This window comes from Silene latifolia, chromosome 11 (assembly GCF_048544455.1).
Source record: "Silene latifolia isolate original U9 population chromosome 11, ASM4854445v1, whole genome shotgun sequence".
Lineage (NCBI taxonomy): Eukaryota > Viridiplantae > Streptophyta > Magnoliopsida > Caryophyllales > Caryophyllaceae > Silene > Silene latifolia.
This window is the reverse complement of record NC_133536.1, coordinates 192686352-192758440: the sequence shown is the minus strand read 5'-3', so window position 1 is coordinate 192758440 and position 72089 is coordinate 192686352. Positions and strand designations below refer to the sequence as shown.

General features: G+C 36.6%; 5 protein-coding genes and 1 non-coding gene across 6 annotated transcripts in view; 3 read left to right on the top strand and 3 right to left on the bottom strand.

Moving 5' to 3' along the window:
• Positions 1 to 1013, bottom strand: part of LOC141614536 (uncharacterized) — a 1113-nt gene extending 100 nt beyond the window's left edge. The window contains exons 1-2 of the mRNA XM_074433282.1: positions 765 to 1013; positions 1 to 680 (exon numbers count right to left, since the gene is read on the bottom strand). The exon at positions 1 to 680 is cut by the window's left edge and continues 100 nt beyond it. Coding sequence (XP_074289383.1) covers positions 1 to 680; positions 765 to 1013 — 929 coding nt within the window. The remainder of the gene's footprint in view (positions 681 to 764) is intronic.
• Positions 1014 to 5106: 4093 nt separating this feature from the next.
• LOC141616243 (small nucleolar RNA Z159/U59) lies at positions 5107 to 5195 on the top strand. Its single transcript, XR_012530600.1, has one exon. It is a non-coding gene; the product is annotated as a small nucleolar RNA Z159/U59 (small nucleolar RNA).
• Positions 5196 to 36569: 31374 nt separating this feature from the next.
• Positions 36570 to 39555, top strand: LOC141615255 (protein POLAR LOCALIZATION DURING ASYMMETRIC DIVISION AND REDISTRIBUTION-like). Its single transcript, XM_074433690.1, has 4 exons — positions 36570 to 36979; positions 37541 to 38010; positions 38706 to 38993; positions 39270 to 39555. Exons 1-4 carry the CDS (start codon positions 36676 to 36678, stop codon positions 39288 to 39290), a joined length of 1083 nt encoding a protein of 360 aa, XP_074289791.1. The 5' UTR covers positions 36570 to 36675; the 3' UTR covers positions 39291 to 39555.
• A 1781-nt stretch (positions 39556 to 41336) lies between these two features.
• On the top strand, positions 41337 to 46706 carry LOC141612213 (uridylate kinase PUMPKIN, chloroplastic). The gene is made up of 7 exons (XM_074430938.1): positions 41337 to 41774; positions 43131 to 43269; positions 43363 to 43416; positions 43821 to 43912; positions 44471 to 44697; positions 45608 to 45784; positions 46281 to 46706. Exons 1-7 carry the CDS (start codon positions 41575 to 41577, stop codon positions 46391 to 46393), a joined length of 1002 nt encoding a protein of 333 aa, XP_074287039.1. The 5' UTR covers positions 41337 to 41574; the 3' UTR covers positions 46394 to 46706.
• A 755-nt stretch (positions 46707 to 47461) lies between these two features.
• Positions 47462 to 54969, bottom strand: LOC141612211 (protein ALTERED PHOSPHATE STARVATION RESPONSE 1). The gene is made up of 4 exons (XM_074430936.1): positions 53228 to 54969; positions 50586 to 50749; positions 49173 to 49396; positions 47462 to 48433 (listed from the first exon to the last, which is right to left on the bottom strand). Exons 1-4 carry the CDS (start codon positions 54249 to 54251, stop codon positions 47635 to 47637), a joined length of 2211 nt encoding a protein of 736 aa, XP_074287037.1. The 5' UTR covers positions 54252 to 54969; the 3' UTR covers positions 47462 to 47634.
• LOC141612212 (polyubiquitin) lies at positions 51373 to 52544 on the bottom strand. Its single transcript, XM_074430937.1, has one exon. It carries the CDS (start codon positions 52417 to 52419, stop codon positions 51469 to 51471), a length of 951 nt encoding a protein of 316 aa, XP_074287038.1. The 5' UTR covers positions 52420 to 52544; the 3' UTR covers positions 51373 to 51468.
• Positions 54970 to 72089: the final 17120 nt, after the last annotated feature.

The following is a 72089-nucleotide window of genomic DNA, read 5'->3' as shown; positions in this document are numbered from 1 at the left end:
TGGGCATACCTATGTGCGGAGTAATAAGAATGCACATATTGTTCCATCTTGCCTCTTGTATGCCTAACGACTGACGCTGCATGCTTACAGGGAATACCCAAATTTTGCCAACTTTGACAATCGCAAGTCCATTTCCTAAGATTCACATTGTAGTAATGATTACCATCTTTCACATCATACAATCCTTCCCCCGCTGATATTGGAATGCAATAGTAGCCGTCATCCCACGCCCGGTCACACATTTCCTTGACTGGGGCAAAAGCAGACGAATTCCATTTTGTAACTGCATTTCTCTTCTTGTGCATATTTTTCATGCACTTTCTCCTTAACCCCTCAAGCATGGACAATATTGGTAAGCCCCTTAACTCTCTAATTGACGCATTGAATGACTCCACTAAATTATTAGTTACTTCGCCTACCTTTACAGATTGATCAAATTTGTGTCTCGCCCATAACTCCAAAGGCACGTCCATTAAATAGTTGTACGCAGCTACACTATTCTTCTTAATTTGCTCCATTGCCTTTGTAAACACAAACCCATTGTGTGCTTTAGAAGCAATCCAAAAGTAATTCTTTAATAAGTCACCGGGCCATTCTTGCTTGAAATTTGCATACAAATGTCTAGCACATATTCTTCTACTTGCCTCTGGTAGCATAGAAGCTAAAGCAGATTCAACTCCCTGCAAAAATTCAGAAAGTGTAAAAATTGCATAATAATAAAAACGACCTTAGTAAATGATGAAGAATTATGTATTTATGTCTACCTTTTGTCTATCACTACAAATGATCCATTTATTTCTTGATGCTTCATGGATCATTCGTTTCAAATGGTAAAAAAAGAACTCCCATGTGTCTGAGGTTTCCTTATCTACAACAGCATAAGCAGGTGGAAAAATTCCGTTGTCTCCGTCCAAAGCACAAGCTATTAATAAAGTTCCGCCAAACTTTCCTTTCATATGAGTCCCATCTACCCCTATAAATGGCCTACATCCATTGATGAAGCCTTGTTGCATCGCGTCAAAAGAGATAAAGATTTTTTTAAATAACGGGTTAGATTGCGGATTCTCGGGACGTGTCCACGATATCCCAGTGATCGATTTCGGGGTCCTCTCCATAATCATTTTGATATAAGTTGGCAGCCTCGCATATGAATCCTTGTGAGACCCCTCTATTGATTCTTTCAAGATCTCCCTAGCTCTATACAACATACTATTTCCTACTATGACCCCATATCTGACATTCATTAAATTCCGTCAGTTTTAGTCAACATTTCGTTGACTTGCCCAGTCACCCTAAAAGTGAGATTATGACGGAATAACCGTCAGTTATGCTCATCCTGACGGAAATACCGTCAGAGACAGTTTTCTGTGACCATTTGTAGTGACGGTTTAATCCTGACGGAATAACCGTCAGGAATGGCCATTCCTGACGGAAAACAGGCCGTAGTGACGGTTTTTTTCCGTCAGTTTTCCGCTTTTATTTTGTAGTGCTTCATAGTTGTAATATCCATCGAAGGAGCAGCTTTAAAGTCGATGGTCAACATCTCAGCCACCCAAGGAGCTTTCACAGTCGGATTCTTATCGACCCTTATGCATGTATGCTTATCTAGCATAGTCTTAATCTGATAAGTTATACCATCGGATAAGAGTGAAGCATAAATTCTCCAAGGACATGGCTCATAAACCATCGTGTTTGAACAACCAGCATTTTCTCCGGGTGGATAATCATAAGGAAAATCCTTACAAGTTGCCCAAAATTTCTTCTTCAAACTCCTTTTCTTGTCTAATGCAAATCCCTCTTGAATAGCATATGCTTGTAACACATCTAAAAATCTTTTCTTATTCTCAAAAAGATGCCCAATCTCCAACTTAATCTCACCATTAGCCTGCTCACAGTACCATTTTCCATTTTTTATGTACTTAGGAACATCATCCGACTCATTCATGGGTGACTCGTCTGAGGCATAAGACATACCTTGTGAACTACATGACTCAATGTCGTCTTCACATTCAGGATCCCATACAACATCAACATCAGTTAACATAGATATATCCCCTCCAAAAGGTACAACATCGTCATACTGTGTTTCTATCAAAAGCATATAGAGCTCCTTGGCAGATTGTAAAAGTGGAGTTGGAGTATTCAACTCCTCTATAAATAAGTGTATCACCTCGGTTTTTTCATACAACTTAAACATAGTCATAATATCTTGATCAGAATCTAGGGTCAAATGTACAAAACTTCCAGGGATACTATACACAACCTTCATATTCCAAGGTTCTGGTATGTTACGCTTAGCATTATGCTTCCATAAATCGACATATAAAGCTATGACCGAGTACTCATTAGGATTGATATTTGTAATGTCAAATTCCTGGCCTCTAAAATTACAAAGAAGGCAGTGTTGCTGCAAAATTGAAACAAAGAAAGAATCATTTAAGATAAAGAGAGAATGTTTGGAAAAATTAAGAATTTCCAAACCCAATTGGCCGAAGAAAACCCAGGCACACATACTCAAATTTTTTGACAACTTAGACAAATGATAACATAAGAAGTTTGATAGCATCAAAATATTACGAATACTTGCTTGAATCGAAACGAATCAGACAAACAATAATTATATTCAACAAATCATCACCATTAATAAAAAAAATCCCAATTTGTTCTTCCAAAACCCTAGAAAATTAGTAATCATGAATCCATGAATTCCAAACAAAGACTTTCTTATGATATATGTGTTGCAGAATAGATCGAAATCGAAATAATACTTACTAACAAAACTGTTTAGGAAAAAAAATTGTACCTCCATTAATTGTTGTAGAATGATAATGCTCGATTCTTCAATTTTTTATAAGATACTAGAATTTGTGAAGTTAACCAACATGAAACAAATGAAAAGAGATAATTTTCTTCATACTTCTCTTCTCTAGTTGTATTTGGATTTGGAAACTGGGATAAGCTATCAAAAATAGGATAGTGAAGAAGGTAGGTTTACATTTGGGGGAAAACAAAGAATACGTAAATAATGGTGTCCTTTTTTTTTTCTTTTTTTTTTTTTTTTAACTTGGGCACCCAAAATACATTTAGTTATAAACCTTGGGCACCCAAAGTGGAATTATGTAAATGTGAGGTACCCAAACTGGAATTTCGCGAAACCTCAGGCACCCAAAGTGAAAATATCCCTATTACTTAAATAGGTCACAACGTCTTGACCCTAACCCGCTGCTTCGTGTCGGGTTCGCGCCGTGCTTTTGGATCGTGTCAATGATTGTCGCCTCTAATATTTATTTCTGCATCAGGTGTATAAAATATTGGACCTTTATAGGGAAGCATTTGAAAAATATTTGGTTGTTCCCCTTTTCAAGAGCGAGAAATTTGAGTTGGGTGGTTATTACACTAGTGTTGAGGTATTTGAGGTTTAGTTAGCGCAATTTCACTTTCTATTTTCAAGAAACGTACCTCTTTCTCCTAATCTATATCTATATCTATATATAATATAAAAAGACAATACTAAACATTACCTTTCAATATTCACCTTTTAAGGTTATTAAAGCATGCCACATCATTATTATTATTTAAAACAAATTGAAAAAAGTATAGCGTTAAGCACAATAAATATTAAAATTTGTTTTTTATTTGTTAAGAAAATTAAACAAAAAATCAAACAAAAGTAAAATCAATATATCTAATTATCTATACGATAATATTACAAGGCATATTGTGTGCGTAATTGATGAAAATTTACATTTTTTAGCTTATTATGACGCCACCTCACAACAATGTAAAAATACTAAATTAACCCTTCCACATAAATATTAAATTTACTAAAATTCCTTACAAAAGTATTCTTATATATTTTGTAACATATAAGTTAAAGAAAACCAAAAGATATCATTATTAGCCTTAGATTAATTGTGTACATTAATATTTTATGAGAAAAAAAAATTCAAAATTAATGTAATCTATACAAATTTACATCCAAATTTGATCATTTATAATAAAATTAATATTTTAACTGAAGTTTTTGTAATAAAACATTTTAATGAATTGATTAAATTTCTTTATACTTATTTTTTAAATTTATAAATAACATGAAATGTTGGTTGAAAATGTTGTATATTTTTTTCCTTGTAAGTTGTTAAACTTTCATTAAATAATAAGACATGATAAAACATCACATTTTATCATTTCCTTTTTGAGAGAATTTTAGCAAATTATATTATCGTGTTTATATATATACATAAAAAAAACAGAGAAAACGTTGAAAATATTTGTATCACTAAATACAATCATTAAATTTTGGCTTTTCATTTGAATTTGGCTTTTCACTCTGAAAGTAAATTAAACATAAAAAGAAATACTAAATAAATTTTGGGGTTTTATTGTTAGATTAGATTTTACGGACAAAATCATTATTTATTCCTTCAGCGCTTATAATTGTCACCATAATCTTTCATAACAATGCTAACCATTCAATCTACCTTGAATTATAGTTGATAAAAAGAAAATAGAAAGTTCTATTTTGAAAAAGTTCTTTTAGAATAATAATAATAATAACAATAATCGTGACAAAACAGTAATAAGTGTAACAATATTCGTGACAAAATACTAATAAGCCACGGCAAACGTTTAGTAAATTATAGAAAATATATTTTGACGATATATTATGACAATTTAAGTATTATTTAATATTTTTTTTTATTACGAGTCTCTTTTATCATCAGGACTCAGTGAGAACGTAAAACTGGGCTTGCGCTAGCCTCGTGAATTTCACAGGTAATAGAAATAATTTTATTTATATGTCCTTCAGGTTTTTATTTCAAATGCCGGATTTGGTGTAGGTGTAACATCTCGTTATTTGAGTCAGAATTAAGCTTCTAAGAAGAAAGGAGGGAATGCGATGGTTTGGCAGAACTTGGGACATACAGTATATGGACGGTAATCCATTGTACATTTTTTTTCTCATATCCATATAAAATGATATATTCATCCTAATTTTTTTAAAATTTGGTGACTTTAACCTTTCTCGAACTTTTTGGCTAAATGGAGTTAGTTAACAAATTAATTTGGATTTTGTAGTCGGTTTTAAACTCTGTTAAGATTATGGCCTATAATGATTATCAAAACTAATAACTTTCGTTTTTATGAGATTTTCTCATGCATAAAACTAATTTGGAGACCTGAACTAAAAAGGCCATGATCTTTGCTATCATTTGATCTGTCTAAATTCAATTTTGCTATGTTTTTCATATTTAAATGTCTTGCAACAATCACGTTTTTTATAGGTTTGTGTTGTGAGGCGTGACAACTCTGTTAAGATGCATATACCAGAGGCTGGTTTAGTGGGCGAAGCTCGAAAATTTATTGGTTCAAATTCAAAAAAAATTGTTCGGTGTTGCTAGACAAAAGAGAAATGCGTGCATTAAAAAAGTTGCGACATTGAATAAATTCAATAATGCCTTATTTCACAAGAAGATAGTCTTAGCTCCTTGGTCTGATGAGAAGGTACAACACCGAACGCCCTCAATTTATATTCCATATTGTCGCAGTTAAGTGATCTTTTTGGGGTCTTGAGGATTGATATGTTGACTTGAATATGTCGAATACATATTGATTTATTGAATTTTGTTTCATGTTTCCAGAAAGTCGAGGAACTTGTGGAAGAATTGACGATGGATGCATTTGGAGCAGCCAAGATTCTTTTTACCGCTCCGAACCAGTCAGATTTAGGAAAAGGTGTCTCATATTTGTTGAAAACAACGAAAACAAGTTAATATGGAGTACTATTTTATTTGAAAATTGAATCTATATTTCTGAAATCGTCTTGTAGAATTAGTGTGCATAAAATCTATGCTTTGCTTTAGGAAAACCAGCTAAGAAGTGGTAATACTGGGGCAGAAGCTATTAAAGCATCATGATATTCTGTAATTTGCACCTTTGCTTTACCCATTTACCATATACATGATACCTTCAACAAGATTAAATTGGTTTAACCGGTGACTAAGTAAGACTTGGTGAAAATCATGATTTTTGTGACAATTTTATTTTGCCAACATACAACAATTAACATACGCTACTTACGACTATGTTCATTGATAATTTGAGCTAGGGATGTCAACGGATCGGTTTCGGATCGGATGGAGGCTCACCCGAATCCATATTGTCCATCCGAACCACCCGTCACCCGAGTAAGCATTCACCCGAACCCGACCCATCCATCATCCGTGGGTGATTCGGGTGGATCGGGTTATTAAATGGATGAAAAAGGACAATAACGTGCAAATTAAAAATACTACTGCTTGTCTGCTTTAGAGATAATAAAATTAAGAAAGTTCAATCTTCCCATATGGTATACATTAACAAATGCATTACCAAAGTGTTAGTACATCCAGCAATGTACTAGCAACAACAAAATACATGAACCCATTAAGCCACTTATGTCTCTTAACTAGTTACATACTATATAGTTACATGCTAAACAAATACTAATACAAGCAACTAACAGTAGCAAAATAGATGCTTGTTTCCATTACTCCAGTAGCAAAAAGAAGAAGCCTTCAAAGCTCAGACATATACACGATTTTGCACCTGTTTACATTACTCCAACGACAAAAATTAGAAGCCTTAAAAGCTCAGACATATACACAACTTTGCACCTGACATACGACTTTGGCACCATGCTCAAACATCCAAATCACCAACTCCATCCTCATCCTAGCCATTATGGAAAATTTATTAGTTGTGTGATAATCTTGGCTAGCATAACTGAAAATTATTAAATATAATGCAAGGAAACTTACCGAATCAATATTCACGACCTCGCCAATGCCATCTACATCCCATCCTCAACTTCCTCAAAAACCGAGGCACAAGAATGTGCATTCACAAGGCAATAGGCTAAACACATAAACAAGTAAGTTCATTAAAAATTTATCTATGGTACAAAATACAAATACAAATACAAAAACAAACGTAAATGTTTTATCTTACACGAATATTGACCAATCATCCAATTTTGCATACACATCAACGCTTCAATTGTATTTGTATGGAGTCTTGATCGATGAGGACTCACAACTCGGCCACCCATACTAAATGCACTCTCAGATGCAACCGTAGAGGCTGGAATTGATAGAATTGTTACGTAATGAGATATAGATTTCCAACAAGCGGTATCAAGAGCACAAGGTTGTTTGCATACAAATCGGTTATAGTTTTTCCGAGTTATACGATTAACATATAAAACTTGTAAATTTGTGTTATTATGATATATCACGAAAATAATTTATGCATGTTAAAGTTTCTGATCCTAAAATGTATTTAGGATATTTTGGTTAATTTATGGATTTTATTGTTCATTTTATATAATATTGGCATTAAAATGTGATTTTTATGATAAAAATGTCATTTTTGGACGAAAATTAGCTAAACTTTTTCCAGTGGTTTTTGGATATGTTTTCACATATTTTATTTTTAGATGATCTGGAAATTTTCAGAATTTTTGGAGTTCTTATGCTCGAAAAATGGATTTTCATGATAAAAATCGAATTTAAATGAAAAATAGGTTAATATGTGAAATATTTCGAATCTGGTCATAGAAATTTAGTATGTTGTCACATGCAATTTTACAATATGTGTGTAAAATAATAGGCTATAATGAAGTCTTTATGCATGATTTATGGATTTTTGATGAAAAATAGCATAAATAGTGACTTAATTAGTGAAAAATTGCTAAAACATACTTCATGACTAAGGAAAAACGTCACATGTTGCATTTTATTACCTTTTTCAGATCTAAAATTGAAAAGTTGATGAATATAATTTTTCTCATGTTTTTATGATTATTATTGATAAATCCAATAAACCGCAACATAGTTTTTCCGATAATTTTACGAAATTTTAACCTAAGTTTTTGAACATTATGAGTGTCATGGTATTTTTCTAGAATGTTCATAAGTTTAAATTTTGAATTTTGAATTTATTTGAAATTTTTATGATTTATTTGGAGTTTATAGCATTTTATTATAATTTTGAGTCCATTAATGAACAATTTTAAAAAATACTCCCTCTTATTCGCTATAATGTTCCCTCTTTCCCGAAACGGATTATTCAAGTAATGTTCTCCTTTCCTTTTTTGGTAACTTTTACTCTTATTTTATTCATTTCTCTCTCCTATAACCAAACCCCACACAACTCTTTTACTCATATTTTATTATTTTTCTTAATGTTTTGACCCCACAACTCCTTATTTAACTCATATTAATTTATCTCTCTCTCCAAACATCAACCCCACCAATGTCCTTTATTCATTTTTAATAGTATTCCTTAAGTATCGTGCCAAAAGCAAAGGGGAACATTATAACGAATTGGAGGGAGTATGAGTTAATTATCGTCAAATAGTTAGTGAAGACTAATTTTGAGTCCTAAGTTGGTTAGGGTAATTAACTTGTGCATAAATATGATTTTATGTAATTTATTGTGATTTTAAAAGGTTGAATCACGCAAATCCGTAAAAACCGTTAAATATACGATATTGGCTCCTTAAAGGCGATTTAGCATAAAATTGGGTATGTTCATACATATTATAATGCTGCATTTTATTTATGATTGTCATAATTTTATTTTATGTAATTTTTGAATTATGTAATTTTTACTTAGTATGGCCTTAGCTTTTAATTGGTATTACCCGAAATGTATGGGAATATCGATTCGGTTGTAATTTATTGTGATCTCGTATCACTGTTTTGTAATTTAATAGATTTATTTTTATTTTAATTACAAGTGTATAATAGGAAATTATGTAATTTGTTATGTAATTTATTTATTTCGGAGTTCCTTGAAGACGATGTCACTCAAGAAGGCGATACATAAAGACGGTGTTACCTCGAGATGCGTGCCAAAATCGAAGTTCAAGGGACCAATGGAGTTGGTTTCCGAATATGTAATAGTTAATTAGATTTTATATTTTAGGAAGGCCATACTAGGATTTAATTTATGCTTTGCGTTTTATTTATATGTCGCATGCATCGCTAAATCGCCATAACTAAAACATGCATTATCATTTTAATCGAGTTTATCGACCGTGTCAATTACAATTATCGTAGTTCACCGCTTTAGTTCACTTAAAACGTGATAGATAATAAATTGACATGACCTCTCGCTAAAAATAAACAATTGAGACATAGCCTTACCAAAAAGTAGAAACCATGAAAACCTATTTCATGAGGGAGTGCACTCGGCCATCCCGGGGTACAACCCTTGTTACGTAGGGGAAGTGGGTGATAAATGTCTATCCACAGAATTCGTGTTGATGAGGGTTTCATCGGCTATCCCGTGCCCAAGTTGATGTGGATTTGGATCATGAACACATTTATTCGAAATTTGGAATGAGCTCAACGGAAGTATTCGTGACCGTAGTCGCATGTGTTCCGGGCTATAGATAAATATTAGAGTAATTGATAAGGGTTTCATCGGCTATCCCGTGCCCAAGTTAATATGAATTTGGATCTCGGAATCATTTATCATAGTTGGGTAGAGGTCACTATGTAAATGCTTTACTTGTTATCTACAAGTATTATTATAACGATGAATGTTTTTGTTTTCACTATTCCGTTATCATATTGTTCTATTTCTTTACCACAATTCATATATGATATCATTTCGTTTTTGATTCAAATCTCCATTAAAACATCGTAACTAAAGACAAATATGAATATTCTTCTAAAACCTCATATTATCCATTGGAAGGATCTCTTGTAAAGAGTATAGATAAAAGTTATTCATTATCAAACAGGTTTTTGATTCTTGACTAACACATCTACTTACAATGAATTGTTTTTCATATACTTAATTGAATTAAGTACCTTGAAGCGATAAATTGTTTTGGTAATTAGATTTGTCAGAATTCGTAATTGACCAAAATAACGCAACCACTTCAATGAAAGTTTTAAGACTAAAACGATTGAGTTGAAGAGTAATCTTCATAAGATTCAACTTTGCTTCTCTAAGTAAAGACTCTTTGAAATGAGTGGGAGCATTCTCTTAAACCGTTAAGAAAAGAATGAGGTTCAAGAAGTAAAGATTATAATGGAATTGATACAAGGTAATGTTAAAAGTAAAGTTGTTGAGAATAGCGATACTAAACCTACCAATCCCGACCGATAAAGTTTTCACTGTCTTAAATGTTGAACACTAGAAAGGAAACTACCCCAAATTATTGAAGAATCAGCAAGTTAGTTGTGGGACATCTAATGGGACCTTCTTCTTTAAATGTTTATTTGATTAAACATAAATTTTGCTAGTACTACTTCGTCAATATTAGAAACCAGTGGAGGTTTTCATCATTGTATTCGACACATAATATGATTAGAATATGACGACTAGCAACAATAATGTCGAGAGATAGAGTAATTGTGTACTCAATCTAGTTTTTGGATTTAAAGTTGTACTTAATTGTGACTATTAAGTGCATAAACTCTAAATAAGAATATAAACTTGTTAAAGATACAAAAGAGGTTTCACTTTTGTGACTCTATACACCATAATTTGATGTATGGCTAGCCCATTATCAAGGTGATTATATTCTAAACCAAACTAGAATAACACATCATGTAGATGATGTAAGACTCAAATCGGTAACCCAAAATTAAACCTTAAATTTTGGAATGATGAACGCAAAGAGTTATTGAGTACTCTTGAAACCATTAGATTGTTAATGGTATATGCGTATCTTGTATTCAAAGCAAGATATCTCGTGCCTTTTGGTTGAAAAGGAGATCGAGGTTGTAAATCATTGATCCATAATAGGTTGATTATTTTCTTTTACCAACGATTTAAGTTGATACTAATGTGTTCACTTAATAAGGTAAATAGAGAAATCTTTGAAGAAGTTCAAAGAAGCACGACTTAGTCGTGATGGGATTATCAAAGTAAAGACTTTGATATAAGCCAAAGGAAATGTGATATAGTATCACAAGTTAATCTCTCTTAGCACGCATTATGAAATAATGTGTGAATCGAATAAGAAATCAAACGCTATTCGATATAGTTTGGACTTCAATCAAGTTACTTTGAGTTACTTGATCCTTTTGGGGATTTTATCATTTTGTCTAAGTTGTTTTTCCACTAAACCTAAACGATACATATGAGATATGAAATGGCAGAGTACCATGCTTGTAAGTTTTTCACAAGAAACAAATGCTCATTTTTCCCTTTCAATTATCACGAGTACGACGGGTTTGCGGCTCGTGAAGCTGTCTTTCTATAAATACAAGTTTATTTCTAGAAGACAGAGTGGGAGAAATTATTCAAGAGCCACAAAGAATGCCACAAAGAATGTTATGTCGCAAGAAACTGATCTTTCTTGGCTACATGAGACGTTTTGTGTAAAGACATTGTTTCTTCAAAACCTAGGAGGTTAAATTCGTCATTTGTTAAAAATGATGAATTCATATTACTTTTAAGAAAGTAAAGAGCTTACAACTTACAAAGAAATCGTTTGATTCAAGTTGATTAATTCTAGAAAGTAATGAACATATGACTTACATGAGAATGTTTAAGTCACAACTCAATACAAGGCTTAGAGCCATGAAAATCCGAAATTAAAGGCTTGATTAGTGACAAAGGGTTTTGCACTAATAAAGAGAGATTTCAAAGCAAGATTGGTTGCAAAGGGTTTTTTCACTAATTGAAATGCTTAAGTCTATTTGGATCTTCTTAGGGATTGTGTTTCATTATGAGGATATGCATACAGCAAGTGAATCTAAAACCCACTTCTTCAAAAGAAGGAATGTATTCAATACATGTAATGAGTTTTATAGATTCTTACAATCCTAAGATAATGTGAAACTTAAGAGAGGATCTTAAGTAGGACATCAATGAGTTGGAATCAATGTTTTGATCATGTTATAAAACTTTTCTCGATAAGTCGAGAAGTTGTGTTTATACATGGAGTTTAGTGGGAGTTACGGAAATTTTAATTAGTCTTATATGTGGATGACATATTGATCATTACGAATGATTTAAGACTTTTGGAGTAATATAATACATCTTTAATATCTAGATTTATGTAGATAAATCCACATGATATTAGCGTCAATAAGAAGTCTTATGTTGATAAGATTCATGACTAGTTCAATTAAATTGAACATATTTGATTGATTCCATTTGCTTCCGCTGCCGAATCAATTAAATAGGAAATGATGTATAACACTTCATATACTTTGAGTATGATGAATTGTTTTCAAAATTGAATTTAAGTAATATTTACCAAGTAAGCCATAAAGATTACCCTTAAGTGCGTGCAGAAGCATTAAGGAAGTAAAGCAAAATGTTTATGATGCAATTTTGTGTAAGGGTGTTACACAAGTGACAATTGACAATTGAGATTGCGCATGGTTTCCGACAAAACCATAATCAAAACACATTAGGATGGTTAAGATACCATTGTGGCTATGTTATTTAAGAAATAGATTTTCTAGAATCGTTCTAGGCAATAAAGAACAATGAGAAATTTTTACAACGGAAATTGAGTACACTTGCAATCATGGGATGTGCAAGAGAGTTGGGTCCCGCACACTGTGAAAACAGTGGGAGCTATTCTTAGGCTAGAGGACCTATGTCTTGATTGGATCTCGTCACGTACTCAGAAAGTTTTGTGATGCAAATGTATACATTACAAAGGAAAACGAGTATGTAGTAAGGTTGAGTAAGGTACAACAAGTTGATAAAACCTACTAACCAAAGCCTTCTCAAAGGCTAAACATGATGAGTCATGTCATTTCAATTGAATTGAAATGAACCACTACATACAAGATCAAATTAGATTATAGAACATGAAATAGTAATCAGGCATTGACTATTCATATGTGATAATCGCATTTGTCGTTCGAGTTTTTCTTTAAAAACTCCTTTTATACTTTGTACATCCAAACGGGTTGTAGAGACAACATTGAACCCCGTTAAAGTGAACCCGGATTAACATGGTATTCGCCCATAGTCACTTGTATGAGGTGACGTCACGAAGTGACTAGAGTGTGATGCGATTGATGGCAAGTTCAAGTGCCATGGAGTCATATGAGAATGACTAGTCGATCACATAGGCAGACTGTTAGGAACACTTTGTCGGGCCTTATGACCGCTTATAGAGTTCTGGCAAATTTATATAGCCTGGTCGTGGCGAGAGCTACTATAGTATTCTAATGAGTCGATTCTTTTGACTAAAGACTATTCGCCTAAGATGGCACAGTTTCAGATTAACTTTGATTTGTGTTACTACGACCTTCGTAAATGGGGTCAAATGGGCATATTTTGGGTTATGATGGCTGTGGCTAGTCGAAGGGAATGAGTACGATAGGAATTGTCCATCCCCTTGTCAGGGTTAAAACAATATCTCGAGGAGTAATGAACTGAAAATGCGTGGCCACGCTCGGAAGGTATCCATGGTGGATAATTCCGGTCAATCAGTTATTCTCCAGATCGAGGAAACCACTCTCGATATGATCACTTGCAAGTACGACCTGAAAGACACCTTGCATTGAGTGAGAGATAGTAATAGGATAAGAGAATTGGTGACGCACACTTGTCGAGTACAAGTTGAAGATTGTTGGAATATGTGTCCTCCGACAATAATGCGATCACAACTGTTGATCATGATGATCACATGTTTAAATCTTATTTTAAGAATACATGTGGGATGTAATATTTTACAGTCAACTGGTCCACACATATCGGTAATGATTGGCTGACTAGAGTTTGACATTACTGTCGTGCAACGGTGGTGATCAGTTGATCCCCTTAGGTCATATCTATAGGGAAATACTCTTAATTGATTATTTAATTAATCGTATACCGATACGAGTTAATTAAATTGCTTAAAATTGACGGATGATTTTGTGAGTATAATTAACGTATCTTATTATATGATTAAATGAGACACGGTCTAAGTAATCGAATTGTTTTATTACTTAGATGAAATTATTGTTTACAGAAACAATTTAAACAGAATGAATAAATTATTATAAATACAGAATGTTGTAGTTTATAATACGGAAACACTTTTGGCACAAGTAATTACGAATTACTAGTCGATTTTGTAAATGACATATTTTATGAGTATGTTGATATTTAATATGTTAAAAATACATTACATTGTGACATGTCATGTAACATGTTACATGTGACAAAGTTGACAAATGACAAAATATAAAATGGACTTTCCATTTTATAAGTGCCGAAAAATTGGAGGGTTTAAGGTGTATATTGTGTTTTTTATTTAAGTGGAAAACACAATGATGAAAACCTAACTTGTAGCTTTGCATGCCTATTTTTCTTGGGTAGAAAAACTAGCCCATGCATTGGACATCATACTTCCTCCAACCGGTTTTCACTTGGGTAATAGAGGATGTTTCCTCTACAATTATTCATTCACATCTTTTATATTTTTCTAGTGTAAGAAAAATGCTTTCTCTCTACACATCTTATGAGATTTCTAGAGAAATAAAACCTCACAAAAATACTCCCTCTTGACCGAAATATTCAAGAGAAAAATACAATTTATTTTGTGTCATATTTTAAGTAAAAACTAATATTATTACTAGATCTAAATAATATTGGTTATTATGAGTTTTCCTTGGGTATATGCTTTTGGGAGGGATTCTATACTTGAATCCTTGTTCTTCCATTTGGAGAGCTCAAGAACAAGTGAGTAGGAGAACTCACTTGTGCCCATATATCCGAAAATCATATGGTGAGAAAACGATTTCTTCTCTAATTTTATTATTGTTTGCATGCATAAGATTTGTTATTAATTTTATGACTAAATTAATTAAAACATATATGAATATGTTACGTAATGAGATATAGATTTCCAACAAGAATGTCTCTAGCAATCCTTTTCAATGTTGGATACTTGAGTTCAATATTCCAAAATTTTAGAATATCAAAATGTGTGCTCTCCGGTAATGCATCATCCTCTAAGTAGTGATCCAACTCAGACCTGACATTAATTTTTTTCTTCTTGGTTTTTTTGCTTCGCTCCACTTATCAGCAATCTTCTCCGTACCAACAACTAAGGAATCAGCCTTACATTTTCCAGGTACTGAAGTTTCAGAAATATCAGCCTCACTTGAGGAGTCTTTCTCTTGGTACTCCACCATAAGATCGTACAATAATGATTTTACCCTCTCAACCTCAAAATCAGCATTAATACCATAGATCTCAGTGAAATAAAACTCAACACACTCAAGTTTGTTTCTAGGATCTAGGATAGCGGCTATAGCTAGGAGGCCATTGATGGTATTCCAATACTTGTCAAATTTCTGACTCATCTCCAAAGCCATATTACTTATGACTGAAGACTCATCAGACAACCATGTAGTTAAAGCAAGTTTAATCTCACAAATTTGACGAAAAAACAAATTGGCAGTGGGATAGTTTCTGCCAGAAAACATTTCAGTTGCACAATGGAATATTTTCAGCTTTTCGCAAACCTTTTCAGCTAATTCCCAATCTTTCTCACTTGGAGCAACAAATTTCAGCTTAGAATTTTGAAGTTTCAAACTCATAAACACATTTTTGAAAGGCATTGCACTTTGAAGCATTAATAATGTCAAGTTCCAGCGAGTTTTACAGTCCAGAACTAACTTTCTTGTGATTTCAAGTTTTAGAGATTTAACTTTGTTTTCAAACATCTCGGTTTTTTTTGGAGTTGCTGTCCAAAAAGAGACACACTCACGTATATTTTCAATTCCACCTTTAATGACATCCAACCCATCTTGTACAACAAGATTCAAGATGTGAGCACTACATCTCATATGTAAAAAGTCACCGTTCACCATAATAAACCTAGAATCAAACTTGGGTCTGAGAATATCCATTATAGCATCATTTGTGGAACAATTATCGACAACAATTGAAGATACCTTCTCTGCAATGTTATACATATTCAGAGTATCCAACAAGACTTAAGCAAGATTCTCTTTGGTATGTGGACAAGGAACATAAGCAAACCTATAGACACATAAAAAAAAAAAAAAAGAAATTAGCAACTAAAATATAAAAAACTAAAACAAAAACAGAAAACAAGTACAACTTTTGATATGTGAAAGCATAATTTTACCTTAATGTTTTGTTGCGTAACACCCACCAATCATCGATATAATGGGCCGTCACTGCCATATAGCCCCTTTTCTGGCTTGTAGCAGTCCACATATCAGTAGTTATGGCAATCCTAGATATAATATTTTCCAACCCCTTTTTCAAAAGTGTTTTTTCAGCCTCAAACATCTTCACTATGTCTGACCTTTAGGGTATTTCGACCAATAATCTTAAAATTCGGGTTTAAACTACTCACAAATCTCCTAAAGCCAATGTGATCAACTATAGCCAAAGGGTACTCATATGCATTATGACCATGTTTGCTAATTCCTTCCTTGAAATCTCTTGTTTGAAGTTGTTATTCTCCACTCTTGCCGACCCATCAGCCCTACGATTGATGTTTAAAACCCTTTGCCTGATGTCCACCTTATAATGTTTTCTAGGACACCTAAGTTTCAAGTGATCAATAAGGTGTGATGTCCCATTTTTTGTATTTCCTGACATTAATAGACCACAATAAAGACATTTTGCTTTGGCCACGCCTTTAACTTCCAGTTTTTCAAAATGATGGCAAACAATGGACTTAGTTGGTCGCTTCTGTTTTTTGGGAGGCCCCACATTTTGAGCCTCATGAGTATTGTCATTTGGTAGTGACTCTGGTGAGGGGTGAAGTTAAGGGTTGGAAGTACACTAGGAGAAGGAGTTAAGGTGGGAGAAGGACTGAAGGCAAGAGATGGCGATGGATTAGGAGATGGAGTCAAGTTGGGAGATAAAAATTGAAGTGAAGTTGATTCATTCCCGGCAGGCCTGATTCCCGGTCATTTTTGTGAGAATCTGTCAGAACGAAACAAAACACAACAACTTACCAGATTAAAAATAGACAATAACATCAACCATAAATTAAAAGTGACCAGTTCATACATATAAAGGTAAGTCAAAGGGAAAATGTATCTTTAAGATTGATGTAAAAAAACAAACAATAATTAATTCGTATAAATTCATACATATAATTCAGTTCAACGTTAATATGATTAAAATTTTACAACAAACATAAGTATGAAGTTAAGAATAGTTTCATGTTACGTTTTCTTACATCACAATTCTATCAAATCGAGTGAGCCATGTTAAGAATAACAATAATTGCAGAGACGACACAAAGCCAAGAACTTGGACTTACATAAACCTAACACTAACACAAACTTATCCCACTGTATATTAACTGCTACAAATTTCAGCCTTCTCACATTCAAGTATTCAACTTCATGATACAACTATTCCAACAAGGCAGTGTAATTCATGTATATAAAAATTCACCCCCACCGCAAATATCAAGTCTGTTACCTCTTTATATCAAAAAGTCACAATCTTTAGACTTTAGGTATCATAATACCATCACCGTCCCAATTATTTATTTACCTTTATGATTCTTTGTAAATGACATCTTAATCAAAGGTGAACAAATAATAGAGACGGAGGAAGTACTTCATTAGCATGGTTAGCTAGCATTCAGTGAGCCATAAATGTGATTAAAAGTAGATAAACAAATCTTTATACTAAACAATTCAAAGAAAAAAAATAATTTGCATACTCACAAGAAAAATACAGCATAAAAGCACACAAACAATTTATAAGACAAATACCATAAGATTAATCATTTATACATTACAATCACCATTTTTTTAAGAATCAATGAAAGAAAAAACAAATATTAGAGTTTACAGATGTTTATAGTTTATACCAGTAGTAATGGAGATTGGAGAATGGAGATGAGAGAGTTTAAGACCTTGAGGCGGCAGTAAATTTTTAGGGTTATGTAAATGTGAATTGTGATTTCTCTTTCTAAAAATCTTATATATGGGACAAATTGAATGGCATTTTTTTTCTTAAGGTAAAACATTTGTATTTACCTGTTAGACAGCTAGATTTCACTCAAAACTTTTTTTTTCGGGTGGATGACGGGTCGGGTGATGGATCGGGTGACGGGTCGGATGGAGGTCCACCCAAAACCGATCCGAACCCGAACCCGACTCATCCGTCACCCGAGTTTCACCCTCTAGCTTCGGGTTTTCATCCGTTTAATTATGTCGGGTGGGTCGGATGTTAATCAGTTTCGGGTGATATTGACATCTCTAATTTGAGCAAGAGTAGTGTTACCAATATAATATTAATATTTTTATATTATTATAATTTATCTACCTTTACAACACTCTCTCCTAATTTTTTTACTCCATCAATAAGTTCTCAACTCCTCGAAGAGATGCCACGGTGTTGGTCAGCAACTCTACTTTCAGAGAGAAAAATCATTTCATGAACACTCTTTTAAAATTAAATTATACCCCATTATATTTTCTCTCCCATACTTTTAATACTATAATTTTAATTGACCAATAGAAAATCAACAAGTGACAACATTTTGAAAGGAAAAAATCACAAGTGTAACCAGACAACACCATGTCATGATTTTCTTTGCTTCCTTCATTATTTAAATAATTTCTTAGAATAATTTTTTTTTGTCTTTTTGTGAAGAATGTTGTTGATGGAGGTAGTCTTAATTGGCATCCTATAACAATGATTATAATCGAGTCTCTTCTTAATTATCTTCAAGGCGTCCTTCGCTTGCCTCCAAGATAAATGCTTGGTTATATGTTGGATTTCATCTATCACTTTTTCCCAAAATACAGAAAAAATTACAACGAAACTTTCTAAAATCGTCAAGCTGAAAATTGAAGGCCGAAATTACCTCATCAATAAATCTAAGTTTGGTTGTTCTCCGTCAATTAATTATATACTTGCTCATAATAGCAACAAAAGATCTGCAAAATAATAGACCAAAGTGTTTTTTCACACTATAAGCAAGCTCATATTACAACAAAAAATGAAGTACAATAATAATAAATCGTGAAAACTATCTTTCTAGCACCCAAATCGTCACACACATAAACGAATAGATGTTTTAAGTAATCTTGTAAAACCAGACCGTGTGATTATTGAAAACCTGGTGCCCCGGACTAACGCTCAGAGGCAGCAGATAGAAAACCATGCTTTTCAGACCGAAATAGCAACGAAAGTGAGATAATGATCAATATAGATATTAGCTAGAGTGGTAATGAGCACCAATTAGAGTAGAAACTTACCAATAAGTGAGATAATAATTGGCAGTGGTAGCCGAGAGTGGTTGACAACGTGACGGTTGAGGGTTGTGCGTGGGGTTTTCTGTGAGAAGTAAAGGGTTTTGGGGTTTCTGTGAAAATAATTGAAATGAGGCAATTAAAGGGTCGGTTCCTTATTAGGGAAGGTGAATAATGGAGGACAAGATGAGATCTGGTCTTCGTGCATGCCGATTAAACCTCTTCGATGGTTTATAAATCAACATGCATTATGCATGTTTGGCGAGAGAGAAGGGCAAAACGATGAGACGGAAATCGGTGACGGAGGAATAGAAATCGGTGTGAGGGAGATGACAACTAATCGCTGATTGAACCTCTGAATCGAAAGATGAAAATCATATTTGAGAGGGAGATGACTCGGTGATTGGGTGATTAGGTAGAAGGAAGAGATATGAGGAAATATGATTAATCAGATTCGAGGTGGAGTTTGGTTAGGTAGAAGGAAGAGAGAAGGTGAGAAGAGCGGAAATGTGATTAATTATATCTGGATGACGTCCCCTTTTGTTGCTCCGTTTGTTATTCCAAATAGATCACAACTAATTACTAAAGTCTAAAATCGAACTAATTTTAGGGTGACACGATGTCACAATGTTAGACAGCTTTTTTAAGTAAAATGATACTCCCTCCTATTCCGAATAAGTGTCTCATTTGGACAATGGCACAAAAATTAAGAAATATAGTTAAAATAATGAAAATTATTGTATAGGGATAAGAATATATGAGTTAAATAATAAAAAGTATTGAATATGATGGGTTATGGGTGATTAGGGTGGTAAATAAAGAAAAGAGTTAAGGGTAGGAAAGTAAAAAACCATGCCCATGTTGGAAATAGAACTGTATACTTCCCTTAAACTTAAAGGATTATAACGATTTAATAAAGATGATCTAAGGTCATAAACAAAAGTAAAGGATTCAGAAATAACCTTTGGTCCTAGCAAATATGGCCTAAGAACAATATCAAAATTGATATTCGCTTATTAGTTGCACCCAAGACGATCTGAGATATGCCCTTTGATTATGCTAGAAATCAATCTAAAATTTTCTGTAAAATTTTATTGTCTTTGTGTTCTTGTGATGAGAAAGAGGAGGCTAGGTCAAGAAAAAGCATTAGGGTAGAAATAATTCTCTCCCTTTCTTTTATATAGACCGAATTACCAAATTAATTAGGAAAGATATTACTCTCCTAATTTTCGGCCAATGTTGACCGAAATAAGAAATAAATTTTCCTTATTTTGGTCTTTCCAAAAATATATAATATGTGTTGAATTATCATCTATTGAGGATCGAACCCATGACCTCTTGGTATGTGTACCCTCACTATTACCACTATGACACATTCAACTTGTTGATATTAAATACAACTGATTATATTTAATTACGAATTAACAGATTAATTCGTCCAAACTAACCTTATATATATTTAATTAAATATAACTTATTATATTTAATTTACGAATTGACAGTTAATTCGTCTCAACTTAATATTATTTAATTTTCATTAAATAATTATCTCATCAACACATTGACTAACTTTTTAGTCATTTTGGGCATCAATGTAATTATATTTCTATAACCACATTTCTCGAACACGTCCTATAGGTGTGACCTTTAGGGACCAGTTGATCACCGCCATCTGTATGATAATAACGTCAAACTTTCTAGCAAGCCAACCGTTATTAGGTAAACGTTAATCAACTGATTAAATATACGAAGTATACCCTTGTGAACCTGTAAGAGATTTACAAATGTTATCACACTAATTTGTGTAGGACACCAGCTCCAACAAACTCCCACTTGTCCTCACAAGTGTATGTGCGATAACCGATTCTCATATCCTATAAAATTTATCCCACTCAATGTAAAACAATTTGCAAATTCGAATTCACAAAGGTCGTATTTTACAAGCGATCATTATCAAGAGTGGTTTTCCCGACTAGAGAGTAACTTAACTGATAAACGAATCAACATTCGAGCATGGCCATGCATTTCAGTTACAACTCCTCGAGTGGCCCTGAGAAATAACTATACCTGATAAAGGTTGGATATTTTCCTCAACTCAAATCTTGCAGATGTAAGCACAGTATGAAATGACCCAGAAAAAAACTACTTAGCCCCAGTTACGGTAGACCGTTAGAAAGAAACCAAAGTCACCCAAACACTGCCTTACTCTCAAGAGACAGTTGATAGTCAAAAGAATCGACTCTAGGTACACAATGGATGTCCTATCCACGACCTGGTACCGAATGTTATAAAACATTTAGGACCCCATTACGTTGTCACAAAAAGTTGTCCTACGAGGTATCGTCATAATCTCGTATTTGTGATCGATTAGTCAACCGTTTAACTTATGGCTCGTTGAACCCACCATCAATCGACTGCACAATATAATAGCCGGAGTTATCAGCTCACATTGGCGATTACGGACCAAAACAAATATAATGTAATTCAGTTCACTTTGTGGCGTTCAATGTTGTCAGTACAATCCACATGAAAAACAAAATATTATATATATAAAACGATGAAGTTATAAATAGTATATGAAAAAGAGAATGTATCAAATCCATAATCAAGTACTACAACTCAGGAACATGTTTAATTCCCATGGAGTTAACATGCCCTACATGCTTATCATAATTCAACGGTTTGGTGAGAGGATCCGCGATGTTATCATCCGTCGCAATCTTGTCAATCACTATCTCTTCTTGCTCCACGTAATCACGGATCAGGTGAGCCTTCCGAAGTACATGTCTAGATTTGTTGCTAGACTTTGGCTCCTTAGCCTGGAAGATGACACCTCTATTGTCACAATAGATGGTGATCGGGTCATTCGAACTAGGAACTACCGAAAGCCCTTGTAAGAATTGACGCATCCATATCGCTTCCTTTGCTGCCCGAGCGGCATAGTACTCGGATTCAGTAGTAGAATCTGCTACAACACTCTGTTTGGAACTCTTCCAGCTGACCGCAGCACCATTAAGAGTGAAGACGAACCCGGACTGAGATTTTGAATCATCTCGATCCGTTTGGAAGCTAGCATCTGCGTAACCGGTTGCGCATAGCTTAGTATCACCTCCATAAGTCAATACCCAATCCTTAGTCCTCCGTAGGTACTTGAGGATATTTTTGACTGCTATCCAGTATGTTTCACCTGGAGTCTTTTGGTACCGACTCGTCATACTCAATGCATATGCCACGTCTGGATGTGTGCATATCATGGCATACATGATCGATCCTATTGCAGATGCATAAGGAACACGACTCATGCGCTCAATCCCTTCAGGCGTCGTGGGTGATCGAGACTTGCTCAATCGCATCCCGGTCGTCATAGGAAGGTTCCCCTTCTTGGAGTTGGTCATGCTGAACCTCTCAAGAACCTTATCCAAATAAGACTCCTGACTAAGTGATAACGTCTGTCGTGATCTATCTCGGTAGATACGGATTCCCAAAATACGCTGTGCCTCACCTAGATCTTTCATCTGGAAATGGTTCTTCAACCATTCTTTAACCGAAGATAGGAGAGAAATGTCATTCCCAATCAAGAGTATGTCATCGACATACAATATCAAGAATACAATCTTGCTCCCACTCGACTTGATATATAAGCATGGTTCTTCGACCGATCGAGTGAAACCATACTCTTTTATCACTTGGTCGAAACGATGATTCCAACTCCGAGAAGCTTGCTTAAGTCCATAAATGGAACGCTTAAGCTTGCATACTTTCTTATGATGTTTAGGATCTATGAAACCTTCGGGTTGCACCATGTACAACTCTTCCTCCAAATAACCGTTTAAGAAGGCGGTTTTCACATCCATTTGCCAAATCTCATAATCATGAAATGCGGCAATCGCTAAGATTATCCGAATGGAACGTAGCATGACTACAGGTGCAAAAATCTCATCATAATGCAATCCTTGCACTTGAGTGAAACCTTTTGCCACAAGTCGTGCCTTATAGATATCTAGTTGCGTGTCTACAGAACGCTTTATTTTGTAAAGCCATTTCAGATTTGTAGAGGTTTTACCTTATTAGGTAAATCAACTAGATCCCATACGTTATTCTCATACATGGAGTCCATCTCGGATTGCATGGCTTCGAGCCATAGCTTTGAGTCGGAACAGGCCATAGCACCTTTATAGGTTGCGGGTTCATTACTTTCTAGAAGTAAAACATCATTCTCCTCGACCATACCAATGTATCTGTCCGGAGGATGAGAGTCTCTACCCGACCTCCTAAGTTCCTCAGGAATATTAACCGTATCATCAGTTGGAGGTACAGCTTCCTCCATCTTTTCCTCGGTCGTTGGTTCTGGAATCTCCGACAGCTCGAAGGTTCTATTACTCGACTTGTTCTCGAGAAATTCTTTCTCTAAGAACGTCGCACTAGCCGCAACAAAAACTCGATGTTCGGTAGGCGAATAGAAGTAATGACCAAATATTCCTTTTGGATAACCTATAAAGTATGTCTTGACCGATCGCGGGCCGAGCTTATCCTCGTGTCTCCACTTGACATAAGCCTCGCAGCCCCAAACCCGAATAAAGGACAAGTTAGGGATCGTTCCCTTCCACATTTCATATGGAGTCTTGTCGTGACTTTAGACGGACTTGGTTAAGTATAAGAGCAAGCGGTGACAAAAGAGCATAACCCCATAATAAATCAGGCACTACGGTGTGACTCATCATGGATCGAACCATATCAAGTAAGGTTCGATTTCTCCGTTCGGACACACCATTCAATTGAGGTGTTCCAGGTGGAGTTAACTGCAAAGAGATTCCACAGTCTTTTAGGTGTTGATCAAACTCATTTGAAAGATATTCGCCACCACGATCTGAACAGAGTGCTTTAATCTTTCTACCCAGTTGGTTCTGTACCCTATTCTGGTATTCCTTGAATTTCTCAAAGGACTCACTTTTATGCTTCATTAAGTAGACATATCCGTATCTACTCAAATCGTCCGTGAAAGTGATGAAATATCTATAGCAATCTCTAGCGGTAATTGACATAGGTCCACATACGTCCGTATGTATGAGTCCTAATACATCACTAGCGCGCATTCCAACACCTTTGAAGGAAATTCGAGTCATCTTGCCAATGAGACATTATTCACACGTGGCATATGCAGAAAATCCGAATGAGGGAATAGTCCCATTATCGACGAGTTTCTTTACGCGTTTCTCATTTATGTGTCTCATTCGACAATGCCATAGATAGGTTTGATCTTTGTCACCAACCTTTAATTTCTTATTATTCATGTGTAATATTTCCGTGGTTTGATCTAAGATATAAATTCCATTCATGGAAACTGCTTTGCCATAAATCATTTCATTAAAAGAGAAAATACAACTATTATCCTTTATTGAAAATGCAAAACCGTCTTTAGCTAGTACGGAAACAGAAATAATGTTTTTAGATAAACTGGGTATATAGTAACAGTTATTTAAAGATAACTCAAAACCACTAGGGAGTTGGATTACATATGTTCCCTTCGAGGCAAAGCAGACTACTCGTGCTCCATTCCCGACTCGCAGTCCACATCACCTTTTCGAGAGGTATGATGTTCTTTAGGCCCCGCAAATGATTACACAGATGAGAACCACAACCAGTATCTAGTACCCAAGTTCCGAACTTGCATGGTTAATCTCAATCATATGAATATAAGATGACATACCAACAGAACGACGCGGCTGCCTTGATGTCCTCACGGTAGACGGGACAGTTCCTCCTCCAATGTCCGGTCTTGTGACAATGGTGGCACTCTATGTCACCGCCCTTGCTCTTTGTCTTGCCTTGTGAGCCACTAGTCTCACCGGGCGCACTCTTACCGTTTTCTGGCTTCTTAAACTTTGGCTTACCTACGGCTAGGTCGCCATGAGCCTTGCCCTTACCTTTACTCTTGTTGTGAATCGTGAGAACATCCCGCTTCATGCTCCCACTCAATTTCATATCCTTCTCGGTCCGTACGAGAAGGGAGTGTAGCTCATGAGGACTCTTTTTCAAGTCATTCATGTAGTAGTTCACCCTGAAAAGGGCAAAACCATCGTGAAGAGAATGAAGCATTCGGTCAATGACAATGCTCTCACCGATTCTACAATTCGGTGACTCAGTTTCTCGACATTCTCAATCGTGTGAAGAATGTGTGGGCTAACCGGTTGGCCCTTACGAGTTTCGCATCAAAGAAGCGACAGGTATGCTCATATGTAACGATTCTCGGTGCCTTTGAGAACTCGTTAGTGAGCGTGGTGAAAATCTTGTTTGCACCTTGGGCAATGAAGCGTCTCTGCAAATTGGTTTCCATTGCAAAGATAAGTACGTTCTTTATCGCACCCGCTTCCATAACGAAATCACTATAAGCGAGTGACTCGTTGATTCCTCGCATTTGGGTGCAGGTTGCCGGTATTGGCTCGATTAAATACCGAGCTTACCGTCGCGAGTGGGCAGATTCCGTAGTGCCACCTCCCGATCCAAAATTGGACCCATCATTCTTGATCGAGTGGTGATTCATTTGGTCCATGAACATTTTAAGCCAGGACAAACGATCTAGTGTGGCACTAGGCATTGGGATTGCGTTATTTCCAGCCATTTGTTGTAACAGTATTATTGATAATAAGTGTGTTCTACACTGCGAAAGAAGAATAAAATAATAAGCATGCATCGTTTCAATTTTAAGTCTAATGAACTAATGTCATAACGCGAAGACTCAAAAAACATTTATACAATTGACCTCCCTCAAGAATTATATAAATGACCCCAAGACTCAATTCTCTGTAAATTGATAAGCTAACCTGTTAGCTAATTCTACCGTTAGAATTCCTGGTCGATAAATTTCTGTAAATTCTATCTTTAGTCCATCATAATCACGAGAAACTCTTCGGACTATGATGTTGAGGTAAACTAAGTCAACACAACTACTTACCCAACGTAGAAGGGGTCATATTAGGCCTACCGACGAAGAAGGGACTCATAGATGTTTGCCCTTATAAAGACTTATCTCAATTTCCGTTTTAGAGGAAGATCCCAACAACTTTTTAATTCATTTTAAGTGAACTATAATCTAGCATGCGAGAATGATTTAAACTAAAGTGATGGCTTATAAACTGTGACATCTGCATGTCCATGAAAACTAACATACAATTATATGAGTCAATTTTCATGCATTTTAGTAGTAGGTGGTTTGGTTTTAGGCCGAATATGATGCAATTACTAGCATGTGAATGAAAAGCAATAAAATGAAAAACGTAAAAAAAAAACAGTAAAAGTCCTAGTGTGGCCTATCCTATCAAAATGAACAATAAATACAAGTTTGGAATCCATCTTTGGACCCGAGAAGCTTGTCTTGATGTCCCATCTTGATCCATGTAGCGGGAGTGAGTTTGAATCTTCATCTTTAGTCTTCTTTGAAATTACAATAAATAAAATTACATAATTGACCTATTAATTACATTCTAATTTCAAAACCCAAAACTAAAATAAAGGAGATTCGAGATCTCATAATTACATAAAAATCATGTTTCCTTCATTACGAAAACATAATTGACTAAGGCCACACTAAGTATTACAAATTACAACCGATTGCAAAATTAAATACGTAAATAAAATTCATTCATTCGATTCATTCAACATAATTAAAAGCATCAACTAAAATAAATTAAACATACATAATACAATTCATTAATTATGTTGATTAATTTATCCAAACCACCTATTTAAATTAAATTAAGTGACAATTCCGCAATTTAATCACATTAATTTCATTTCAATCCATATTAAACTTGTAATATTATTTCTATCCGTCAAAATTTTAAACCGCTTTAAAATAACTCGGTATCATTAAATTGTGAACCGATTCACAATAACTAATTGGCCAAAATTAAAAAACAAAAACCAATTACAAATTGGTTCGGCTGAAAAAAATAAAATAATTTTTTTTTTTTATAATTGACAGCCATTACACGGCTGAAAAAAAAACAGCCCCTACCCCTTTATTTTTTATTTATTCGGCAATTAGAAAAGAGGAAAAAAAAACTTTCCATAATTTTTCTTTTAGGGAAAAACAAAACTTTCCTTCTTTTCTTTTTCTGATTCGGTAATAAAAAAAATAACCTAAAATCGTTTTTTTTTTCACGGAAACCAAAAAAATTTGAGCCGTCAAAAAATTTCCTTTTGCGGCATAAAGCCCTAAAACAAAATTGATGAAGAACAAAGTTTACAGTTGCTAATAGAACATGGTTTAGCAAATGAATTAACAAGCATGATTAATTTTATATGCTAAAACTATATAGCAAAAACAAGTTCTTGTATCAATGACATGATGATACTATATCTATTCTAACTTAATCTGCATTAAATCAAAATTTGCCAATTCTTCATATGTTAATTTTAACCGATTAAAACAATAATACGATCAAAATAAATTGGATATAAATCATCAAACAAAAGGAAAAAACAAAAAAACAGTCCGAAAGAAAAAAAAGTCTCGGCCAAAAAAAATTTAACCGAAAAAAAAACGGAACCCTAATTTTTATACTCGAAAATTAGGTTGAAGTTTACATACAATTTTTATGAAAACCATCAAAATTAAAATCGTGGCCTTGAGCTCTGATACCACTTGCTGGAAATAGATCTGTATACTTCCCTTAAACTTGAAGGATTATAACGATTTAATAAAGATGATCTAAGGTCATAAAATAAAATACATAAACAAAAGTAAAGGATTCAAAAATAACCTTTGGTCCTAGCAAATATGGCCTAAGAACAATATCAAAATTGATATTCGCCTATTAGTTGCACCCAAGACGATCTGAGATATGCCCTTTGATTATGTTAGAAATCAATCTAAAATTTTCTGTAAAATTTTATTGTCTTTGTGTTCTTGTGATGAGAAAGAGGAGGCTAGGTCAAGAAAAAGCATTAGGGTAGAAATAATTCTCTCCCTTTCTTTTATATAGACCGAATTACTAAATTAATTAGGAAAGATATTACTCTCCTAATTTTCGGCCAATGTTGACCGAAATAAGGAATAAAATTTCCTTATTTTGGTCTTTCCAAAAATATATAATATGTGTTGAATTGTCATCTAGTGAGGATCGAACCCATGACCTCTTGGTATGTGTACCCTCACTATTACCAATATGACACATTCAACTTGTTGATATTAAATACAACTGATTATATTTAATTACGAATTAACAGATTAATTCGTCCAAACTAACCTTATATATATTTAATTAAATATAACTTATTATATTTAATTTACGAATTGACAGTTAATTCGTCTCAACTTAATATTATTTAATTTTCATTAAATAATTATCTCATCAACACATTGACTAACTTTTTAGTCATTTTGGGCATCAATGTAATTATATTTCTATAACCACATTTCTCGAACACGTCCTATAGGTGTGACCTTTAGGACCAGTTGATCACCGCCATCTGTATGATAATAACGTCAAACTTTCTAGCAAGCCAACCGTTATTAGGTAAACGTTAATCAACTGATTAAATATACGAAGTATACCCTTGTGAACCTGTAAGAGATTTACAAATGTTATCACACTAATTTGTGGAGGACACCAGCTCCAACAGTCCAAATATGGCAAATGGGACAGTTATGTGAATAGACAAAAATGGCAAATGGGACAGTTATTTAGAATAGGAGGGAGTATTAAAATGACTAATTCATGACATGGTAATGTCAGACGGTCTTAAATAAAAAGAGAAGCATTAATTATGAAAATATGAATGTTTTTTTTAATAAAAAATGGACCTTCTCGCGGTTCAAACCGTCTTACTCTACGTTTTTGAAGAGTTGTTTTCCCTGCTTCACGTGTTGTTTGTTTTTCGATGAATTTTTTCTTTATATGACTAATATAAGGATATACGAGTGACCTTCTTTCTTTATATTACATTTGTCCCAATTAATTATTTGCGTTTTTAATTCTGTGTGGGGTATATTAATCAAGGATAAATAAATGATTTAGACTCTCAATCATTTTGTTCAAGTTATATGGCATACGAATTGTACACTTAACCATTCTAATTTGTTTTATTTTTATAGATACCTCGTTTCTGCACCTTCCGCCAAACACCGAGTGATGATTGGGCCACATGTTTAGCATATGTCGCGATTTTATGACGTTTCATAAATCAGTTAATAAAAGGTACCTCATACACTTGTGTCTACCCCTTGGTTGTCATCTAGGTGTCATTACGGTCGTTTTTGGCAGTAATTAGAGTTCATTTGGAGTCCGGGTCAAAAACCGTCTTCATTTCCTAAAACGTCAAATCCCGAGTCAAAAAGCAATGTGCTTGTCTACCTAAGGTTAGGATGTCATAAATGTTATGATTATATCTCATTTTGAGTGTCATGTCACTTCTTTGGGCTAAACATAAAGTTTACATTACAAAATGTGCATTTCATTTAGTTAAAATAACAACCCAGCTTTTAGGCCCATTTTACGAGGTGATAACGACTTATTCGGGTCAGACCTATTTCATAGAAAGTTCTAGATCTTTCTCTTAGCTTTCCAACGCCACCAAAATAACCTTAATCCGAGTCTTGTAGAGAAAGTTATGCCTAAAATACGACAGGCTGTCATACGCATTTTCTCGCGTAGAAGAACCCTACCCGGGAAAGGACACAGTAAGTATTGCGCCTCTTCTAAGTGACGCAGCACCTGCTGCGCCTTTTCTCCGGGCTTTCTTTTTGTCCAAGTTTCCGTGTTTCAACTAAGTCGGTTGTTTCCGGATCTTTCTTTCCTATTCCTTTTTAAATTCTACCCCTACCATAATTCCTCCATATGTTTAGTATAAATAGGGACCTTCGTTCCACATATTTTTCACGCGAGTGTCCGCCCTTCTCTTCTCCCTTTGCATTCTAAGTCCTTGCTCTAAGCTTTCGACGCCTACGTGCTTGTTCAATCGACCACGTAAGCTCAGATCATTCTGAGTACCAGTCACGTTTGCATGACCGACCAATTTGACCACTACACAATCAATTAATCAATCGTTTTAATTCCTTTTTCAAGGGCACTTTCATATTTGCATAGATCGAGTCGGGTTACCACTAAAACCGATTTAGTTAAATCTCGCGCCGCTAAGATGCATGTCTGAGGGTGTAAATCCCATCTTTTTATTGTATGTTATCTTTTGTACCAATTATTGTAAGATTTACGTCAAAAGTATGCTTAAAATCGACTTCTAAAACCCTTTTATCAAACCGTTTTTACGGATCAGCAGTAGACAGACGTCGAGAAGAAACGCAGCAACAGCTGCGCCTCTTCGGAGAGTCGCAGCATCTGCTGCGCCTCTTCCAGGGGCTGCCGCTGTTTCTGCTCTTCTTCTTCTTCTTCCTTGGTTTTCTGTTGATTTCGTTCTTGTTGTTTTTACTTTCTTATTTTCTTTTCTTTCTTCATGCATAGTAAATTTTAGTACATTCTTAATAATAATTATCTCGTTTCTATTCACGGCTTAAATCCCTTATAATCAATATTTGTGGGTTTTCGTCATTAAATCAAACCCGGATTTCAGAGACTTGATTCGTTCATATCAAGTTTCTGGAATTCGTCCTTTGTACATATTTTTACCGTTTATTTCCAGTTTATTACGTCTTTCAAGTTCATTTCCGTCTTCATAATTAAACCTAATTCGTCCTAATTTGTTATAATTCGTCTTTAATTCGTTTTAACCCATTTTAATTCGTGTTTCATCGCTTTTATGACGGTTCCATATGTAATTAATATGTTAAATCACTTTCACCCGAGTCAAATATCGATAATCAATCCTTAAACATACCAACGAACATTAACAAACCCGCAGTTCTGACTTCACAGCCAGAGCTCACCTCAGGAACAGACGCAGTGAAAGTTGCGCCTCTTCCAAGGGACGCAGCAATGCTGCGCCTGTTCCGGGTTGAGTTCTGTCTCTGAATTTCCGTTCTCGCTTTGACATAATCCTTTAATTACGTAATTAATCGACTATTAGCCGTAATATCACCCTTAATTTGTCCATATTTTCTAACCTTATTTTCTTTTATTTTCTTCAAATCGTTCGTCTTAATTATATTTTTGACGTAAATCATTTAACCCATTGTAATTTATTGTAATTTTAAATATCATTATTTATTTGTTGTATTTATTTAGAATGTTTATTCATCTTTCACATATAATTAATTCTAAACCCTACTTCGACATTAATAAATGTTAATTACTTGTTCACCGACTTAGTTAAATTTCACATGTTAGGTTCAAAACGTTGGATGTTGCATTGCATGCATATAATCGACAACATATCAAATACGAACGATTTCCTTAACCATTAGTAGAGACCGCTATCGAGGCGGGCGGGATTAGGTGTTCATTAAAATGACTTCCTAATACGTACCCTCACCCCTTACTCTAGATCTCTGCGAACATCCGTGTTCATTGGCATCCACGAGAGTCATTCTAGACATAGAATGCTAAGGGTAACGAGTTCTTAGTTTTCATGTCACTACTTTGTGTCTTGACATGACACGAGGTATTCGAACGGTTCCAATTTTCCATAAAAATTGGTGGCGCCTCCACAAATGCACGCTTATTCAAGCGCTTCCGCGCACGCCGCGACCCATGTCCACAATTTTATACTTCCTCTATTCAATTCCACTCTACCTATTTCACTTTTATACACTATTCACAATTGTGTATTCAATTTCGATTTTCTCTCGATACGTAAGTGGAAATATATTCATGTGGGATCTTGTTTGATTCGTCTTTACGAGTACATTAAAAATATCTAACTTTTATAATTTTTGCAAATACGTAGCTAACGATATTTAGCGCGTAAAACACGCGTTGACAAACGCGAAAAAGGAAAGTGGTAGAGTGGAGTTGAATGGAGGAAGTATTTATAATACGATTTTAGCAATTATAATTATTTTTTAAGTGGTAAATATTAGCTGCCTCTTCTGAACTAACTATGAAACAGCCCGTAAAGTTCATGGGTTTCAAACTAGTTTCATTTTTGAAAAATAAACAAAAAAATTGAAAACCCAAGAAATCGCAAAACCATGTTATTTCTTTTAATTTCTACCCTACGTTCGTTTTTTGGGACAATGTAAATTTTATGTGTGCGTGGAAGAGAATTTGTATTTAAAAATACTAAAAATATGTTAATTTCTTTTCAAAAACATTTTAAAATCCAAAAACATGTTCATTTGTTTCAAAAGCAAATGAACATGTTTTATGGGGGTCAATCACCATTTTCCCGTATTATTATTATATCTTAATTATAACAAAATAAGATTTTTAAAATTTTATAATCCTATTAATTTTTTTAATGATTGTCGGGTAGATAGGTATGGAGTGGATATTAGGGCTGAGCAAAAATCCAATTATCCAAACTGATTCGATATCCGATCCGGATTTTTGGATATCCAATCCGAAAGTTAAGTTTGGTTTGGATATCTAATCCGAAATCTTTGGTTTTGGTTTGGGTATGGATATTAGAATTAAAATATTTGGATATCGATCTGATCCGAAATTATAGTTTTCTAGTATAATTTCGAGAAAATAGAATTTTATTTGATATAACAACTTATTTAATGTTTAAAATATTAGAGAAATATGTAAGTGGTACTTAAATTTTATGTCAATAACATTTGAGTAAGAATACTAAATAAAATCATCATGTAAGACGATGAATATAATCGTGTTTCAAATTTAATTGTAAAGTAAATTCAAAAGTATGAATATCCGATGGATACTCGCATCCGATCCGATTATTTTGGATACCCGAACATTGGATATCTGAAACAGTTGGTTTGGATATTGGATATCTAACTTCGGGATTTCTAACATGGATATCCGATCCGAACTAGCACTTTGGATCGAATATCTGATCCGTGCTCTGTCCTAGTGGATATGATGCAAAATTCATTCCCGCCCCATTACTTTTGGCGAGTATAAATGTATAATTTTCGACTTTTCGTACCCATATCCGCCCCACCAGATCACCACCCGCTAAACCTCTACGCCTCTACCAATACCCGCCCCAGCTCAGAGTAGAATAGTAGATGGCCGAAGGTGGGTAGGAGGGTAGCCCACATGTCGAGGCCCAACTGAAGTACTGAAACATGGGCCCAAAGTCATTAAGAGATGAATGTCAGCGATTTGCATATTAAATTCTCTCACGGGAAAATTCAGACATATACAACTAAACTCCTTCCTTGTCTCATTCTATGGCGGGAAATCGGAAATCCACGACTTTAACATTTTCTGAATGTTGGATCTCTTTGTCCCATCTATTTAACTTTCTGAATTTTATTAGTTCTCTTTATTGTCTCATTCAAAAAAAAAAAAAAAAAGTTTAAAATTGGTAGATAAAAGGATTTAATGATTAATAACCATTTTGATAATTACGAATTAGTTACTAGAAAGATGAGTAAACTAGATAAAATTAGGACGAGCGGTTGTTTCTTGAATAAGAAAAGTTGAATTAGTGGTAATGTGGTATTGAGGATTATTGTGTGAGTATATTGTGTTGCTTGAGCCGGTCACAGAACAATGTAATACAAGTACAAAGAGATTAACATTCATAGTAATCATGTTAATCGAAGCAATCTAGCAAACTAAGATATTTTCGGTACGTTTAAGATAATTGCACCACATTACTTGTCATTTTTCGGTGCCTATAACATAGCATAGAGAATAAGGAAATTTTTGAAAGAGTAATTATGGGGTAAGTAAGATTGACATAGAGACTCGTATACGAAACAATTCCATTAGGTAAAAATACAAATCATTTATAAGCAAAAATTGAATATCCTTTTTATATAAATTGAGCGTTTTACAGTTTAAGACACAAATAGGATTATACATCCAGTTGTACCATAAACATTGTACAACCAAGGTATAAGAATCCGAGCTTATATGTATTTTTTCTGAGCTAATTTAAAGCTCATGTTTTTAATGTGTAAATGGATGAGTTCAATACTTTCTAATAAAGCTCGGATACTTTATCATAAAGCTCAGATTCTACACCATACAACATATACAACTGGTTGTATAATTCATAAATTGAGTATACGACTATCTTAGACTAGAATTTGCATTTAAAGATATTGCTCATTAGATGAAATTGTAGAGACTAGAGACATTGCTTTTCTTGTGTTTTATAATGTCCATATCCATATTAAATTTGCCTTGTCAGGATAAAACATAGGCAAATGCCAACGAAAATAATCCTTTCTCCCGCCAAGAATAACTCGGTTCGATACTTACTCCGTACACATAATCCGACCAACTTAGGGAAGTAATTTTTCCCGTTTACATTCACCTATTAGAGATTTAACGAACGGCGATAACCTACTATTAGCCCATACAACAGTTAAAATTTAAAATTAAAAATAGTAACGGAGTTTTGTACGATATTGTGTATCCTTTGGTGGTAGCTAGGCTTTGTACGGAGTATAAGATAATTGTATACATGTATGTAATATCGTTACTAAAATTAAGATTAAATGATAATTTTGAATGAAAATGGGTTATTATATATGTGTAACGGTATTATTTGAGTTTCATGGTAAGAAAAATGTGTCCTGGATTCAAAACATACATGTTTTTTAAACTTTCGAAGAGTATTGCTTGCACTATCGACAATGCACAGTGAATCAATGTTTTGTAGTATTTGTTGGAAAATGTCACATTCAGAACCCGATACATTTAAAGGTATCAATAATGGTTAATGAAACTAATAGAGTATAGTACGGAGTAAATTTACGAATTGAGTTGGGTACCTATTAACATTAACTACATTTTTTCAAGACGATTTCTCTACATAATTTGTAACTACAAAATTTAAAAGAGTTAGATAAAATTTAATTTAATTATGTTTCTAAATTTTTTTTTCCTATTATGAATAACACATTCATGGAATCATATATAGATGACAAATACAATTGCTCTACAAAATTAATAAATGCATTCTCAAGGAACAAAATCTCCCAAATCAGAACAAAATAAAGAAATACATTTGAAAATATCAAACTTTCAAAAATATTCAAAACTAACCAAGAATGTTTTACTGATCCAATGACAGAATTAAATAAAATCAAACATTCAAATTCCAACATTACTCCCAATTTACGAAGCTTCCATAATCACTTTGGATTTGATTCCTCAAGTAGCTAAGCCCACATCCCTACGCCCAAAAACCCACAATCATAACCCATTTCCCCCCTATTTTCACACATAATACGTCTTACGATATGAGACGGTTCTTTTATCGTTAAAAATTCATTTATTGCAACCAATAAACAAATGTTTTCATTATAAAAGGATGGTCTTACATATAGCTAGACCTGACCAAACTGGCCCGAGCCAAATGATCCCACCTGAACTCGACCCGCATCTGATCTGACTTGAGGCCCGAATTGACCCGACCTATTCAACCCTATCCAAATGTTTATTGTACTCCCTCCTATTCCCTAACATCTTCCACATTTCCTAAATCGGAAAATTCACAAAGATCTTCCACTTTCCTTATTTGTCCATTATTTATGGTTAATATAACATCTAACCCTACATTCTCTCTCCTACTTTTATTTTCCTCCACATACTAAACACTCCACTAAATATTAGTCCAAAAATAATGTGGAAGATCATATAGAATAGGAGGGAGTAGCATACAAACTACTATCCCGAAATAACTTTACAATAACCCACCTAAAATGGCCTGAGCCCGAAGTAACCCAGTGGACCCGAATTCTTGCCCGAAACAACCCGAGCCCAAATTGACTCAATCTCATTGACTCGTTTGCCATGTCTACCTGTAGGACTAGAGGTGGACATTGGGTCGGGACGGCCGGCCAAAAGGGCGGGTCTTGTGGTAGAGTAAAGCGACACGACACGGCACTAAGGACTAAAGGAGGACAAAATTTGTCCGGGGCCGGGCGGGTGGTTTTGGTTTTGTCCAGCCGGCTAGACGCACGGCACTATAGGGGCGGGCTGGGCCGGGCTTGGTACAATTTTTTTTTTTTTTTTTTTTTTAAAAAAAAAAAACGGGCTGAAACGGGCTGGGCTGAAAAAATCCAGCACTAGCACAGCCCGTAGGGCTGACCGGGCTGGGCTGGGCTGTGCCATGGGCTGGCGGGCTGTTGATTATTGGCCCGTGAGGCCGGGCTGGGCTGGGCTGGCCCGCTATGTTGTCCAGCTCTATGTAGGACTATTTTTAATCCGTGACTGTTTAAATGTTAAAACCAGCATTAGTCTTTCAACAATTTCATCTCCTCAGTCAAAAATGTTACTCGTGGTTAAAACCGTAAACGATAAATTGTAGGTTCGAATTCCGTTTCTCCCTACACCTCCTACTCGTATATAAAAAGGGTAGTATCTTGAGAAAAATTGATCAAATAAAAAGTGAACGGGCTCGAAGTAAAATGCCGACGATAAACTCCGCCAATGACGATCAAGAATGGCGGAGTTTGCGAAAAAGAGGAGGAGGAGGAGGGAGGTGTTTGACGGTATTGACTAGGGAAGAAAGTGTAAGAGGAATGGAGTGTGTTAGAGGTCTCGAATGTTATTCTCCCGCACGTGTCGCCGTGTGCCGCCTTCTCGCTGTCGTAAAGAAATGCAAACGACGTCGTAGGGGAGATAAAGTCATGGCGGAGGAGGTGGAGAAACGAGAGGTTGCTACTGATTTGATGGCGGTTGATCATCAAACAATTCACGACGGCGTTTCAGGTAACTTATTTTATGCCATTAGTTCAATGTTTTATGTTACTCCGTCTCGCCGTCTCGGCTGGTTGCAAGTCTCAGACACGACACGGTATTGGAATTTCTGATACCTTCATTCTTTGTGAAGTATTCAATTTTTAATCTAAATGAAGGGTCAAAATGTCATGCTGGGCTCGTGTTAGTAATTTGTTCCCCAAAATTTAAAACTTTTTTTCACTGGTTACGCTTCTTTATACTGTAACGTAGTTGTATATTCGAATTCAATTCCTACAAAATATCAAATGGCTTAACAATTGATTTTGTAAAGTCGTTTTCAGGGTGGATAGTCATTTAAACACTTGTTTTTGTTGTAACGTCTATATAAAAATAGGGTGGCACTAAATACACTCACAAAATCTACTGGGACACTCCAATTATAAGTAACGGACGAAAATATCCCTGATTCTATCACTTGAGAGATTGGAAATTAAAGGGCAAATCAATATAAATGGTCAAAGTTGATATTGTTTGAATCCGAGCTCTTTCAGACTGTCACTGTTTTCTTGTCTAATGACATTCTCGGTTCAGGGCATCAAAGGCAGGAAATGAACTTCAATGTGGCTGCTGGGCTGGGACTACTGTCACTTATAGCAGCTAGCAAAACAGAACTCGAAAAAACAGCAGAATTGCGTAGGCAAATGGAGACATTCCTAAAAAGCGCAAAACAAGGGCATGACGAGGGTAAAGTCACTCCCCCAAACGGGTTATCAGACCCTGAAGTTACCTATGCAGTAAGCACCACCACCATTGACGGTCCAAGCAATCTTACAGCGTATTCACAAGAGGGGCATGGAGTCGGGTCTAGTCAAGAGGTGTCCGGGATGAGTGGTGTGTGTGACAAACACTGTGATATGTATGAAACACAACGGTGTGTGGACGAAGTAAGTTGTCTTGAGGAGGAATTGGCTGCTGAACTAGAGAGGTTGCAGATTGACATTGAGACAGAAGGGTACGGCGAGACTGGTCAGCAATTGGAACATCAAGAGAATGTCACTCAGGTAAACTACTTTCTCTGCTTACCATTTTTTAATTAAACCTTTTTTCGCGGATCTTCATATGAGACTGTCTTATAATAAGAATATGATGAAACAGATGCAATAGTTAGTTGCTGTATTTGTTAGTCATTTTTCTTGCTGGTTAATGGATATTCCGATGGAGATTATAGCGGGTCTCACATTGTATTGATCTACGACAGTCTCATACAAAACTAAAAAAATTTTCTGACTCAAAAACAGTCATAAGAATTTGGCCTGGTTTCATGCTCTTTTGCAACATTATTGGTACGCCTTGCTCTTTGCCAATACAGTGACCCAATCTCTCGCGCTGTCTAAAGACTCTGGCCCATAAAAGGAGGGAGATGTCTCCCCAATGATTCATAATGAGTTTTGAGTCGAGTTTTGAGTTGAGATTTCATCGACTGACTACTAAATCACAATTAATAAGTGAATAGTGCTTTCTTTACTGAATCATAATTTTTATTTTTATCATATTCTATAGACGAAGAATTCTGAATCTTTGACTTCATTGCTAGTGGAAGCACTTCCTGTGAATAAATCCGAGTCTAAAATTTTGAAACCTAATTTCTACGCATTGTTATAAGGTTTCGACAGTTTCAAGTTAAAAGCATTGCAAACCAAATGCAAAGATTGCTCTATTCCACTGAGGTAATGACTTTGATTTGGCACTTTGACAGTTATCTTCTAATGGCAAGGCAACAGGAACAGCAACTGTTAGTTCCTCCGAAGAGGTCATAAACCCCAATGATGAAGTCACCCCGGAACATTATGGTGTTCCTCCTCTTGAACTCGAGAGGCGTTTACATGAACTTCTGGAAGCGAGACAAGAAGAGAGGATAAAAGAACTAGAAGCTCATCTAGAATTCATCAAGGGAAAGCTTCAAGAAAAGGAGGTAGAGGTCATTTGGTGGAAAGACACTGCTAAACTCATCTCTAAGCAGGTTCCACAATCTTCCAGGGCTAAGGTACATCTTTCTGCTATATCTATTGATGTAATTACATATCAAGCAACTTTTTGGCAACAGCGGGAAATGAGAACCCGCTGTCTTAGGTCCTATCTTGTAAAATCTCGGGTATACCAAGTTGAAACATTCTAACTAACTAAGCAAACTTGACATATCACCTTTTCACATTCTAACTACCTAAGCCAACTTATGCAGTCCAAATCGAACATATCACCAAATCATTGAAATGGCGCATAGATCAGAAATGACAGTTACATTTGTTTCTGGGTTTTGCAGGTAATTTGTGAGGATAGCTGAGAATCCATGGGTCGGAATTTGTCAAGGCTTATACTGCTCTTAAAGAGGGACATCTTGTTACAGTCCTGAATTTTTGTAAACTACTAGTATATGTTGTCTATGACTATCTATATAATGGTTTTATGTCGATGTCTAGTCGATATTAGGTTCTTTGAATGAGAGAGCATCAAATTCAGGCTTGTACGCTCGAAGTCCAGAGTGAATTTCAGTCTGTTTTGCTAATATGTGAATATTAAGGCCTTTGGAAATTGCATAAACTTCAAGTTATGCTCCCTTGTCACATTTCTAGTTTTTGATATCTTTGTACTCTTCTATCGATTATCAAGCACTCTTTTTATTAAGGGAGTTTAAACTTTAAAGTGCATACTCAAATATGAGTTGATTTCATTATGAAAATTTGTTACACAAATCGTTTGTTTTAATAATGCGGCTGAATAACGGAGTCTTCATTTAAGGGGAGCAACTTCGAATTTGGGTCAATATCGGTTATACCGCTCAGCCGAATATTCTGTGGCCCGTGGACAGCCGAGTTTACATGTTTATAACAGCTTTTCGGGATTAGGCCTATGCAAATATACAAAGTACAAGATTCGGAAACAAAATAATCCAAGAATTCTCTCTCAAAAAACTCTCTCTAAAAAACCCTAGCCTCCACCAAATTATACAGGGGCTTCCATCGATTATCAATCGATCGATGGTAAGCCCCAAAATTGTTTCAAATTTTAATCAATAATATGCATATCTATCTTTTATTCAATAAAAGTCTCCCTTTTGGTGAGAATCGTTTTTCCGTCCCTTATTTCGGAGGTTTTCCATTTATTCGTGGGTTTAGTTTTATCAGTAATAAAGTCAAGAGTAGTTCGTTGATAGTTTGCAGCGTGTTCTTTCAAAGGGTAAAAGTGATTTGTCAACGATCTTTGGAAACAGTCAGAGATAAATTTTATCTCATAAATCAAACGAAAGATCCCCTCAAAAGCTACATGAAGATAGCGATAATAGGACGAGCCGAATTGTCAGATGCTGTTTTGAGATCCCTAGTTTATAAGAAAATTATTTTTCTTTGGTTTCCATTAGATTTGTTTTCGATTATACATATTCTTTGTAAGTGCCGTATGACTTTCTATTAATGAATTGTTCTTTTCTCTCAAAAAAAAAAAAAAAAAATATACAAAGTACAAGCACATAACTTCTATACGAGCTTTTTTTAACCTGCCTACTAAAGTTCGTCGACAATTTACTAATTATCGTCGACAATTTTAATGAACTTCCAAAACTACCCCTCCCTCACACTCCCCCTTATATTTTTTCCGTCTTGTTTTGTTTTCGTAAAAACATAATTAATAATTACTAATAAATCCCGTTCGGGGATAGTTCGTTTTATTTTAATTTTTTAATTTATTGAAACTTATTTTAATTAGCGATTATCGATCCACGCACCCAAAACTAATTTAAGACTGAAATTAATAATTTTTTTAAAAAAAAAAAAATTGTTGAAAAAGGGCCTGGATGAAGAAATTTTTCGTCTAGACTAAGGTCCGGACAAAGAAATTTTTCGTCCAGACAAAAATATTTTCGTCCAAACCCAGGTCCAGACGGAAAATATTTTCGTCCGGAAAAAAAAAAAAATTAAAAAAAAAAAAAAAATTCCGGACGAAAATATTTTTGTCTGGACCATGGTCTGGACGAAAATTTTCTTTGTCCGGACCTTGGTCCGTCCGGATTTTTTTTTTTTTTTTTTTTTGAAAAAAAAATCATTTTCTGACTTAGATTAATTTTTGGTGCGGTAATCGATAATCACTAAGTTCTCGTTCATGTTGTTAATTACAAATCCCGCTTTTTTTTTTATTTTTTGAAAAACGGTCTTTTAAGATTTTAGTGAGACGGAAATTGACTTGTGTTTTAGTGAGACGGAAATTGCATTTTAGTGAGACGAAAATGGAGTTATATTATGGAGAGCAAACTTGAAAATTTACATTAATTGTCAACGATAATTAGTAAATTGTCGACGACGTATAGCAGAACCCTTTTTTAAAGGTTAGGAGAACCGAATACAATAGACAGTACGACCCATGAACGGCTAAATTTTCCATCAAACTTGATTGCTACTCGTTCAAAGAAGTAGACGAGGCCCGGTGTCTCCCTTCATAATAACATATTACTCTCCTACTCTATCCACTATCAAAGTGACCCTTCAACCAAGAAGCTAGCATGTTCATTCATCCCTTGTGAAAAATCATTCAAACTTAAAAAGTTTCAATCTTTGGTACATAATTGGCAACAAGAAATGGCTTTTTCTACCAGTTGTAATATAATGAACACAATTACATCCTTTTCTTCACCCTTACAATGTTTGCCTCCAACTTTGTTATCCAAACCCTGGAAGAATTTAATGGTGAATTCCAGGAATTCCAACCTTAGAATTGTGGTTAATTCTGCATCTTCTGATATGGGTTCTTCCTCTTCTTCTGATTTAATCAGCTTCAGGTTGCTCTTCCCCAATTTTTCCCCCTTTTTTTTTTGGGATGAATTTGTTATCTGTGTGTATATTTCTCTGTTAAATTGAGTGTTGAACTAATTAATTTAGATTATTGTTTTTTTTTTCCTGGTAATTTTGGATTTTTGTGAGTTGGGTTTAAATGGGGTTTATCAGAATTGGGCAATTTTTTAATTTGCGGGATGTGGTTAAAGTTTTGATATTTTTGCATAATAAAAAGGTATTTTTCTATGGTTGAATTGAAGGAATGGAGGTGATATGCAGTTAATTGGGTTGCCTATTGATTATGTAACTGCTAATTGTGAGAATTCAAGGTGTAGGGTGAGGGTTTCTGTTGGAGTCCTGTTGGCTCTGTGGTAGGGTGTTGATTAACTTGTTATCGGTCCGTCGAAGAACAAATTGAATTGAAGTTGTGAATTAATCTACAAGATGTTTATGAATTTTTAAGACGGATCTTCGTGTGTGAGTACTAAAGTTTTTGGAGCTTATTTAATGGAGATTTGATGCTTGTAGAACTGAATCTTTCCTTTTGCTCTAGTCAAATGAATTTCAATTTAGCGAAGTTTGCGGTTTGCCTTTTGTGGAGATATGTCAAGAATGATGAATATTGGGATGACAGTATGAAGCACTGCAATATGTGAAGCATCGTGTCATCTGTGAAGCATGACAGTATGAAGCACTGTCATCACGATATTCATCAATCTTGACATATCTCAACAGTTTTGTTCGCCTTGTTCAGCTCCCAATTTGAACCTCAAAGCACTGTTAGTCTGTTACTCTGTTAGTTCCTTTTAACGAAGCGGGCTAATCTAGCTTTTCTATGTGGTGTAAGTTGGATTCTTAAAACAACCTGCGCCACATACTGAAGTACAAGTGAGAAAATGGCTATATGTATTGTTTGATTCTCCAGTATAGGGAGTGACACTGTGACAGTAGACGGTAGCTTCTTTCGTATAAATAGTAGAATTTATTGAGAAGTCCGTGTAATAGTAATAAATATCGTTTGGCTGTTTTATATGAAATATTCCTGATAATGCGTATGGGAAATGGACTTAAAAGTAGTGAAACAGCGAGAACGCGGATGACTTGGGGAGCGGTAGATAGAACAAATTGACTCGTCTAGTTCACGTTAGAATCCCTTTTCTTTCTAAAGAAATAAGCAAGGCTTTACAAGAAAATGTTGCATTCACAGACATTGCATAATATTAATTTATCAAGTGTTTCTTCTCTCCTGGTTAGACTTGTTAATACGGAGTAGTAAATTGAAGCAATGATTTCTCTCTGTGGCTGTCAGGTATTTTGCATCCGTCTTGTTGTCTTATTAGATCTATGATGTGACTTTGCAGGCAAATGAATATGCCGTCTTTTGGCTTGTCATCAAATGATGACGGTACAACAAAACCATCATATAAATGGCAAAGGGTTTTACTTAAAGTAAGTGGAGAAGCCCTTGCTGGGGATAACATGCAGAACATAGACCCAAAGGTAGGAAATTAATTGCCACGGGATTTTAGCTCGCTCCTTCTTTCACTATCTATTTCATTTTCAGTCATTTTTAGTGGCGTTTTTCCCATGTAGGTTACTATGGCAATTGCTAGGGAGGTTGCAACTGTGACTCGGCTTGGTATCGAGGTAATATGTTTTACCGAATTCGTCAAACTTTTGTAGTCTCCAACACTCCATCTAATATTGGAAGTTATCTAAGTGCTCCAGTTGAATGTGAAATTTGGGAAATAAGATAACGTTCAAAATTTGATGAATCAAGGGTATTTTCTAGCATGCCGTAATATGGGAAGAAGGGCTACAACGTTACGATAAACAAGTCAGAGATCAAATTATGACACTATAGGTCTATAGACTTATGCTTACTTCTAGATTCAGTTCTTTCATCCTATTAACGGCTATAGTCATTAGAGAGCTCTACTTGCTAGATTTTGCAAACTTTCACGCTTTTATTTTTTGATATTTGTTATCATCAAGATAGTTGAATCGCAGAAATTTAGAACTTATATCGTAATTCGTTTTGCATATTTTAGGTTGCTATTGTTGTTGGTGGTGGAAACATATTTCGAGGATCTTCTTGGGCTGGGTGTAGTGGTCTTGACCGATCGTCTGCTGATTATATTGGGTACTACATCTCCCTCAAGTCGTATTTGTCTGCTGTTGTGTTGAACTTTTCTTTAGGGCTTTGCTGAGTAACTAGGGGATCAAAATTAAAACTGATTAGATTTAGCTGCCAGTTAGATATTGGTGAAATATTGCTTCCTCTTGAGTATTTGTTCTTAACCTTGTAATGGGATAGTAGTTGTCCCTGACTGGTTTCAAATATGCCAGACACCCCAGCTTCATGCATTTTTTTTTAATGTCTGTAGCATGTTTAAGCCTCGAGGCTATATTGTGTTAGGTTTCTTGGACTGTGCAGAATGAGAATAAGATTGCTTGAACTGTATTTATGTAAGCTACCACCCCCTAACACTGGGACCAACTGACAAGGGGTTGATCTAGCTAATTAGAGGTCTTCTTGGGAATGCGACAGTGTTAGCATCCAAGATGGAGAGCTTTAAACTATTCTTGTGGTCCTTCCCAGCTCAAATCCGCACTAAGCCGGATAATGCAAGCCCAAAAAAAAAAAAAAAAACTGTTGGTTGACTATTTCTCTGACATTGTGCCCGGATTTTTTATTCAGAATGTTGGCAACTGTTATGAATGCAATATTTTTGCAAGCTACAATGGAGAGTATTGGTATCCCTACACGAGTCCAGACTGCTTTTCGAATGTCTGAAGTTGCTGAGCCTTACATACGTAGAAGGGCTATCAGACATTTGGAAAAAGGGAGAGTTGTGATCTTTGCTGCAGGAACTGGAAACCCGTTCTTCACCACAGACACTGCTGCCGCTCTTCGCTGTGCAGAAAGTGAGTCTTGCTTTATAGTTCATTTATGCTCGTGAATTCATGCTATTCATCAATCAGTTTTATGTTTCTCTGATGCAGTTAATGGCGTTTTGTTTCCATTTCCAGTGGACCAAAAGACTCGCTATCCCCTTTGGTTTTCCATTATAATAGAATAAAACAAAATGTCTCACTGAAATGACTGCACTACTTTTTTAATTGTGAATTAGCAATCATTCAATGTAATTATCAACAAAATTTACATTTTGGGTAATTTAGGGACAAGTGGACAACCATGTATTGTTAACAAAGTGGTAAATGGTAAGTCCATACAACCGAGGGCCCTTATGCGACCATTGTCGGAGCCTTGAGGCATTGGGGTATTGTTGTTGATGTAGTTAATGGCATTGACACGATTTTTCTGTGAACTCTTTATCTAGCTGATCATAAACAAACTATTCTTGTTAGTTAAACTTTTTTATGTGTGCTGAACCCTAGATTCTAGCATATGTAAACATGGATGTCCTTCCCTCCTATATTATTTATTCTGGATTCATAATGCACTGGTGTTCAAGTAGGATCCATGCAAAGTTTTTTTTTTCAAATCTTCAGTTATTACAGTGATGCATCTTTTTAGCTCATTGTTCTGAGCTGAGTCTGTTCTCACTTTCCAATGAGCCAAAGACTGACTGATCTTCGGGTTTTACAAGATGATGGAGTAATGCAAAATGACTCACTAATCTTTCCATTGTTGAACTTATGATCCCCATATGACTTTGTAGTATTGGTGGTATAAAGGCTATTTGGGTATTTACTGCTATGGTGTGCTGTTGTAAAGGATTTATATTTTCTTTTGCTTTGGTGAGAACATTCATTTGGAGAGTTGCTTGTGGACCATGGTCTTCTCTATTAATGTTTCTGTTTCCATTGACAGTTAATGCAGAGGTTGTGCTGAAAGCAACAAATGTTGACGGGGTCTATGATGAAGATCCTCGGAGAAACACTAATGCTCAATTGCTCGATACTCTTAGTTATCAAGAGGTAATGTCGAAGGAGCTTTCTGTCATGGACATGACTGCTATCACCTTGTGCCAAGAGAACAAAATTTCAGGTGCACTGTTTTCTAATTTTTTTATCTAAATTGTGCTGCAAATCTGCAATGAATGTTTTGGTTCAAAAGTTCTACTCATAGTTACTCTGACTTTTCATATCATGTCACTTAACTGTGCGACTGTGCGTGAAGCTCGACTATCAGAAAGTGTGGTGCAATTAAAATTTTGGCTCAATTGTTCTGACCTATGTTACTGCCTGACTTTTCATACGAGTATTATATTGCAATTTTACTAAAACTCTCCCCTAAATAATAAATACTCCGTATGTGTTAAGTTGTTAACCCACTAAAATCTTATATATAAAGAATAACTACCCCCATAGTATGGTTAGTTTCATGATAATCTTATTATGAGACCCTTTCTTTTAAGAATTTGTGTTCATAACATAGCCCCGCATCCGACACTCAACACCTCACACTTGACAAATTCCCTTGCCGGATAAGTAAAATGAGTCTGATTAACATATGTTCTAATAACAATTATTGTTTGATGCAGTGGTTGTCTTCAATCTGAACAAAGAAGGTAACATCTCACGAGCGATTAAGGGAGAGAGAGTAGGTACCATTATTGGAGGCCATCGGAATTCAGCTGCAGCGGAAGTACCATAGATCTTTGAGCGGAGGGGGATTTACAGATCTAGTTACAGAAGTATAGAAGATTTAGCTAAGATGGAATTCGTTCCTCTACATCACAAAGATGAAGGCATTAGGTTGTTAGTGCCACTCAGTAGCCGTTACCCAATGTTAGTCGCAACTTGTAGATGCTGGCATTCTGCCCGGATTTAGAAACTTCCTAGAGGCTGTGGGTTTGAAATGCAATGCCGGTTGCAGTTGTTTGAAGTCTTGGTATCCGGCAAATGTAACGTAACAGTCGCAGCCATGCGGTTAAAAAAAACATTTATCAATTTTTTTTAGCTTGTGCTGTCCTCTTTCAACTTATATTATCAAAAATATGTAAAGAATAAAGATGCAAAACACGTACTCCGTATTTTCATAATATCTTGTCTAAAAAAGCCAGTCATTACGTATTGTGAAAATAGGGGTACAAAGTTGACAACTCAAGTCAAAAGATTACGTATGAATAGGATGAAGGGGCCAAATATGTTTTCCATCACAAAAAAAAAAAAAAAAAAACAGAATGATGATATAGTATGATACCATTTGCCCTGATGGGGAACGTAATGAGTTCATTTGTACCAATCCTGAATAGTGGATAACTGGATACTAGTGCTAGTTACGCTCCTTCACTGTATTTCGGTTTTTGTTTCAAAAAATGTCTCGTGTCATCACATAAATGATGAAAAATACCGAATATCATCAATGTGTAATCTAACAGCAAAACGGTCTTATACCAGTGTACTTGTGTCTGGAGCAGTGACGGCCTCAAAGATTGAAAGCTCAATAGTCTAACTGTATAGAAGAGTATGAAGGGAAATGAGGGGAGATGTAGAGAGGCAATTTCTACTATTTGTTTATCAAGATGAAGGCAGGGATTTGAAAGGGAGGAAAATAGGATATATTCTGTTTCCTCCAACACAAATAAAAAACATTTCCGACACGAGACATTTGGAACAGAAAACTCCCCCCTTCACCTTCACTCCATTGCCCTCTGTTTTCCTCCTCTTTTCCTATCCAAATAAGGGCTTAGGGGAAATTTGCAGTCAACCTAACAATGTCTTCTCCAATGTTACTCTAGTTTATGTAAAGCTAACAGAAGCATAATTTATGTACTAACTACTAAACATAGGCAGAAAGATACAAATGTTGAAAGCCAAACCAAAATATGAACCAAACACAAAACTACCAATTTAACTTAAAACTAACCAAGTTACAAAAAGTCCCAAATGTCATCAAGAAACCCCATTGGAACTTTGTGATAACACAATAGCCCTCAGTTTATTGTAGGAATCACAGGAAGCATGAGCATATTCTGACAATGCTCGGAAAAGCTCCGGAAGCCGCGTTTTAAGGGTCCCGAGAGACTTCTCTCTCACTTGAACACATTGTCGTTGGTGCTTCTCTGTCTCCTCCTCCAACCTCTTCTTCAAACTACTCACCACAAACCGTCTCTCTGTAATCGGATCCTTTCCTGTCCCATCTTCCCCAGGATCTGGATCCATAGCCTCCGGACCCTTTCGTTGGGTGTACTTGTGATACCAGTCCTCAAAGGACTGATTCTTCCTTAGGTACTCCTTCCTCATCTCCTCACATGTTTGCTTCGACTTCATCTCCTCCTCTTGCTGCAATAAGATGGTCCTAATCACGGCCCCAAAGGATGAGATGGCAGTTCTTGTTACCTCGTCGGGAAGCTTCTCTAGGGAATCGTGCCATGCGTGAAGGAGGTATTGTATTGGAGGGTTCTTGGCTCGGGGTGGCGACGAGACTTTCTCCTTGAGGCTGCTTTCTAAAGGGATGAGGTTGAGTTTCAACCAGTTGTGGAGACATCGAACATATTGTTTTTGCTGGTTAACCATATTCTCAAATTGTTCTAGCCATTGTTGAATGACATTTGAAAGTTCGATGGTGCATAGGTGATGAGGCCTTGTTGTTTCTCTGGGAGCAAGCATAATATCAAGGGACTTGAGTTCAGTTGCAATCTGGAACTGGGTGTCGTGGTGCACACAAATGTTCTCCCACATCTTAGCCATTCTGCACCAACCATGAGCACAACTCCAAATCAGCCTGGTATAGATATTAAATGTTCATAGACCATTTCAAGAAAAGACGATCCCATCTGCTTTTATTTACGACTAGACTTGCCAAAACTACCCCAACTTGAATGTGGGGGAATGGGGGGTAGGGAGAGGGGATAACATGATAAAGAAATAGAGAGGGAAGGGGTTAGAACTCAAGTTCTGGTGCTTCCAAGTTGCTTTTTACAGCTTGAATTTTCAGTCAGCATTTATGCCACGACGAACGAGATCTGGTGCACTGACTTATTATGAGATCATCAATCTCAAACTCATATATATAACAATATTTTTCAAACTTAAGTTCTTATTCTGATTTTATTCACTATGCTGGGGGACCCTCGACTACTACTAGACTTGGGAAAACTAACCCAACTTGAATGTGGGGGGTGAGGGGATAACACAATAAAGAAATGAAGAGGCAGGGGGTTAGAACCCAAGTTCTAGTGCTTCCAGGTTGCTTTTAAAACTTGAATTTTCAGTTAGAATTTAAGCCACGACGAACGAGATCTGTCACACTGACTTATTCAGAGATCAACAATCTCAAACTCATATATAACCATGTTTTTCAAACTTCAATTCTTAAGAAGGATAATGACAATAGACAACCCTCTACGGCTCTAAGTAATGGGGTGGGGGATGGAGATTAGAATTATGAAAAGAATCGGTTAGTCATTTTGATTTACAGTCTTACTTACCCATCAACTAATTCGACAAGTTTAGGGTACAATTGCTGATCTCGGAGTTCATTAACTTCGGCTACCGTCGAGTCCATAGACTGCATGTCAACAATGTACCGGGTGTGCAAATGACTAACGGCTGCTTTTGTTTTCTCAACTGACTCCGCATTCGCACCACGTTTCTTCTGTTTATTAAGGAGTCCAACCTTCCTTTGGTACTCCAGTTTCATCAGTTCACCGGCCTATTAAGTACAAAAACACGAGTTAGATTAAGCATTCGCCTTCACAAAAAAAAAGACATTATCACCATTGAGATTTGGAATAACATAAACACGCTATGTTAAGTGCCTATAAACTTAAATTGATTTACACAGGATGACTACGAAGTCAGTCATACATTCTAGATTTATTACTCTTTTGATACAATACTCTCTTTACTTGTTGCTTTTTCCATTTATTAACTAGTACTTGTCTACTTGTATAGTTGTATTATTTACCCCCTTCTTCCAAAAAAAGGGAAAATATAATCAACATCCATTATGAGTTGTCACAAAGTCATTGATGTCTTTCTATACTAGGTAACTTCTAATTATTACGGAGTATCTTCTTATATTACCACAGGTCAATTCCTCAACTTGCAGAAACCTTTTATCAGTGGAAGAACTCAGCCATATGCAACTAAATGAATCAAAGGCACGAACCTTCTTGTAACTTGTTACGTAAAACAACAAAGTTTTTTTGTCAAAACCATAAAAAGACCCGAGATTTAGTTGGACATCAAAAAGAAAAAGAAAAAAAATATCTCATGAGAGCTTTTAGCATGCTTTCACAGCAGCCAATCAATCCAAACATGATTAAATGTCAACTAGTAAGTGTGTTCAGACCATGATATCACTGTCATCCATGAAAACGCCCTTCCACAACTTGCTTATCGTAATGAACTCCCAATTGTTCAAAGTTCAAAATTATCTCCACAAGTAATGTCAACAGCTAATTTATAAACGAACTTAATAGCATTAATTTCAATATTACCAAGTCCTAAGAAAATTTACCAGCAGACACGCAGAAGTACGAGCACTCACAAGTCACAATCAAAATCTTGACTCTTGATGCATCTAAATGCTTTTTTCTGAAGTTTTAACACACTCGATTTTTCAACCCATTAAAAGAAAAAAACCACTAAATTAGTACTCCGTAGAAGATAGACAGCATCAACTAGCAGCTGGTAGAGTACTAGGAGCCCCACTTAGAAGAATGGGGTGAGGATAGTTTGAGTTACTATTTTCTATAGTTTTAACGGTATCATGTACTGTATCACTGTATGTTATAAATGTATACTCAACTTCTTCTTTCTTGCTTTGTAGGCAAATCAAGCAACATGCTGAAAAACGGTAAGGTGAGGATACGTTGAGATTGAAGTAATATACATACCTTAACTTCTTCATAAAGCTTTTTCTCCCAAGCCATTAATTTATCCAGTACCGTAGCAAGTGTCTCGTTGTCTTCATACTCATCTTTCCCACCTTCCGACATGCTACTTAAGGCTTTATTCCATGTAATGACGCGCATAACTCTAGCAGCATGGTCAACAGGCACTGTAGTTGACAGAAAACATATATTCACAGTTAATCCAGTATAAAACAGAGAGTTTTCACCAAACGTCCACAAATTTATATGAAGTCATTGATAAAGCGACAAAATTGCTTCGTACACTGAGGCAACGTTTGGTGTTAATAGCGACGTCAGTATTAATTTGCCTCGCTTTCCACGTTTATCAACTGAGTTGCGCTTTCATAAAGTAGTTAGGCTGAAAATGTGACAGTGAAATTGCATGTAATATGTACTTCATTAGATCATTCTTATGATAGTTCTACTGATTTTATACCTCTTGGACATGGAGTGTGAATAAAATTATTCCGAACTTATCCAGAAACTACTAGTTCCACTGGAATCGAGTAGGATCAGTTTAATGACATGATCCCAAATTCCCAATAGTATGTATGATTGTATGTAATCAAGATTTAAAAAAAAAAAACAATAATAATAATAATAATAATAATAATAATAATAATAATAATAATAATAATAATTAATAACTAAAATGAACGATGAGCCTCAATATCTCATACTCTCATAGGTCACAGGACTCACAGCATTTACTAATTTATTCATAACCAACTAAGTAGATAAGATCATTCCCTAAAGTAAACCCACTCTATAAAATCCATATAGGAATTGAAGAAAGCTAAGCACTCTCACTCTTGTAAATGACTACGATTGTAGACATGTAAACATGAACGTCTAACACTCTCCACTAACGTCCATCCTTACTCACTGTTCCTGTGAAAACATAAAGATAGTCCCCATTCTCAACACCATGCCAGCGAAGAGTACAGCTATCACGCATAATCCTTTGCTTGTGGATAAAAATATAGTCATCCACAGGAAGAATCTTTCGGCTTAACAGCAGTTGCCTTACTTCATTCACAGAGCATGAGTCCTTCATCTCCAATGGAATGCTCGCACTAAGTAGACTTATTGAAGTTTGAATCACCATGCTTAGCTTCCTAGTGGAAGGCTCTACCTTAACTCTGTTCATACTTTTAAGGGAGACTGAGATCTCTGAAAATTCTTGTACACCATACTCACCTAGATACCGACACTCTTCATCCATTTCTAAACCCGAAATATATAGAGACATCCTCTTGGTTGGAGTTCCATCAAGAATGTGAATCTTTTCTTTCAAGCTTTGCACGGTTTCCGTCACCTCTACCTCTATGTTAATTTGTCTAGAAGAAAATTTGATGGTGACAAGGATCTTATTGTCATGATCATGCTCGAGCTCCATAGGAGCCATATCATAGAAAGAGGAGTCGACAAAGAGATCTATTTTTGTGCCCTCGACAATCATGGGATAATCACCCAAGTCTAGGCCATCAATAAGTTCTAAGCCAAGGACATCAAGTGTTTGTGAAGTGATTGAGATGGATAGGGTGTTAGATATCTTTTGCTTAATCTCAAGAATAGGTTCTTGGGGATGAACATCAATGAAAAAATGGCCGGCATAGGTGACTATGATGAGCTGCATTGTTTTGAAGAGCAGACAAGCGAATATTTGTATGTTTAAAGGTGATGGAATCTTCAAATGATTTAAATTTAGTGGTGGTTTGAAAGAAAATAAGAAGGGTGTATATATACATGAAACGCAGCCTTCATCATCGCGCAATGAGCTTACTGTCAGTTCTTTCATGCTGATTTCATGCATTCATGTTTCAAAGCAAGGCTGTTTACCGTCTATCATGTGATTTTGAAATTTGAATGGAACTTGTTCTGTTATACTCACATGCCACCAATGCTGCATTTCTATAACTCATGCATTCATGTCTCAGAACAAGGTGTGTCGTCTATGTATTTTCTATCATTCAATTTCGAATGAAAACTTCGTTTGTTATAGTCAGCATCAGTCGTAACTCATACACCATCAACACTACAGTTAACAGTAATGGACTCCAGACAACGTCTTGGCCTAATGGTAGAGACTGAGAGCCTAAGTACAACAGTTGGCAAGGTCAGATCGCCTGCCCTTAATTAACTGTACTAGCATAGCATTGCCTCTCCTTTACCACCAAAAACCCGTATTTGACTAAAGAAAATCATGAGCGCATTACCATAACAACACCACCACCAACAACAAACCACAATTGAAAATAGCATGAGTGCACTCTGATAGGCAGATAGCATAGGATTCATCATGTGACATTCATATACTACAATATACAATTAATACAAAATGTTAAACTCAAAAAGTATTAACAACATTAAACTGTCATAGTAGGGGACCGCAACAGAAACACTACATACTATATACTCTTCTATTACTATACACAAGAGTAGGTCTTGCTTAAGACCGTCTTAACTTGAGATGCCTCACAAGCTCCTTTCATTAGCACCTCTATTATAATCCGTTGTGAGAATTGTTCAAGTTAAGGCGGTCTTAAACAAGAACAGGTGTATACACAAACATTATGAATTGAAACATTAAAAATTAAAGAATTATTAGTAGAGAAGCAAACCTCTATTGTCAGCAAAATTAGAATGGTATTGAAATTTATGAGCCTCTAACACCTTAGTAACCTCTTGAGCACATTCCGAAGCCTTTAGAAAACAATCATCAATCTCCTTTAATACTTTCACTAAATTGACCTTATTACCCCCACCACCACCACCACCACCATTCTCCACCTTACTACTACTACTAACAACTCTCCCAACATCAGGAGGGGCAGTATTGGAATGCACAAAATGCCTAAACCCCATATCCTCAGACGGCCGTGGCGGTGTCTCCATCCCCATATCCTCGGGCGCCATTGCCTTCTCCGGTGTCTTAAACTCAATTTCTTTCCCAATGTGGACCCCACCAACACTATGCCCTCTCACATGTTGACGATGATGATGATGGTCTAAATGATCATGTTCATCATCCTCCTCATCCTCATCCTCGTCATCATCCTCGTCATCGTCTTCGTCTTCTTCAATTTCCTCATCAATCTCACCTAACCCTGACCCATGCATATTATTGTTATCAGACATAAAAAAATAATCCCAAGCCATACCCTTTATACCCCCATTCCCACTACCATCACTCTCCCTGACCACAGCCTCCGTCACCGCCTCGTCCGCCGCCTCATCAAGCGATTCCATCCTCGAAACACCGCCTTCACCACGTTTTGACACGGAAAACTCCGGCATTGTCACAGACCGCTGGAGAGGCGAGGGGGTGAAGGTAGGCAGTGGTGGAGGCGGTGGCGGAAGTGGCTCTTGCTCTTGCTCTTGCTCTTGCGGTGGCGGAGGTGGCGGTGGTTCCGGCACTGACACAGGCGGAGGTGCTGAAACAGCAGCGATTTCCGGGTCAATCGGAGCCTCGCCGTGACCGTAAGTGCTTAAAGCAGAACCGGCGTTCTTTAAAGCGTGAGCATAAGCGGAATGCACGGCGGCGTAAGCGGAACGAGCTACAAGGGCGTCTTTCATTAAGATTCTTCGTTCTTTGCACCTTGTTACTGCTTCTTCATTGTCTATTCTTGATTGCGCACACCCCATTGATTAAGTTTGGTTCTTTGAGATTAATTTGAGGTAAAAAGGTTGGATTTTGAAGTTACCCAGATGATAATATTTGCTAATTTGTGAGTAAAGTGAGGTTTTGAGGTAAAAGAAGTGAATTTGAAGTTACCCAGATGAGTGATTTTGGTTAATTTGTGTGATTAGTGAAGTTTTAAGCAAGAAAGTTGGATACTTTATGCTAGAAAATGAGGTTTAGAAGTGATATTAATGTCAAAATTAAGCACTTTTTCTGAAAATGAGAGTTAATCAGGCAAAAAGTATCCAACTTTTTGACTAACTATAGGTAAGAAAATAGTAGTAGAACAAGTTTTGAGTGAAAAACTTTTGCAAGTTTCCAAATTAGATGATAAAATGCAGAAATTATTGATGGGTTTCTTTAGATTTTCACTGAAAACTGATGAAATTTGAGCTACAGATAACAGATTTCTGAAGAGATTTCAAGTAAAACTTGCAGGTTTCTGGATAAATCATTGGTATATGCACAGAAAAAAGTACAGAAAAATTGAGTGAAATCCCAGAAAATTATTGAGTTAAAAGATGGGAGTTCAAGTTGTTAGAGAGAGAAGAGAAGAGAAGTGTGACACCTGACAATGATGTGAAAAATGGTGAAAGTTGTGTGGGAGGGAAAGCGGTGCAGATTGTGTGTAGAAGTTACACGCCGCTGGAAATGTGACAAACTTCATGGTTTTAAGTTTTTAAGTCCCGTTTTTAGGCTTAAGTGTCTTCTTTGAGATTTAAATTGGTAACGTACATATTTTATAAGTGTAGAGTGGTCACGTCGGTAGATCACTAGATCTTGTTCGTACGGAATATTGAGTGGAGTAGTACCTATTCAAAATGCTTTGCAAATCCATTGCAAAATAGAAAATGTTTGTTTTGATACTCGCTAACCCGGATTAAGAAAGTCATTTTGAATAGGTAAGTGGTTTTATCCCGAGAGACCGACAAGGGATAATATTGTTATCTTTCAAATCAGTAAGTGGATTATACATCTGATATAGTAATGATATAATTTTTGAGCATTAACATAAAGCTTTTAAGTTTTAATTTAAAAATTTTGAGTTTTATTATAAAGTTTTTGAGTTCGTTTATTTAAACATTAATCTCAAAAACTCGCATTATAACTCAAAAAAAATTACATATAAGCTTAGAAAAATTTCATTTTTAACATCATAAAACTAAAATGTAATTTATAAACTCTATAAAACTCAAAAAAAATACACAAAAGCTCAAAAAGTCATTAAGTATGAGGTAGTACATCTGATGTACAATCCTTTTTCTCAGGTAATTCATACTTTGAGAAAGAAGGAAAGGAAAGTGATTATAATTGATATAGAGAAACTTATGACCGTCTCAAAAGTTATTTCATCCGAGATACTTTGTTTGATATGAGTTTTTTTATCGTCCTCAAGGATACCACTATGGTAAAATGGTCCATCTCCATTACTTTGCTCTCTATTTCTTTTCACAAAACATTACTATATTATATATTCTGCTTCTATTCATTTACCTTTTTATTTCCAAATAAATATACAACCATCCGATCGAGCCCAACTTTAATCTCGGCCATTGAGAAGTAATGGACCTCCATTTCTTTTTGAGAAATGGAGAGGATCCTTACTCCCACTATGGAGTATGTATTGTCCCCTATGATGCAGGTTCTTTGGAATGGGAAACCCACAAAAAAGTTCGTGCCAATGAGAGGAGTCGCCCAGGGCGATCCACTGTCATCATATCTCTCTGCCTTGTGCCTCGAAAAATTACAACAAGTCATTGATGTCGAGATTCGTAGCTATAACTAGAAGCCCTTACCCATCTATAAAAACGATCCTCTGATTTCAAATATGTTCTTTGTGGATGACATGATCATGTTTGGAGAGACTACACTAGTCAAGCTCGTATTAAGTATGTGTTTGATAATTTATGTCGAATCTCAAATGAAAAAGTAAGTCGCGCAAAAACAAAGGTCTTCTTCTAGTAAAATACTCCCAATGATCAAAATTTGTTATGCTTAATAATGGGTTTTGAACACACCAATGATCTTGGTATGTACCTCGACATGTCTACGCTAAATGGGCGTGTGACCAAGAGCATGTTCAGCCACCTCAAAGCGAAAATCGAGCATCACCTAATAGACTGGGAGTCGGAATATCTAACCTTCGCAGGTCAAGCAACTTTCGTCCAATGCACGCTCGCAAGTCTCAACTAGGGATGGCAGTGGGTGGGATATGGATGGGGTGAAGTCATATCCATATCCATATCCATATCCATTTAATTTATGGTCATCCATATCCCACCCTTATCCATTTAATATATTTTCATCCATTCATATCCATATCCACCGGGTGAAGCGGATGGAGCGGGCACCCGTTGAATATTTTCACGCTTATAAAATTTAAAGACCATATAACGTAAAAAAAAAAAATAAGACGATAAAATTAAAAGGCGTACATCACCAAATAAATCATTTTACATATTGGATTATAGTGGAATAAGCCTAGCTCACATATCTGTTTGCATAAGTTAGACTCATGCCCCTTGAAATAAGATTAATTCATATAGGTAATGTAAAGCAACTAGATAATAAGTGAAAAACATTGACAAGTCACAAGTCTATAGTTAAACTCGGCCAACGACGTTTATATTTTATAACCATGTTTCAATTTTCAACTTCTAACTCACATATCAGTTAACATATTATTTTGAAGCACATATCAAAATTATTTTTAATATTTTTAAAAACTTATTATTAATTTTTCATAAAAATTAATTTAGAATATCAACCGGGTGATTAAGCGGGTGATAGACTATAATCCATATCTCACCCTAGATTTACCCATATCCATATCCCACCCTAAATTTAAAAACAAATTGTCATCCATATCCCACCCATTTAATTTCGGGTGGATGGATATCCACGGGGTCAGGGTGACACTGTCATCCCTAGTCTCAACTATGACAAACTATAGTATGCAATTCGCAAAAATTTCTAGATCTTGTGTTATGCGATGAATTGGAAATCAAGGAGGTTTTTGTGGGGCGGAGACGAAAGTACGACAAAAAATTCATCTCCTTTCATGGGAGATTGTTTAAGCCCACCTATAACATGTCCAATGTTTGGGAAAGAGAGGAATTACATATCGAGCTCAAATTTTCATATATGGTACTTCTATGGTGATTAAAATGGTAGACAAGCCCTTTTTGGGACCATTATTGGTAGACACACTATAACACCCCCTTCTTACCTACCCAAGGTAATCGGGGGATGTTACCGTCTCGGTTTCCCGAAACAGTGAAATCGTAATTACAATTGAGTAACACTTTAAATAAATAACATGTTTAGTGAATTACAAATAAATATACGAATAACAAGTGTGAAAATACATTATACACTTGACTACTAACTATGTCGTATACCATTTAGCCATATGACTTGACTCCAAGTCCAAAGCGTAGCCCGAAACCTGACCACGCCACCAAGCAAAACATGTACTCAAACTGTTCCTCATATGATCGGAAATATCATATGGATCAGCACATGCCACCCCGGAAATATGTGACAATTACACACAACCAACACACATCAGCTTCAACAATATAAATACTTGAACACGACACAAATGCATGAATATACAATACGATATAAAATGTATAAGACATGTTACTACATCCATGACATCCACACCATTATCTTACCGATACCAAGGACACACCCACGGTATCACAACCAGTGACGGCACCGCAGCACTGCCTACCAAACAGCTGGACCATAGTCCGTAATAAGGTACTCGGGATACATCAGTGGTACCGGAACCATGCCATTAATGTGCACATCCCTCTTGCAATGGGAAGCTCCAAGAGGCGACCCAAGCGTAAGACGGTTTCCCAACCGCCTTACCTCTCCTCAACAACAACCACGTCTGCAAGCATATTGATGAGTCATAATTATATACATATTTATGCCTCCCCTTAGTTGCTTTTGTAACGGTTTTCGTGCTAAATTACATTATTTATATGTCATTTACTTTAGAATGTCGATACTCCCACTATTTGGTGTTTAATTCATGAATGATGCATTTATGGAGTAAGAGAATGAAATGCAGCACCACGAAGATGGCATGAAGGAATATACGGAGCATGACACGAAAATCTAGAAGAATAAAGGAAGAGAAGTGAAGAAGACTACACGAAGAAAGGAGCTGACGAAAAGAGGATACTCGATCAAGTCGATGAGAACTCGATCGAGTGGCCACTTTGATGACTTTCCGCGCATTTTCCTAAAGTCGGTTTATGTTTATTATAAATACTCAATTCGTGCCCTATTGTATTTTTACGTCTTATTTTACCTAGTTACGCCTCTTTTAAATCAAAACTCTCTTAGAATACTTTAGACTCCGTTTATTTACGCATTGCTTCCAGATCTACATACTTTAATTACGGTATTCATTCATCTTTCTTTAGTTATTGTTAATTCAATTCCTAGTCTACACAATTAATTCCTTGTTCATCTTATTTATGCTTTCAATCATGTTTGCCCTCAATATTATTGTTGTTGTTATTACTGGTATGCGTAGCTAAACTCCTAATCTAGGGTAAAGGGGATTTAGGTTGTTAGAAGGGGGTTTAATTAATGAATTGATAGTTAAATTGCTTGTTTGTTGTTATTCAGTTGTTGTTTTGAATCTAATTGATCGATTACTGCAGGATTGATTAATTAATGTTGCAAACTACGATTTTCACCGACCGGGTTAAGACTAGTATAGGTAGCGATAACTGAATATAACTGACTTAGTGATAGCGACCGCATGTTAAGATAAATCTAAAGGGCATATTAGAATCGACCGATCGTATGACCTTAAACAACATAAATTGCTTTGTTGATGAATTAAATCTCACCCCCGGATAACTACCTAGTAAATCTGATCCCTGGACCTTTTAATCTTATTGAATTTGTTATTTACTTTATTGCAAATTAGTTTTAGCAATCCAATCAAATCCTTCAAGAAAACTGTTACTTAAGACGGACTTAAATATTAACAAATTAGAACAATTAACTCGACTCCATTTGGATATGATACCCTACTTACCGCTAGCTATTTGTTAGTAGTATTATAGGATTACTTTGATTTAGAGGACATGACTTTACCCTTGTCACATATACGACAATCACAATTATGTAATATGCAACACAATATATCAAAATGCGACTCATTATGAGATACACTCCTCAAACATGACATGAACATCAGTTCTACAAATATTCCGACTCCTTGAGTTATCTTATTCCAATACTGTGCTAATATGCATTTCCGACACCAACATATGACTCACAACAATCTCAATATCATAATATGATGCAAACCGACTTATGCCATGAAAACATGAATGAGGAACACACAACAAGAATTCACATCATTAAAACCTAGTAGGATAAACCTACCTTTTAGCATACTCCATAAGAAAATCCGAGACAAGCAAGACTTTGTCTCATAAAACCGTCTCATCCTACACAAATCACACAATGTTATCACAATACATCCTACACTATTGTATAACACAAAACCCCTTATTATTACCCATTAATTACCCATATTACACATACTAAATACTACTCCCTCCATCTCTGTCAATAGTTATCTATTACTTTTGGCACAAAGATTAAGAAAACATATATGAGAAAATATGGAACACACAAAATCCAGGACCCCACATGCACGTGAGTGGTGACCACACAAAACTAACAAAAATGAAATTAGATAACTATTGAAAAATACACCCCAAAATGGAAATAGATAAATATTGACCGGGACGTGAGGAGTAATTAATAACCCATAACAAAAACCCTAAAAGTTAGGGTTCATAAGAAATATAAAAGGGTAGATCTCCAGTTACAAGGTGAAAGGAAAGGAGGATAAGTTGAGCAATCTTCTAATCCAAGCTTGAATCCCATTGAGAAGTGTTTAGAGGGAGAGGATTTGGAGTGATAAGGAAGAAGGATGAAAAGATTTAGGGTTAGGTGAAATAAGATCTCGTCATAGGTTACATCGCGTACTATTGAGATGCACTCGGTCGAGTGCCGAGTCCACTCGACCAAGTGCCACTCACTCGGCCGAGTACTCGCCGTACTCAGCCAAGTGCTAGTCACTCGATCAACTGAAGGCACTCGATCAACTGAACACTCTACTCGGTCCACTGCAGCCTCGTTAGGTCTAGTCTAGATCACACTTGGTCTAGTGTATGGTTATCCTTTACTTTTGAATGGTTCTCATCAAGTCTGAGGGTCCTCTCGCACATCCCGAGGTTTCTTCACGGGTAGAGATGGCAAGTTTAACCCGACCCGAGTGACCCGACCCGAACTTGAGCAAATCCGACCCGACAGAACCCGAAAATATTGTGACCCGAAACCGACCCGAACCCGACCCGATGACGACCTGTAACCCGACATGACCCAATTATTAGTGACCCGAACCCGACCCAAACCCGACCCGATATTGACCCGACCCGATGCTGACCCGATTAAATTGATGAGGCGATAATTATTAAGCTTAATTGTGATCAAAATGAAAGTGATTTTGTGTTTAGATTAATATGTTTGACTTAGTAATGAATTAATTAAACCAAATAATAGGTTAAAAACTAAATTTAATGGTAAAATATTGTAGTAATGCGATTAAGTAACCGGACCCGATAATGACTCGACCCGAACCCGACCCGACACGATACATCATTTGACCCGAAATGACCCGACCCGATAACGACCCGAACCCGACCCGGCTCGATCCGAAAGGGTATGTTGACCCGATATGACCCGAACTCGACGTGACCCGACCCGACGTGACCCGATCCAAACCCGACCTGACTGACCCGATTGTCACCTCTATTCACGGGTCCCAAATATCTGGGTATTACACACACCCTTAAAACCTATATATAAGTGTCCCACATTGTTGGAGAAAGAGAGGTTGTACCACTTTATAATCAAGAGGGCTCCTCCTCGTATTGCCAATTGGTTTTAGGATGGAACATTCTTTGCATTGTAAAGTGATCCGTCTCTCCTCCATTTGGGTGTTGCTCGACCTGTTTGCATGTTTTAACAATTATTGGGTAGAAGCATGTTGCCTATCTAACAAATCTACTTGCAGCAGGAGCTGAGACAGGGGCTCCTAACTCAAGCCATACATCAAACCAGGACCAGGCTTCTACCTCTGCACTACCACCTGACCAGACAAAAAGGAGATTCAATAGGTGCAGCTTTCAGCTGCCAGTTTGGCCAGCTGGGGTTTCTCTTAATTAAGTCCAACAGAAGTCCAAAACATCCAAGCCAAAGCCAAGAAACTCAGACCGGAAATCAAGCAAGAGGCTAGTCACATGTTGCTGAAAAATGTGATAAAGCATAAAGCAAACTTTCCATTTTTGGTGAGGCAATTATGAGGTTGTCTTTAAAGGACATGGCATCAGTTTCTCCTCAAAAGCAAGCCACAGAAAACCACAAGAAGCCTTGACTTTAGAAAGGACTCAGCTAGCCAACAAAGATAACATCAACCTGCTCACAACAAACAAAATGACAGCTTGATTCTTGCTTTAATTCAGTCTGTTTTAGCCCTTTGCTTTTATTTTCACTATTTTACCTTCAATTTCCAGTTTTTAGTAAATTAGTTGTTGTTTACAATTATCTTAGAAAGGATCTTGGCCCTTGGATGCTAGGTTATTCAAGCTGTAATCTCAAGACAAGGCCTATATAAGGGCTTATGTCCCATCTGTACCAGGAGACTTATTTGGAATGAAAAACTAAATCTGAGACTTCTCTCAATCTTCAAACTTGTGCTTAAGATGTAGTTTGAGTCCTGACTTGATACATTAATCTGTGTTTATCTGTGGTTAATTTGATCAAGCTCAGTTTGGCATAATTAGATTAATCATGTGCTTGACTATGGATTAGTTTAATTGTGTTGTCCAGATTTAGGCTTTAATCCTGTGATTCTTCTGTTGATTTGAGTTTAAATTTGTTAAGTCTTTATCCTAGATTTCTTGTGAACACTTTTGTGGAAGTTTAGGGGCCTGACTATATCATCTTAGCAATCAAATATCATAATCTAAGTCTTGCAGCACTTCTTGTCAGAATTCTTCTGACATGTTATTTCATGGGAGTTATTAAAAAAGGTTAGATTGCTCCTAAAATCTTGAAACTTCACTTAGAGTCCATTTATATATCAAAGTGAAGTGTCACAAATTTTCTTGAATTTAGGAGATCAATTGGTATTTTAATAAAATTACTGAAGTTTATTTCATTGTGTCTTTGCAGTCTAAAACCCTTGTCAGATCTCTTTGATTCTTGACTGAGCCGGGGTATTACACTACACTACTTCCAAAATTCCCCTAGATATTTTAGGTGCACAGTTAGTGACTTTTGGTATGAAAATAGGAGTTGGAAATGGGATGTGTTTCCTAATTATCTCGCGCAAAAAGAACCCCTTAACGTTATCGCCTAATCCTTATCTCCTGATCCCTATAATGAGGCTAAGTCGTACCCTTATTCAATGATACTCTAAGGATACCAACTAATATAGATAATGAAGTTAGGGGTCAAACCACAAGAAGATGAAAATCGCATTGCTAATTACTTATTGAGAGATTCTAGATTATTGAGCCACAAGTTTGATTTTGATATAATAACTAATGGCAAATGTAAAGTAAGCGGATTCAAATATATTAAACGGGTTTAGGGTTTCAAGTTCACGACAAAATCAGGGGGATTTAGGGTCAATCAATTAATATAGACAACCTACTTAAATATACAAGTTCGGTCAAATCACCGTACATTTAGATCAACAACTTGACAAGTGGTCGCTATAATTAAATCCATGTAACAAATATTGTAAACATTTATTAATCTTAATTTTGTCGGCAATAGTTATTTATAGGATGTTAGCAGTGCAAGGTAGGCTATTACTAAGGATAGGATGCTGAATTTTGGATTGATTAATGATGGTCTTTGTGACCTTTGTAGAGCCTATAGGCAATTTCATCATCTTTTATATATGGATGTGTAGTATATAAGAAGTGATGTGCTTTGATAGGAGAGTCGCTTCATATTTGGTTTCCAGATCAGAATATTGTTGGCAAGTGCCTAGAGATGTAAGTCACTCATGAGACCAAAAGCATATTATCTTTGTTACCGTGACTCCTATGATTTATCATACATGGAGGTTGCGAAACAAATGCATGGTTAATAATTGGTTGATGCATCCTTGTGTATTAGTCCAATATCTCAAGGAGGAAGTTCAAATGAAATGCTCAGGCAAACAACGGAACTCTAAGCACTTTGGTAAGCCTTGAAGTTCATGGTACAATAATGTTTGAAGTTGTATGTATAAAGTTGTATGTATAGTATGTAACACCCTCATTTATTCAAGAACCTTAAAACAATATTCCTGAATAACCAGACGTGTTACCATTACGCAGTAACCCATGGTAGTATATATCCAATTCACAAAAGCTTAAATTTAACTAAAAGAACATTACTAGTAACCAAATACAGTGGTTGTGAAGTCCAAAACAACTATATATAAAACATTGATAAGGTTATTTTTAGTCATTTGCCTTAGTCAAAATAAATCCTATACTACTACTAACAAAATAGCTAGCGGTAAGTCAGGGTCGAATCCACAGGGAGGCTAGGTAATTATTCTAGTTTGTTTATATTTAGATTGTCTTAAAGTAACCAGTTTTGGGGGTTTGTTGATTTGGTTTCTAATAGCTAATTGCAAAGTAAATAAAGGATGGATAACAATAATATTAAAGAGTCTAGGGATTCGGTTCACTAGGTAGTCATCAAAGGGTAGGATTTAATTCATTGATTGAGCAATTTATATTATTGAAAGTCATATGATCGGTCGATTCTAATATGTCTTTTTAGATCTAACTTAACATGCAATCGCTATAATTAAGTCGGTCTAATTCAATTATCATGACATATACTAGTCTTAACTCTGTCGGTGATAATCCTAGTTCATGCGATACTAATTAATCAATTCTGATAAGTAATCAACTAATTAGAAGTAGAACAACAATAGAAAGCAATTTAACAATCAATTCATAATAGCCTCGTTTCTAACAACCTAGATCCCATTTCATCCTAGATGATAAACTTAGCTACTCATACTAATTATAATAACAACAATAGCAATAATAAAAGGCATAATTAAGAACATGAAATATGAACAATTAATTGAAATAATAATTATTGAAAGATTAGAACAATACCGTAAAATAGCAATGTTTAGATCCGGAAGAAAGGACAATAAATAAACTAAACTAAGTATTCTAAGAGAGTTTTTAGAGTAGTTCTACTAAACCTACGGAAAAATAAAGCGTAAATAAACTAGGGTACGATATTAGGTATTTATAATAAAACATAACCGACTTAAGGAAAATTGCGGTAATTATGGAAATACTTGGTTCCTCAATCGAGCCCAGGGTGTAACACCCCCATACTCCAAGTGCCTTACCAGGACCACTCAGGTATGAAGATATTACCATCTCGGTTGCCCGAGGCATGATATTCATAAGACAATAGAGAAACAACTTAAATAATATAACTTTAGTGAAAAGTACAACTGAAACCAAATCCCAAAATACGGGTACAAGTTCTTAAAACCACCTGTCTACTAAAATACTGAAATGTCATAAAACTAAGAGACTACAGCGGAAGACTTCTATCGTCAGACGGTGGCACCTCCCAGCTATCCCAGTACTCAACTTAAACTCGCTCAATTCTCGCTCACCATCCCCGAATGGATCACCGCAGTTTACAAAACAACAAATGGGTCAAGTACTAATCACACAACTCAATATATATATCAACAATAAGAAAAACAGACAGCTTAACCGTCACACACACATACATCCACACCAATCCCAACAATCTCAATCACTGACTGTCCACTGGACCAGTCCTGCCAGTGGGGGACCGCAGCCGTTCCCACCTAAGCCCCGCTCCTCATAATGAGCGATAACCCTGTCCATTAATGTGCACATCCCCTTCCGGGGAGGGTTCCACGAAGGGCGAAACTAGGGCGTGAAGCCACTCCCGCAAGTGACTCCACTCAGCCGAGAACGCATCTCGAGAACCAGAGAACAATCAATCACAATCACAATCACAGCTGTCACAATACAATTACTATATCAAACAATCAATCACAACACATCAACAATCACCCTATTATGGGACTAATACTGAGTAGGAAATCCTACCTGGAAAGCACAACTATCAGACGGTCTCTACAGCTGTCTCAAAAAGCTTCTTCTACGAAACCTCCTGCTATCACACAACATACAAATGCTACCAAATCACAAACTACTCAAAAACCCCCAAATCCCTAGATTAGGGTTTAACCAACTTAAAGGAAAGACAACAAAAAGGGTACATAGATCTTACCCTCGACGCAAGGATCTCAACGGTATATCAAACTATGAAAATTGACCTTCCAAACTCCAGGAATTTCTAACAATGCGATTAAGATGATGAACGTACTTGCTTTCTCTCTTTGACAGAAAATTAGGTTTTGCAAAAGTGTTTAGAATGATGACGGAAAAGGTTATATATCTTAATCGCATAATTAACAAAACCCGAGAAAACTCCCCGTAAAACCGGCTACTCGATCGAGTATCTAAGGTACTCGATCGAGTACCCCCTTACTCGATCGAGTATCCTAGCTACTCGATCGAGTACCCAACAGGTCAGAAACTATTTTAAAACGCAACTTACCCTTACTCGACAGAGTAAGGCCTACTCGATAGAGTACCCAAAGACTCATAAATATATAAATACGGAGTATTACAGTCTTCCCTCCTTAAAAAGAACTTCGTCCCCGAAGTTCAAACCACTACTAAACAAAGGTACTCCTACAACACTCCCGACTCAACAACCAAAACAAAATTCAACATAAAACATGTTACTAACCCAACTCATCCCGACAAACATACCGACACAACATACAAAAAGGGTATAAAACTCTTAAAAACTGTTCGCGATCATCTCCTACCCCCCTAAAAGAAACAAGGTTACGTCCCCGTAACCACACATACCTGATCAAAAAGAAAAAGGTAACGCTCTTTCATAGCTTCCTCTGGCTCCCATGTAGCTTCCTCAATCTCGTGGTTAGACCAAAGGATCTTAAGCAAAACTGTCTCACCACTCATAGTCTTTCTAACCTTTCGGTCAAGAATCTGCTTAGGCACCTCAAGATATGATAAGGACTCATCTAGCTCTAAGCTCTCTGCCTCTAACACATGTGACGGGTCACTCACATACTTCCGCAGCTGCGATACATGAAACACATTATGCACTCTCTCTAGCGCAGCTGGTAAAGCCAGACGATATGCAACTTCCCCAACTCGCTCTAAGATCTCATAAGGCCCAATGAACTTCTGACTTATGTTGCCTTTCTTCCCAAATCTCATAACCCCACGCATAGGAGACACTTTCAAAAGAACCTTATCCCCAACTTGAAACTCTATGTCCCGGCGATGTAGATCTGCATAACTCTTTTGCCTATCCTGAGCTGCTCTCATCCGTTCCCTGATCATCTTAATCTGTTCCACCATCTCATGCACCATCTCTGGTCCTAAAACCACTGCCTCAGCACTATCGTCCCAGCAAATCGGACTCCTACATCTCCTCCCATACAAAGCCTCAAATGGTGCCATACCAATACTAGTGTGATAGCTGTTATTGTAAGAAAATTCTATCAAGTCCAGCCTCTGTTCCCAGCTACCACCAAAATCCATCACACAAGCTCGCAACATATCCTCAAGAGTCTTGATTGTTCTCTCAGTCTGTCCGTCTGTCGCGCAGGATGAAATGCTGTACTCATCTTCAAGGTTGTTCCCAACGATTCCTGCAACTCCTTCCAAAACCTTGATATAAATCTCGCATCTCTGTCAGACACTATGTCCTTAGGGACTCCATGTAACTTAAGCACGTTCTTTCGATAGGCCATGGCCAATTGTGCTTTCGTCCATGTATCTTTCATTGGAACAAAGTGAGCTGACTTGGTCAGTCGATCCACTATTACCCAAATCATGTTGTTACCTTGTTGACTCTTTGGCAAACCCACGATAAAATCCATAGAAATGGATTCTCACTTCCACTCAGGTACCTCTAAAGACTGAATCTTACTTTGTGGTCGTCATTTTGTTCCCCTTTTACTACGGCATGTCAAAAGCAGCGGGCCACAAACTCTGCTGTTTCTTTCTTCATCCTAGGCCACCAAAACGTGTTCTTTAAATCCTTATATAGCTTGTCACCACCTGGATGTACTGAATATGGTGTACAATGCGCCTCTGTCATGATTGTCTTTTTCAACTCCTCATCATTAGGGACACACCACCTACCATCAAACCTCAAACTACCATCTGTATGAATAGAGAGTCGAGACACTGTCCCTTTCTCCACTCCAGCTCTCCACTCCACTATCTTAGGATCCAACGCCTGTTTACCTCGAATGTCATCATAAAACTCAAGCTGTACTGTCATATCACCCATGGCATCTCATTTCTGCATCATATGTATCCCAAACCTCGCTACCTCATCTCTCAGCCTCATCAAAGATAGAGCTGTACACAGAGAATGTACACTCTTTCTACTCAAAGCATCAGCAACTACATTGGCCTTCCCTTCATGGTAGATAATTTCCATGTCATAATCGCCAATTAGCTCCATCCACCTCCTCTGTCTCATGTTCAACTCCTTTTGAGTGAAAATATACTTGAGACTCTTGTGATCAGAAAATACCTTAAAGATTGCTCCATAAAGGTAATGTCTCCATATCTTGAGAGCAAACACTAATGCACCCAACTCCAGATCATGAGTAGGGTAGTTCTCCTCATAAGGCTTCAATTGCCTAGAAGCGTAGGCAATCACTTTACCATTCTGCATCAACACACATCCCAACCCATTCTTTGAGGCATCTGTATAAACCTCAAAGTTCTCAATCCCTTCAGGCAATGCTAAGATAGGAGCTGTGGTCAAACGCTCCTTTAATGTTTGGAACGCCGTCTCACAACTCTCATCCCAACGAAACCTGTTCTCTTTCCTCATCAACGCTGTCATAGGTCTAGCTATCTTGGAGAAATCTTTCATGAACCGTCTGTAGTATCCAGCTAAACCCAAGAAACTTCTAATCTCAGCAACATTCTTTGGTGCTTCCCACTTTGTCACTGCCTCAATCTTCGCCGGATCTACAGCCACTCCCTCCTTAGAGATCACATGCCCCAGAAAAGCAACTTTCTCTAATCAGAACTCACACTTGGACAGCTTAGCATACAACTCATGCTCCCTCAAAGTTTGCAACACGATCCTCAGATGCTCCTCATGCTCCTCCTTAGTCTTAGAGTAGACTAAGATGTCATCGATAAATACCACCACAAACTGGTCCAAAAACTGTCTGAAGATTCTGTTCATCAAATCCATAAACACAGCCGGTGCATTAGATAACCCAAACGCATCACTACATACTCATAATGGCCATACCTCAACGTGAAAGCTGTCTTTGGTATGTCCACCTCTCTAATCTTCACCTGATGGTACTCCGACTTCAAATCGATCTTGGAAAAGACCGATGCACCACTCAACTGATCAAACAGGTCATCTATCCTTGGCAAAGGATACTTGTTCTTCACCGTCACTCGGTTCAGCTCCCTGTAATCTATGCACAACCTCAAACTCCCATCTTTCTTCTTTACGAAAAGAACTGGTGCTCCCCACGGCGATACACTTGGTCTAATGTATCCCTTCTCTATCACATCATCTAACTGTTTCCTGAGCTCCTCCATCTCCTTAGGACCCATCCGGTACGGTGCCTTAGAGATTGGCCCCGTCCCCGGTTTCAACTCAACGGTGAAATCTATCTCCCTCTTCGGTGGCAACCCCGGAATCTCCTCTGGAAAAACATCTGCAAACTCTCCCACCACTGGTATCTAATCAACTGTCGGACTCTCTATCCGGTCATCTCTCACATGGCACAAGATCAAAGGACATCCCTTCCTCAGATAAGACTTCAAGGTGACAGTTGCAATCAACTTAACTTTGGGTTTGACTAGAAATCCACGATAAGACACACTACCACCCTTAGGACCTCTTAAAGACACTTTCTTTTGATGACAGTCTATCTTAGCTTTATACGTTCCTAACCAATCCATCCCGACTATCATCTCAAAACCGTCAAAAGGAAACTCTAGCAAGTCTACAGGTAGATCAACTTGCCCAACTATCATAGATACATCTCTAAACAACTTCCCACATGATACGAGACTCACTTTGAAGGTATAAAAACTTGCTCACCGACGGACTCATACACCCTCAAACCCAACCGTTTAACATGACTTGAAGATACAAACGACTGAGAAGCCCCAGAATCAAACAAAACAAAGGTATGAATACCATTAACAAGGAAAGTCTAGGGTGATAACGTGTGCATCCTCCTCACCGCTTTCTTCTCCATCATGAATAACTTTCCATGGTCCTCTGTCCACCTCCCTGGGACAAGATCTTGGTGATGTGGTCGGCTTAGCACCCGACCCTTGATTGTTGTTGTTGTTCGTTGGTGGTTTCTGATAAGAATTACCGCCGTTGCGGTTACCTCCACTCTGATAGCTCTGACTTCCCCGGTTTGCCCATGATCCAGCCGGTCTATTGCTCGCGTAGCTGCGCGCAGCAGTCTCTCGGAAAGTTCCCGATGCACTTGTGCACTCATGTCTCTTGTGGCCTACACCACCACAATCAAGCAGTCACTCCCCAACTACTACTACCACCTCCACGGCCACGCCCAAAGGAAGCCCCAACACCGAACCACGACCGGAAGAAAACCCTAGATCGATTGTGGTTGCCTTTCTTGTGATTAGATTGACCACCACCCTCGCTCTCAGACTTTCTTTTCTCGCCACCTAACCTCTCCTGAGCCATCTCCACCAACCTCTCGGCCTATCCCGGCCCTCTCATAGGCTTCCTTAACATCGTAAGGACTCCCACGAGTAACTTATCCATAATCTTAGGGGTCAACCCCCTCTCAAACCTCGCGCGATTCTCCTCATTCAAACCCATATCCTCAAAGCATACCTAGACTTCTCGTTGAATCGTCTGTAGTACTCGACCACGGACATCTCGGCGGTCATCTTAAAACTGTCAAACTCTTCTCTCAACTTACTCCTCACATGCTCCCGTCACGAACTCCTTTCTCACGACTCTCTACGAAACTCCTCCCAAGGTATAGCGGGTAAACCTTGGTTTGTATATATCTCCTTAACACTCACTTTCACTGTATCCCACCACTTGCCACCCTCCCTCGGATAGAACGCAGCTTGTTCCACCTCATCTCATCGGGACGGTGAACCAAATCTAATATGTTCTCCATCTCTCTAAGCCAACTATCAAGAAGGTTAGGCTCCCCGACTCCCTTATACTCTTTCGGGTTAAACCTCGCTATATAGAGGCTGATTTTAGAATGATCAGCCTCCTTCTCCTTATCCTTATCCTTATCCTTATCTTTTCCCACAGTCTTTAAAGCCTCAGTAAGAGCATCCTGATGCTCCAACATCTTAACGATGTCATCCATGGTCATAAGCTCAGCTCTCGCATACAACGCATTCTTCTTGGGCGGCATCTTGAAACTATAATAGAAAAAGGGGTGGATATAAACATACGCGCCAAAACCTCAAAACAAGAAAACACGCTGCCCAGACCCTACTCGATCGAGTTCCCAAACATACTCGATCGAGTAGCAGGCTACTCGATCGAGTGCCCACCATACTCGATCGAGTGCCCCAACATCAGACCCCAAGCAGACCTTCTGATCTCTAACATACTCGACCGAGTAGCTAGGCTACTCGATCGAGTGACCCCCTACTCGATCGAGTGCCCCAGGTACTCGATCGAGTGCCCAAAAACACGATTCTGGACTCAAAATCATCAAAAACCCACCCGATCAAGTCAGTCCCACTCGATCGAGTCATGCTAACTCAGAAACGCTACCCGCATGCTATATCTTATGCTAACATGCTAAAAACTTTATAAAACCAACGTTATAACATAACTAAGCATATAATGCTACGCATCTTTTCATACGATCTATGAAACCATTATATCATGTTATTAAACGCCACATTGTAAACATCCATCATGTTTCTCATTCCGACAACGGTTCTACATATATCATCAACCTTTCTTTCACATTCTCAACTTTCTACTGCAACCATCCAGCAATTACACACACATTCATCACATTCATACACAAGCTAACCAAACAGCACATACGACCTTGACATACACCCCCATGTGACCGGTTCAAAATTTTAGGGCAAGTTCGCGACTTTAGGACGTCTCCCAAGCCTTTGCATTAGCTCCTATAACCTTTACCCCGGGTTCATTTTAATTGACTCCCTATGTTCATTAGGTTCATTGGTTACAGGTTTCAGGATCGTCTCTCTGATACCATTTGTAACACCCCCATACTCCAAGTGTCTTACCAGGACCACTCAGGTATGAAGATATTACCATCTCGGTTGCCCGAGGCATGATATTCATAAGACAATAGAGAAACAACTTAAATAATATAACTTTAGTGAAAAGTACAACTGAAACCAAATCCCAAAATACGGGTACAAGTTCTTAAAACCAACTGTCTACTAAAATACTGAAATGTCATAAAACTAAGAGACTACAGCGGAAGACTTCTATCGTCAGACGGTGGCACCTCCCAGCTATCCCAGTACTCAACTCAAACCTGCTCAATTACTGCTCACCATCCCCGAATGGATCAC

Coding starts and splice junctions, on each gene's coding strand:
- LOC141612212 (XM_074430937.1), bottom strand. CDS start 52,419: ATGCATGAAATCAGCATGAAAGAACTGACAGTAAGCTCATTGCGCGAT.
- LOC141615255 (XM_074433690.1), top strand. CDS start 36,676: ATGCCGACGATAAACTCCGCCAATGACGATCAAGAATGGCGGAGTTTG. Junction 38,011..38,705: donor ATCAAGAGAATGTCACTCAG/GTAAACTACTTT, acceptor GCACTTTGACAG/TTATCTTCTAATGGCAAGGC. Junction 38,994..39,269: donor CACAATCTTCCAGGGCTAAG/GTACATCTTTCT, acceptor TGGGTTTTGCAG/GTAATTTGTGAGGATAGCTG.
- LOC141612213 (XM_074430938.1), top strand. CDS start 41,575: ATGGCTTTTTCTACCAGTTGTAATATAATGAACACAATTACATCCTTT. Junction 43,417..43,820: donor TGACTCGGCTTGGTATCGAG/GTAATATGTTTT, acceptor TGCATATTTTAG/GTTGCTATTGTTGTTGGTGG. Junction 45,785..46,280: donor CCAAGAGAACAAAATTTCAG/GTGCACTGTTTT, acceptor TGTTTGATGCAG/TGGTTGTCTTCAATCTGAAC.
- LOC141612211 (XM_074430936.1), bottom strand. CDS start 54,251: ATGGGGTGTGCGCAATCAAGAATAGACAATGAAGAAGCAGTAACAAGG. Junction 50,750..53,227: donor TAATTTTGCTGACAATAGAG/GTTTGCTTCTCT, acceptor TGTCAACTACAG/TGCCTGTTGACCATGCTGCT. Junction 49,397..50,585: donor AGCTTTATGAAGAAGTTAAG/GTATGTATATTA, acceptor TGTACTTAATAG/GCCGGTGAACTGATGAAACT.